Genomic DNA, 64,241 nt, shown 5'->3' with positions numbered 1-64,241 from the left:
TTAGATAATACTTCAGAGGATGATATGTATGAGTGTAAATGAAGTGTAGTCTTGTACAGTCTCAGTTTGACCATTCCTGAGATGTGTGGTTAATTGAAACCCAATCACCAAAGAACACTGGTATCCACGATCTAGTATTCAAATCCGTGTAAAAATAACTGACTTTACTAGGACTTGAACGCTGGAACGTTTGACTTCCAAATCAGCTGATTTGGGAAGACGTGTTTGTCACTAGACCAACCCGGTGGGTAAAGAATAAAGGCCAGGTGGATATATATTTACTTCGATCTTCAGAAGATGTTTGACACCTTCAGTTCTTCATGATAACTGATCTCTTAGTTTTAAAAGTATAGAGTGATTGGCTCATTAGTTAATTAGACAGCATCTTACCTATCAGAGAGAACATTTTATATCTATGTTAAAAGAAGTGAAGTAACTGAAAGAAAGTTTCAGTTAAAAGAATTTTCTGGAATATGTGAAATTCCAATCTCAACCATTGCTGTTTATCAATGAAATCTGTGGGCAGAGCAGTTCTATATTATTTTGATATACAGATAATTTTTATAATTATTAGCACTTCAGAAAGATATAGCAAAGATTATTCAGTGATTTAACACAACTTATGCCTGTGGTATTAGTTGTGATAAACTACTTCATAAAACCCAGATTTTGTTAAGAGGTAAGTTACATCAATTATGTTCGAGGTAATCCATTACAAATTGAGGTTATTGTGGTTTCCACAATAACCTCAATTTGTAATACCCAATAAATAAAATATTGGGTATATGATTGTCCCCTGTTATACCCAAAAGTATATCAAAGGCTATAGCTTGGTGGTCACCTCCCAGCTTATCACCAAGCACCCTCCAATTCACGATTCTGGAGGCAGCATTGTCCATTACAGCCGCAATGTCTATAACAGACCCACTACCTCTCCCCACAAATGTAGGGACCCCTGGTTTGTTCATTGTCACTAAGCCCAAAGATGCAAACATGTTCGCTTGCACATATCCCCTGGCAGTGGATCTGAGTCCCCCTAACTCAACACACTCAGAGTTCAGATCCCCTGCCACAACAAACCGTTTTCTGATCGTCAAGATGCGGCGCTCCAAGCTCCGAAGAACCTCCAGGAAGTGATCCTGGGTGCAATTCGGGGATATGTACGACGCGACAATAACAAAGCTCGTGAACTCCACGGTACGAAGCCGTCCCCCTGCTCCGACCTCAAGATGGCTTGAAGTCCTGCAACGTCCTTGATCGCCGCATCTCTTCTCTCGTCGTCTTACCAACCGCCAGCAGCCAATACCCTAGGATTTGGCTTACTGACAATGATAAGGTCTACATTATTAGTGTGTACCGCCGCCCATAGAAGGTCATGGGCGGTTACACTCCTGTTGGTATTCAGGAGGAGGCATTTCATTTCCAAGTGGTACATTCTCGTCCTACGGTCCGATGTCTAGGTTTGTTGCAGTTGAGGCATTTCGATTCAGCCTTACAGGTCGCCCTCCATTGTCCCGATTCGCCACAGTTATAGCAGAACTTTTTACGGTCCGGACCAGTGCACGCCGACGCAAGGTGACCGGTACCCCAGCATCTGTAGCAGGTGGTGTCCGGCTGCCTTATCGCAACCCGACAGGACTGCCAACCGACCAGCAGCCTTCCCCCAGAGGTCAGTTTTGTCGCCTCCCTCTGCGGCAAGACCACTGTCGCATTCTGTGTGGTCGCGTATGCCGGGCGTAGGGTGGTCACCCGTACCTGGGTTTGCTACCCAATTACCCCCACGATAGCCTGCAGAATCTCCTCCTTGGTAGCTTCGCTGTCCAGGTGGCGGAAATGCACTATCGTCATTCTATTTTTCCAGTCTCGTTCAGCCACAACAACAGTCGGTGACGCCGCTGTCACCCTCTGCCTAATGCTTTGGACAGCCTCTGACCTTCACCTCGATATTATCTCCACGGCCTTGTCTTACGGACAAAATGTCTGCAGCCATTTCGACACCTACCGAGTTTTTGACAGTCTTCAAGAGGCTCGCGTAAGAGACCCCTGGCTGGCTGAGCACCACCGTCTTGTTCTTGGTCAAGAGTTGTTGCACTTGTCTTGGTGCCGGACTGCCTCCATACAAGTATAGCGAGACGGTTTGCGTGTTCTGTCTAGCCCAGTACTCGGCTATCTTTCTCATCATGTCTCCTAGAGTACCCTTAGGGATCACTAGTATAAACGGGTCGTCGGCATGTTTGAGGACCCGATCCAGTCCTAGGAGTAGGTAGTCCACCGCCTCCGTTCCTTCATTTTTGACCAGGAGCACATAATTGTCCCCTATTTGTTGGAGGTCCTCCGAATCTCCTAGAAGAGTGACTGCCCTCATTTCTCTGGCTACGTTTCCCGGAGTCCGCGGTTCTTTCATCAGACGTGTGAAAGCCGCAGGCGCCGCCGTCTTCACCTTTTCATCGTACCAACGATCTGGTGTGCCATGAATGTCGTAGACAAACACCTTGCTCTTATCTTCCTCGTCCTTTGGGAAGTCCGTCAGAACAGTAGTTTTTTCAAAAGTCTGAGCAGCCCACCGCCTCGCTACCATGGATTTCAGCTCCTCCACCGTTCCTGACTGCAGCATCCCCTTAATTTCCGCCTGTCCCGGAGGGATTGTCTGAGCACCACGCTCAACCGACGGTCCTCTTTCTCTCATTTCCTTCAGTAGAGGGGCCATCCCCTAATTCCAGCTGGGTACTCGCGACATCTTGTATTACAAGTCCTGTCGTCCCCCTTTAATGGAATTAATAAAGTCGTCCAGCCTCTCAACGTCTTCTAGAATCTTCATGATGTCTACCTCTTCACTACCGTTCGAACTACTGCTGGAAGGTCTCCTCCGCTATCGCAGTTTATCCAGCGTTGTCCCGGCAACGTCTTCGCTCTGAATGGCCTCTTCATGTTCTACTGTCGGAGGGGGATCAGCCTCCGTCTTGGAAATGGTCCCAGCCTTCGGTTTACGTCCTTTTCTCATATTTGTCGGGAAATAAGTCTCTCGGACCCGCACTAAGCGCTATTAGGGACTTAAAGTCCACAAGATACGAGTCGCTGAACTCACTGCCAAGAAAAGCAAAGATGTATAACCTCTTTGAACAAGAGGTTGATAGACCTGCATCAATAGCGGGTTCCGCTCTCCGACCACGTTGCAGACAAATATTAACAAAACTTAAAATTACACTTAAAATACTGAGTTTTACCCAGTTTTCGATCTTGAAATCAATATAAAACCACCGTCTATAATTAATAATATATAAATATAGTTTAAAGTACCGTTAGATATAAATATACTAGCCTAAATGCACTCACAGTTTTGTTGCCACCACCTGGTCTTATTAGCATAAGACCACCACTGTAACTAAACTTATACTTAAAATCTCGTCACCCCAACTCGTACGATTGTCAAACACACAAATAAGAACAAATCCACAACTGTTAACATTCAAAATTACAAAAAATACCACTAAAATAGCTAAACACACAAGAGCATCTTACAACCCGACTAACCGGTCTTAGCCTGCCAATACAGATATTTATGTTTTACCTGCAATGGAATTCGGAATCGGGTTTGATTATGATTTTTAAATACCTCATTTAAAAAAAAAATTGATGTGTACAACACATGACTTCCTTGTATGCCTATTAAATTACATTTACACATTTTTTTTAAATGAAAAGTACATAAAATTTTATTTCATTAAAAACTTCTGATATTTTTTCATTTCTTTTTTTTGTTATTGATTTATCATTCATCGTAAAAACGTTTTTACAACAATAAGAGGTTAATAATTATTAATAATTCAATATATTTAAATTAAAAAAAAAAAGAAGCGAAATGAAGTCTGATTCGAGCCAATGAGCCTTCCCCAATGATCCAAATATTTAATTAATTCAAATTTTATTTGGCTATACTCTGGAACCAATAAAAATAAGTACTACTTTTGATGATATATCGTAAATAAGCTCTCAAAGAGAGCTTCTTACTGCAGTTAAGAAAAAGTTCAAAATCCAAATTTCTTTTGATTTTGGGCTTTTTTGGACACTTCGTTCAGTCGATTGCAATCAAAAGGGAAGGTGCACAACTAGATGTTACAACAGTCCTACATCCAAAACATCCTCCAGCAAATCGTTTTTGAGTTATGCGAGATACATACATAAGTACAGACGTCACGCTGAAACTACTCAAAATGGATTCAGGGTTAGTCAAAATGGATATTTCCGTTGAAATCCATTTCTACATCCTACGGCTAAACGTTTTGTAGTTATGCGAGATAAATACGTACATACTTACACACATATACTTACAGACGTCACGCTGAAACTAGTCAAAATGGATATTTCCGTTGAAATCTGGAAACCGAAATTGTTCGCGATCATAATATTATTTCCTTTACTTCATACAAGGAAGTAAAAAAATGAAGTTAGATGTAAATTTAATTGATTCTTATTTCTATTCGTAAGTATAAATTTGAAAAACCAAATTGAAGAGACGACTGGAGAAACGCCTAGGCACCTTAATTCGAATGGCAGGGGACCGTGAGATGGCGGGACAATAATCCATATCATCATGATGAAGATTTATATAATGATGATTTATTTATATAATGGTCAATTAATTCTTCACCGAAAATTTTATTATTACGAAGCTTCATATTATCTATCTATATATAAAAATAAATAAATGTTAATCAATAAAATATTAATTCAAATTGATAAGCTTACGTCAACGTCTGATTGGGCATGTAAAAGGATACGTGAGAAAACTGCTAATCAAATCTAAAGAAAGTATTTTTTTTTTATAAATGAATTATAATTTACACGACAATAAGCTTCACTCAACAACTCAGTACGTTCTTCATCCTCATCTATTAAATTTACACATACAATTATAACAGCTCCATTTCGCCAAAATGCAGATCCGAAGGTCTTAATTATATTTTCAATACTGCATGCACTTTCAAAACCGATATCATCTCATGGGGGAAATGAGTAATTACACCTTAATTCTGGAAGATATTTTGATGTTTTACCAACAATTTTATTATTACGCATCTTCTTCATACTATCTAAATGTATAAAAATCAAAACCAACTTTTCAGTAAACTACTGATATTTACGACATATACGAGGGTTATTTTTTTGCAAGGTCCGGTCGGTCATGAAATTAAAACCACAGTGAAAAACAAAAAAAGTTTTATTTGTAACAAGTACTTACATAGTTACGCTATTTCTTTACATAGTCGCCACTCCGATTTAGACATTTGTCGTAGCGTGGTACCAACTTTCCAATACCCTCGTCATAGAACGGAGCCGCCTGTGTTTTCACCCAAGTTTCTACGCTGGTCTGCAGCTCGATGTCTGTGCCAAAATGTTGTCCTCCTAGCCAGCGATTCATGTGAGCAAAGAGGTGAAAATCGGATGGAGCCAAGTCCGGGCTGTATGGTGGGTGATCAAACACTTCCCAACGAAAACGCTGCAGGAGCTCTTTGTTACAGCTGCAGTGTGCGGCCGAGCATTGTGAAAAAGACAATGCCTGATGACAACATTCCTCTCCGCTTATTCTGAATTGCCCTTCGTAGACGTTGAAGTCACGCAGTATGAGGCTGCGAAATGGAACCATGTTCCGTCCCCTGTGACAATTTTGTTCAAATACTCTTCTCCTTCACTGTGGTAGCGCAGGAGAAACGTTAGGGAGGCGTCCGTTCTCATTGGTTTGTGATGGTCGGACACCATCTTGGGAACCCATCTCACACACAGTTTGCGGTACTGATGTCTCTCACTCACAATGGTATAGAAAGCTGACCTTGAAATTTCAGGAAACGAATGACTCAATACAGAAATTGTGAACCGACGATTTTCTCAAATTGCCTCATCCACTCGCTCAACGAGATCATCGATTGACACTTCCTTCCCTGACCGCCTGCATCATGAACATCTGTACGTCCTGCTTTAAAGTTCCTGCACCATTGTTGCACTTTGCTGTCACTCATTGAAGTTTCACCGTACACATTACTTATTCGTCGGTGAATTTCAGCTACATTACACCCTCAGCCTGAAGAAATCGAATTACCGCACGCACTTCACACTTGGCGGGAGATGCTACTGTTGTAGACATGTTTACGTGCTAGCTGCGAGTTCAGAACCAAACGAAGTGACGCGGCGTGATTGAAGGCCATACTAGAGACGCTGCGCAACACATATGCGTAAAGGTTCATACGATTTTTGGGCAGGGTTTTATTTCGCGACCGATCGGACCTTGAAAAAAATAACCCTCGTATAATATATGTAATTTTTTTATTAATTTCTTCCACTCTTTTACCCAAATAATAAATTTTCAAGTAAAAATAACACCAATCAATTGCAACACTGTGGGGGAATCTATATAAATAAAATAGAAAAAATCAACAAAATATTCATTCAACGAGATCACTTAAATTTATCCACGAATGTAACTTTTATCGAAACCCAGACATTTAACTATGCTTTGTCTCCTTTTCTTTTGATTATTTTCTCAATTCGATATACATCCATCCGTTTTGTTTTTTGTAATTCGTATTGGTAAAAATAACCTTTTATCGTTTCATTTCTACCATCAATCAATTAATATGTAACCAATCGAGATTTGGCGTGTACCGTATATATTTTGTATATTTCATCCGTCCAATTCAGCAAATGACCCTTTTCAAATGGCTGTTTATATTTGCTTATGCAAACCGCATCGCCGACTTTGAATTTAATTTTAATCCGTTTCCTATTGTATTTTTTGTTTAGATTTGCAAGCACTTGCGATTCGTTGCTGCTATTTACATCTTTCGGTTTAAATTGTGTGGCACGGTATTGTTGTACTCGTCTACAAACGCTTGCATTATATCATCTACTTATAATTACCCCGTTCTGTAAACTTTGTATACACCTTTGTTTTCAATGTTCTGTTGAAACGTTCAACTATATCCACTTTTTTATCTTAAAATGTCGAATATTGGATTATGTTGTATTGTTCCAGCAACGATTTAATGTGCGGATTGCAAAATTCGCTCCCCTGATCCGTTTGGAAAAGTTTCATTTTGGGTTTTTCAAATATCGATCGCAAGGCGGATGCCACTTCTGTACCCGTTTTTTCCTTTAACGGTATAGCGTACGTGAATTTAGTAAAACAATCGATAATAGTCAACAAGTATTTTTAACCCCTCTTGAGTCTGGAATAAGAAATCACTTCGACTAAATCCGCCTGGTATCGATCACACAACCTTTGATCTCGGTTTTTCTAGTTGGATAATTACGTCGGGTCGGCTTACGTAATTCTTTCGCGAATTGGCTTTAGTTGACATCATCCTAGTAGAAGAAAAAAATTAAAACTTATTATAACTTCATTTCATATAAACTATCCAATTTCTGTTTTAAACAAGCAGCATATAATTGCCGCTTCTGCAATATAAGATTATTTTTTCAACCCGTAATTTTTCCACATCATTTTCAAGCTCTTGTATTTTCAATTGCAATTGTGTTTCATTATTTTGATATTCCTTAAAATCTTTGATGAAATAATCTTTTGTTTTTTTTTTTGTCTTCAGTCATTTGACTGGTTTGATGCAGCTCTCCAAGATTCCCTATCTAGTGCTAGTCGTTTCATTTCAGTATACCCTCTACATCCTACATCCCCAACAATTTGTTTTACATACTCCAAACGTGGCCTGCCTACACAATTTTTCCCTTCTACCTGTCCTTCCAATATTAAAGCGACTATTCCAGGATGCCTTAGTATGTGGCCTATAAGTCTGTTTCTTCTTTTAACTATATTTTTCCAAATGCTACTTTCTTCATCTATTTGCCGCAATACCTCTTCATTTGTCACTTTATCCACCCATCTGATTTTTAACATTCTCCTGTAGCACCACATTTCAAAAGCTTCTAATCTTTTCTTCTCAGATACTCCGATTGTCCAAGTTTCACTTCCATATAAAGCGACACTCCAAACATACACTTTCAAAAATCTTTTCCTGACATTTAAATTCATTTTTGATGTAAACAAATTATATTTCTTACTGAAGGCTCGTTTAGCTTGTGCTATTCGGCATTTTATATCGCTCCTGCTTCGTCCATCTTTAGTAATTTTACTTCCCAAATAACAAAATTCTTCTACCTCCATAATCTTTTCTCCTCCTATTTTCACATTCAGTGGTCCATCTTTGTTATTTCTACTACATTTCATTACTTTTGTTTTGTTCTTGTTTATTTTCATGCGATAGTTTTTGCGTAGGACTTCATCTATGCCGTTCATTGTTTCTTCTAAATCCTTTTTACTCTCGGTTAGAATTACTATATCATCAGCAAATCGTAGCATCTTTATCTTTTCACCTTGTACTGTTACTCCGAATCTAAATTGTTCTTTAACATCATTAACTGCTAGTTCCATGTAAAGATTAAAAAGTAACGGCGATAGGGAACATCCTTGTCGGACTCCCTTTCTTATTAGGGCTTCTTTCTTATGTTCTTCAATTGTTATTGTTGCTGTTTGGTTCCTGTACATGTTAGCAATTGTTCTTCTATCTCTGTATTTGAACCCTAATTTTTTTAAAATGCTGAACATTTTATTCCAGTCTACGTTATCGAAAGCCTTTTCTAGGTCTATAAACGCCAAGTATGTTGGTTTGTTTTTCTTTAATCTTCCTTCTACTATTAATCTGAGGCCTAAAATTGCTTCCCTTGTCCCTATACTTTTCCTGAAACCAAATTGGTCTTCTCCTAACACTTCTTCCACTCTCCTCTCAATTCTTCTGTATAAAATTCTAGTTAAGATTTTTGATGCATGACTAGTTAAACTAATTGTTCTGTATTCTTCACATTTATCTGCCCCTGCTTTCTTTGGTATCATAACTATAACACTTTTTTTGAAGTCTGATGGAAATTCCCCATTTTCATAAATATTACACACCAGTTTGTATAATCTATCAATCGCTTCCTCACCTGCACTGCGCAGTAATTCTACAGGTATTCCGTCTATTCCAGGAGCCTTTCTGCCATTTAAATCTTTTAATGCTCTCTTAAATTCAGATCTCAGTATTGTTTCTCCCATTTCATCCTCCTCAACTTCCTCTTCTTCCTCTATAACACCATTTTCTAATTCATTTCCTCCGTATAACTCTTCAATATATTCCACCCATCTATCGACTTTACCTTTCGTATTATATATTGCTGTACCATCTTTGTTTAACACATTATTACATTTTAATTTATGTACCCCAAAATTTTCCTTAACTTTCCTGTATGCTCCGTCTATTTTACCAATGTTCATTTCTCTTTCCACTTCTGAACACTTTTCTTTAATCCACTCTTCTTTCACCAGTTTGCACTTCCTGTTTATAGCATTTCTTAATTGCCGATAGTTCCTTTTACTTTCTTCATCACTAGCATTCTTATATTTTCTACGTTCATCCATCAGCTGCAATATATCGTCTGAAACCCAAGGTTTTCTACCAGTTCTCTTTATTCCGCCTAAGTTTGCTTCTGCTGATTTAAGAATTTCCTTTTTAACATTCTCCCATTCTTCTTCTACATTTTCTACCTTATCTTTTTTACTCAGACCTCTTGCGATGTCCTCCTCAAAAATCTTCTTTACCTCCTCTTCCTCAAGCTTCTCTAAATTCCACCGATTCATCTGACACCTTTTCTTCAGGTTTTTAAACCCCAATCTACATTTCATTATCACCAAATTATGGTCGCTATCAATGTCTGCTCCAGGGTAAGTTTTGCAGTCAACGAGTTGATTTCTAAATCTTTGCTTAACCATGATATAATCTATCTGATACCTTGCAGTATCGCCTGGCTTTTTCCAAGTGTATATTCTTCTATTATGATTTTTAAATTGGGTGTTGGCAATTACTAAATTATACTTCGTGCAAAACTCTATAAGTCGGTCCCCTCTTTCATTCCTTTTGCCCAGCCCGTATTCACCCACTATATTTCCTTCCTTGCCTTTTCCAATGCTTGCATTCCAATCTCCAACTATTATTAAATTTTCATCTCCTTTTACGTGTTTAATTGCTTCATCAATCTCTTCGTATACACACTCTACCTCATCATCATCATGGGCGCTTGTAGGCATATAAACGTTAACAGTCGTTGTCGGTTTAGGTTTTGATTTTATCCTTATTACAATGATTCTATCGCTATGCGTTTTGAAATACTCCACTCTCCTCCCTATCTTCTTGTTCGTCACGAAACCTACTCCTGCCTGCCCATTATTTGACGCTGAGTTAATTACTCTAAAATCACCTGACCAAAAGTCGCCTTCCTCTTCCCACCGAACCTCACTAATTCCTACTATATCCACATTCACCCTATCCATTTCCCTTTTTAAATTTTCTAGCCTACCAACCTTTTTTAAGCTTCTAACATTCCACGCTCCGACTCGTAGAATGTTATTTTTTAATTTTCTGGTGACCCCTTCCTTAGTAGTCCCCACCCGGAGATCCGAACGGGGGACTATTTTACCTCCGGAATATTTTACCAAGGAAGGCGCCTCCATTATTGTTATGTGAAAATGCAGAGCCACATTTTCTTGGAAAAAAAAAGCAGCTGTAGTTTTCCATTGCTTTCAGCTGCGCAGTACTCAGAGGACTGAGTGATGTTGATACGGCCGTTTAAGTCGTCCTGACTCACGCTCCTAACAACTACTGAAAGAGCTGCTGCCCTCTTTCAGGAATCATTCCTTAGTCTGGCTCTCAACAGATACCTCTCCGATATGGTTGCACCTTCGGTCCAGCTACTCTGTATCCCTGAGCACTCAAGCCCCCTCACCAACGGCAAGGTCTCATGATTCATAGAGGAGGAAATAATACAAAATCTTTTGTAATTTTGTAATAAATTACAAAATCTTTTGTAATTTTATAAAAACTTGGAATTATTCAAGAAGCTATTACTAATATTAAATCGTCACAAACATAGATCCACCTTATGATTTCGCAATTAAAATCGATAATTTTAAATATTATTCGAACGGCTGGTCCAGCTGATGAAAGATATTGTAATAATTACTGAGATTCTTTACTACGAAACCAATTTTCAAACCTTTTCTCACCATCTGGACGTAATTTTGTAGCGTTAAAAAACCCCGTATTCGTATCGATAATTAGCTTAAAATCATTGAAAATACCATACGAATCATAACTTCAATTTGTTCATAACATACATCGATTAGACTCATTGTTACGAATCTACATATGAACAAAACTTTTTTAAAAACAATGAAATGTTAATTTTACATGTAGATACTTTTCTGTATAGACGTATCGAAACATGTCGAAAATTGATCGTCAACTTTGTAATCGCGCAAACGGTATAAATAAAGGTAAAAAGACTAGCGAATTACAGCTTAATACTACGTATAAAATTAAAAAGTTAAAGTTTATAGACATTAAATTCGGTCCTGCGATTATTGCAATAATTGAAGACTTTGGTAGCGTATTCTTACCGAAGAGATTTAGCAAAATATTTACACAATCTAATTTGGATGAAATCAATCAGAATGACGTTTATATTGTATATAACAGAAGAAAAGATACAACAGAAGGTATTAAGTTTGATACGTATTAAGTTTTAGTTTGATAAGGTATTAAGTTTGATATCAAGTTGTTGAACGTAAAGATGTATCACTTGAAAAAAAATTGTAAGTCTTCACAACGCTACTGAGATCGCCGCAATATCCCCCATTTTAGAATCATACGCAAATCTCGACTATTAAGCCTTTTCTAACCATATTATTCACTGGATTTTTCATGACCGTATGGGAGTGTCTATATTGTTTTCCAATGTAAATATTTTATCATCATAATGGTGATAGAGCCTTTTTACATTGTTCAAACGAGTAAATTTGATGATTAAAACTACGTAATGATTTTGATTCGCAATGTGTAGCACTTTTATTAAAACAAACAATTTTTATAGATTTTGTGATTTTAAGCTTTCAAACTATTGAAAAACCTAAGAAAACCTTAATAAGAAAACCTTTTTTAACTCCTTTCGCAGTTGATTTTTTTTTTTTTTTGATAATCTACATCATCTCCACAAAGTATAGAATACATTTTCACTCTTAACCTAACAAATTTGTAAATAGGAACTAGTTCCCCTATTTCACCTTTTTAACGACCTATTTCGTATATTTACCCGACGCCTAAAAACTTCCATCTGTTTTATTCAAATATTTTAAATCTCCGAAATCTTTGAGATGTTCATCTTCTGGTAAAATCGAGTTCGATAACGAATCGGAATCTGTTATTAGTAGTTTTGTGTTTACATAGCCATATCTAAGTAAAAAGTGGTTATAGTGAACATCGTACATGATTAATTTAGCCAAATCCGTTACGGTTAAACCTACATATTTAGGTTTGTTTAAATACATATTTTTTTCAACATTGATACCCCAACCACATCGTTTCCATAAGTGTAATAATGCTTTACTCTTGGACTTGCGTTTAGTTTTTTAAATGTATATTTGTTATTAACTAAATGCATATCGATTCGTTTTGTTAAATTTTCATTAGGTTTTTCCATATACACTGTTGATTAGTAGTTTATATACTCTTTTCAGTTGGATCTTTTGTACCAGACCACGTGTTGAAATTTTTCACAAGATAATCTTTCAACTATAGAGACTGATTAAACAAACGGCTCTATGTATTTTCAACAGCACCAAACCATGTTGAAGGTATAATGTTAAAGTTCTATAATGTAGAACTTATTTGCTTTTATCTTCCAAATGTACAATAATTTTTTACACGCCAGACGTTTTTCATCGTTAACAAATGGAGAAATCATACTGTTGGGAATGGATATTTTTCTCTCGTACGAGTGGATAATCTTTATCCGATTTATAGAGGTGTTTAGGATACGATAAATCAACTTCTAAAATATAACCCATCTCTGCATCATCTTACACATCGTTTAGTATGTTTAGCAAATATTCAATTTCGTTTTTGTTACACCATCTGAATCCGTCTACGGGCAATGGTTCTCCATCATACATTTTCCGCAAAAACTTCTCGCATCGTAATATTTAATTATTTGATTGGTCTGTTTTCACCGGAATTACTTATTCGTTAGCCAGGCGTAACGATTGGGAATCATTGGCACACCTCTACGAATAACTTTTTCAAAAAGCAGATATATATATCAGGATTTACAACCAATTCTAATTGCACTTTGGTAGTTTTTAAAGCGGCATGCCATGATAAATTCAATCCAGAAAGATAATGACACGGATCTAAATCGTTTATTTTCATCATTTTGTTACGAAAATTTTCAAACACATCAGCCAACAGCATTACCTTCAATTTCATTTAGAAATCATGATATTCACCGAGCGTACCAGTTTTAAATATTCAAAACGTTTTGCGCATGTTTATATTCTGATTCAGAGATGTTTTCTCTCTTTAAATCGTCATAAAACGCTTCGATCAGCGGCAGTTGTGTTTCATTGAAAACAGACGCCGATTTAATATACGTGTAGGGATAAACGCCTGGTCGTTGAATTAACAAGTTCAACATATCTTTATTTTTTCATCACGATTTTTTAATATATCAATTCGAAACTCTGAGTATGTTGTTTTAAACACTGGCGTCTCTATTTGTTTAAATGCCACTAAATAACTAGCAGAAAATAAACTTAGCACCAATTCGTTCAGACTGTAAGACAAAAATTGATATGAATTTATAAATCGATACGATATTTTATTCTTGGGTGTTATCGACATAAGTTTTTCACTATTGTTTGCTATACACGAAATTTCAAATTTATTTTCTTTTTTTGTTCAACTCGTCCATCGCCAATACAATGTGATGTGAATCGTATTCCCGCAGGTTTTGAAATACTACTGGTTTATACGTTATGTGTTTACAGTTCAAGTAGCATTTTTATACGCCGCTCCGATAAATTTACCACTAGTATGAGAATGATGTCTTATACGATTCTCGCTGCCGAATTCGCCGCTACATATAACGCATTCAGTGTCTTGTTGAAATCTTTTATCATCTTCTGCGGTAGTATTTAAGCCTTTTTCGGTTAACAATTCCTTTCCTAAATAGTTGTATTTTTTACATAAATCATCAAGGAAGCCTCAACTACATTATCGTCGTCCGTATGAGTTCTGTACAGTTTTGTTTCTAAAACCAAACTGTTTTCATCGATTATAACATAACAATAACCGGATGATTTATGAATGTCTGTTTTAGTTGTATAACTAGTGGCAGGTTTAGGATTTACGATATGATTTGGAATAATAAATACTCGAAATCAGCGTATATAATAAAAGGCACACGTAGCGTTGAATAATGATTTGTATACGATAATATATTTTCGCGTTTTTGTTCCTCTTCCTTGCCAATCCATTCTTATGACATTCTAATTCTCTGAACCATTCCCTGTTTACAACCTTCAATATGTATTTGAATCTTTTTTCGCTTCCGTTTCACGATTCCGAGATTTAAAACAATACAAGCAATAGGAACAATATTCAGATTTTCTACTACTTTTATTCATGTTGCCAACAGTGTTGATAAGCCGTTATAACCATATTTCAAATTTATTAGAGTACAATGAGATCGATTTAGTACAAGATCGGTTAATAATAATAACCACACCACTGTTTTTCGATTATTATTCACATGTTTTATATAAACATTTTTAGAATTAAATGATTTATCATCATCTTCGATATCATAGCTCAACACATTTACACCGATATCGGGGTTTTGAGCTTCAAATTTATCGATATCTTTAACGCAAACAGAATACTCGATTTCTTCCACGTTTAAACGATTTTCAAATTTTTTATAGATTGGAACTCGATAATTATCTCCACTTTAATGGAACAGGTGAGCTAAAATACACCATAACAAACATTTTTGATCTTCGTTTTTTAAATTGATTACAGCTTTTTCTCATATAAAGCTTTCGGCAACGGTAAATATGAACTGTTTCCACCATAAAGCGGATCGAATTCGGATACCGAAAGATCCAATCTCAATATTTTATTCATCGCCCAACCGTTATCCATTTTAATAAACCTTTCGTTTCTTTTATATGTTTTTGCTTGAAATCTTATAGCATTGAATACCTTATTTTTCATATCCATTAAAAATTCGTAAATATCTATAAGATTTTTATCAGCGACATTCCATATTTGTTTAAATACAGATCCATCTATGCTTGTTTATTTTCATTTGTAGATACGAAACAACAAACCAGAGACAGACATATATTTTTAATTTGTTTTTCACTTCAAAATACTGTTCGATTTATTTTGAACAAAAAGTTTTATTTTTTCCGCTTTGACACGTATAAGAAGTTTTTTACCGGTAGAAACAATACGTTAATCATATTCACAGTTTAATTCAATAGTAAATTCAGTAGGAGTGTATTCTTTATGTAAATTTTCAATATCATCTTGTATATTATCTAAGAATGTAATTAAATCATATTTGTTGAGATAAATTTTTATAATACAATACTACACTATGTAGGTCAGATAGGTTAAAATCGTTTGATAATTTTACTCGATCAAAATTCATCATTTATTTTTACTTTCTGATTAAGAATGATTTTCTTTCAAATAAAACACTATATTTATATTATCACTAATAAGTTCTGCGCATGCGAAAAAGATTTCTTCGATTGACAGCTGGGGGAATGTCCTACAAATGATGTTGACGTCATCAACAGGCTATAGTACGTTAAAATAAAATACATTGAATAACAAACTAAAGATTATTAATGCAGAACCTAAACGTATATTTCGGATGATGAATATATGTTTATTGTTAAATTTATGTAGTAAAAGAGTGAATTTTGCTAAAAAATACAAGATGAAACGTCGGTTGAGGTGAATGCAAAAAAACATACATTAAATTACAAACTACGGCAACTGTTGTAGAACCTAAACGTATATTTTCCACGATGAATATGCGTTTGTTGTTACATTTGCATAGTAAAGGAGTGGATTTTGCTGAAAAAAATATGGTGAAAGAGGGGGATTAAAAATATGGTATCTCTTGGACGTTCCAGCTTTTTCTGTAGTAAAAGAGCGCGCTTAACTGAAAATCAGCTGAGCGATGCACAGAATCAGCGCCTGGATGGACGGCCATGGGTTGTCTCTAGCCCTCAATAAGACGGAGATCTTGGTTCTAACGAAGAAGCGTAATGATACCCTCGTCCCCTAAGATGGGAGAGGAGGGTGTTATTATTATTTTTATTTAAAAATAATAATAATAACAGTAATAGTATTTCAAATTAAATTAAATATTACAAAGTCTAATTATTTTATCTTATAATCAAAATTAATTAATTTTGATTTCTTAATTATGCAGTTTGAACAACCCTCCAAATTATTGGAAATTGGGAGTCTTTAGAGGCAAGCCTGTTACAGAGATTACCAGCAGTATAATTAATTATTATAAAGAGAGAAAAAATAAAATATCAATTTAATACTAACTTTAAAAAGGCGCGGTATTCATCATTAACTGACCGTATAACGTGTTTCCCATTAAAGAATTCCGCTCAATTGATATTTTTTACCTTTATTATTGTAATTAAATTAAAACAATTATTCAAATATAGAAGACAAGTAAAAATTTACTTGACTTTATCATATGACGATTTGTCATATCACGATCGATATCATTACATCAGTATACATTGATATGATATCATTACACATATTGAACAACATAAAAATCTAATGCTATTAACAAATATTCTTCAAACAACTCTAGTTATCCTGTAATAATGTCTCAAATCATTAAACCTCATAAGTATAGCAGTTGGTCAATCGACAGAAAGAAACGCTGAGGATCATCCATAAAATATTTGATTTAAAAGGGATCTTTTTTCGCAGAATAAGTTCCACTTCCCTGATATCATCAGATATTAAGTTAAAAATATTCCCATTCTTTCAATGTTTCTTTTAATAAATTTTACTGCTTTTAATTGTTTCCACCAACCTTTTTTTTAACCTCCGGGAACACCGTTAGGTATTGCTTCCGAGGATGAGATGAATGACAAGAAGCGTGTGAAAATTCCATGCCTGACCGGGATTCGAACCCGGGACCTCCGCATGAAAGGCCGAGTTGCTACCACTCGCGGCATGGAGGTCGGCGTTTCCACCAACCTACTTTATCTTCGCGCAGTATAAATTTTTTTTATCATTTTAAAATTAAATTTTTTGTTCAAGCAGTGCAGAGTAGTCATTTGAGGTGTTTTTTGTCACACTTCAAGTTCCAGCTTGTATTTTTTTTATAGTATTAAAAATCATAATAGCCTAGAACATATTTTTGTTTCACTTCAATTGATAAAAAATAAAATTATGGTAATAGTAATAACAACTTTCAACTTGATCAATGGAGAAATAGTTCAATCTTATGCTGCATTCAAAAGCCGAAGAAGTTCAATAACATTTTTGCGAAACATTTTACGAATGAAGATAATTATTAAATTGTTTAAAAATTATTTTAAATAAACAATTACAGTTTCTACATGGAGAGAAATTTTCCAAAATTGAGTAGTTTCTTAAAAAAATGCGTATAACAAAAAACCAAAGCTAACCAGTTACAAACAATTTTACCTTCATTTATTTTATATACACTTACGTTCAGTAAGGTTAAGGCTGTTTACGTGCCGAAACAACTGTTTTTACATGCCTGTACATATATTTTCTGTAGTTTTGTCCTTGATTTTTCATAATTTATTATTATTATTTTAACAAAGTATTATAGTGAAATGATAACTGCTCTGTCTTTCATCTGAAAAGTTTTGGGTTCGAACTTTGTCAAAATTAGGATATTTTTACGCGCTCCAAAATTAATTTCTTATGAAAAAAAAGTAATGTGATTGAGCGAAGACCCATTGTCATAGGAGACAGAGAATAACAAATAAAATACATAAATATAAATAAAGACTGTTTCTTAACTGGCAATAATTGTGTTTAATGAAAAAATTGTCTTTAATGTGTCGCGGAAAGTTAACCTTAATAAGAGATAACTTAAACCTCGTTGTGCATTTTAATGCTGTCATTCCTCTATATTAAACAAAAGGATACCCTAATTGTATTTCTGTTCGGTTATTACGAAAAAATACAGACAAGAACCTTTCTAATTAATGAAAAATGTTTTCTGGTTACGTGAAAAGACATCTAAATGCGGTAGTTCAGCGCACCGAATCATGCGCTTATGAATTCGTTACACTGAGGAGGCGTTTAGACTGTATATTGATTTTCAACAATTCGCCATGGATCGTCTAGTTCAGCAGACGACATGCATTCTTACCATCGCAACAAGTAAGTTTGTTTAATTCTTATCTAATTTATACTACTTAGTTAAATATTTTGCAAACTAAGTTATTTGTTATTTTTATTAACATGAACAATTCAATACCTTTTGTTTTACGTCGACCCGCCTACACGATTGTAAAGTTATCATAAAAAGGATACCGATTTTAAAGTATTTTGGTAAATTGAGATCATGACAATCATCGTAAATTCAAAAATATATTATAACATTGGAAATAGATTAACATTTTAGATAAAAATATAAATATATGTATTCTTATTATTTCTGTAATAATGTTTGTTTATTTTAACTAATTATTAATTTTAAGTTAGTTTGCCCATCTGTTAACATCCGCAAATGATTGCAGGCAATCTGACTTGGTATAAGAATCACTCCTGAAAGTTTATGGACCTCTTAATAAAAACAAAATATTCTGCCAGATTTACTGAAAACTTGATAAATTAAATAGTTTTTTGCTGTCTTTTTCTCTGAGCCAAAAATACAATTTACAGCAATATTCGAAGCCTATCTTAATGTAGATGTAATCTTCTCCACAAGTAACACCTTAGTTCTGTTCCTAGAAACTGTTCTGAACTGATCACCATTATTCTCAAACAAAGTAATTTTGTTTGCTGTAGGTGAATTGTATGTATTATAGTCATTTAAAAGATCAAGAAAAAATAGTCTAATATAATAAGTTAATGCATCACTTTTTGTTATAAAATAGTGAATTATGTTCAGTAATCTGAGGTAGTTACAGAAACACTCCATTTCTCTGAAGGTGAATTTAGTTAATTAAAATTTCAAAATGAATTAAGTACTTTTCTTTACACACACACACACACACACACACACACACACACACACACACACACACACACACACACACACACACACATATATATATATATATATATATATATATATATAGGGAAGATATTTTTTGTTCAGAATGATAATTTGTTAAAAATACTGAACTTCATGAATTGTAATTGAGAAATATTATTCAGTTTTATATATATATATATATATATATATATATATATATATATATATATATTGTGGCAACATATCTAAGTCAGAATGGATCAACATTCATTAACAATCACTAATATAACATTTCACCAATATCACTGGTAACATTGGTATTCAAATCCAAATCAAAATTACTATTTCTTCATGAATTTAGGATATGTCTTTTCATTGAATAGCCAAACTTATTGAATAAATTGCTTGAGTTGTCAAAATAACTATTATGAGATAAACTCATAGATGAAACCTTTATTGTAGTCCTGTATGTTTAGTTTTCTAAACTTTTCCTGTGTTAAATATACTTATGGTTATGCTGTTTATTCAGTAGAAAAACTTATTGATTAAAATACAAATTTCTACCAACTATTAAAATCTAATGAGTAACAGTTTATTCATGTATTTTAAAAGTGTGGAAGGTATTCACCAACATTAACACATTTTTTCATATCATTAAGTATGTTTTAATATATTATATTGACTAAATGGACCTAATTATTAAGATATTATAAAAAAATTAAACTCATTAATACCCTGGGCTTCTCAACTTACTGATTCTGAGAGATTAATTTCAAATTAAAAAAAATCTTTACTATAGGCTGGTTGATTAAGAAAAAATGTTGGTAAGCATTAAGACCTATACTTTAATAAAATAGCTTAAACAATGCTGATTAGTTAAAAATGAGAGTGGAGGTCATAAATATATTTTGTCACGTACATTTTGTATATGACAAAATTTAGCTAACGTACCAATAATTAGTTGGTAATGTATGTTTTTGAGTACAGAAATAAACTGGCTAGCAACAGTAAATGACATTCTAACTCTTTCTAATTATATTTGCCTAAAGCTCTGTAGGCTTTAAATTATAGCTATGGCAGCACAGAATAGATCAAGTTAACCTGCAGGTCAGTGAAAATAGTAAACAAAGATTAAGAGCATTTAACAATTTTGAAAAAAGAACTTTGATTTCAGAAGAACAGAATAAATATATTAACTTATGCATCAACTGCCACTAAGTTACTTAAAAATATGTTGTGAATTGCCAGTTGGAAACACTTATTTAATTCAGTAAAACAATTGAACCTTTTTTTTGTATGTTTAAATTTTAGGATTAGTATAAGTAACCTGCTTTACCCAACAAAACCTCAGCTGTTAATTTGGCTTTTACTCACTCCCTTCCTCTATGTAGGAAACTAAATTTACAGAAAATCACTTAAATTGTAATCATTTCATGTAATTTAATTTAAAATTGCTTTGCTTCTTCTAGAAAGTAGTGTGCAAATGGAATTAGAACACCAGTTTGGACTTCCTCTTACTCTTATCCAAAGATATAAATGAAAAGCAAGGAAGGGATGAAGTTTATTCATTAATTCATTGATTTCAACAAAAAAAAAATGTTAAGAAAGAAGAATTGAAAAGGAGACAGTCAAAAGAGAGTCTGTAATTAGGGTAATTAATTGTCTTGCCCGAGACCAGTGTATGTTAATAATTTAAAAACAAAAATAGCTTAGTAAGATTTTTATTTTTTATTAGTTTTATTAACTGCAGTGGAATTTATTTACAGAATGCGGTCTTCCATAAGTAGGGCAATTACAACCAATCTCCAAATTTTTGATTGTGGTTTCATTAAATATACATATTTTCATAATACGTGTGTATGTTAGTTTCCTTAACTTCATAGTTGTAGTTGATCTGACGTGAGAGACATGATACTCAAGATAGCTAACTTGACATGCACCTCAAAATGGCAGACATTCTTTAAAAAAAAGTGCATGCCATATCAGGTTTAACAGGAAATATGAAGTGGTTTTTTGTTGTCTTCTGATATGTTGTGTTTTGTTGTGTTTCTGATATATGTTATTTGATGTTTGACATTGACATGACAAGCCACAAAAATGGAGGGGCTGTTCAGCTCTAGATGTGACGTTATCATTCTGAACACAACACCATATGGCTGTTCAGTGAACATCATTACTATCAAAGAAAGTACCTACTATCTCAACCATTTTACATATATTAAGTCATAAGAAATACTGGATAATATGAAACAACAAATTCATTATAGGTTAATAACCATGATAGCTTATGCAAGTTCATCAAAAGTCATATCTATATGTATACTAATTGTAATTTATTAAAATTGCTAATAAGAATTTTTTTTGTTGGATACAGTTTGTTGGTGTGCACGCACACATGCGTGAAGTTTTGCCTCTGAATAATTACACCAATAGGAATATAATTATAAGATATTATCTTCCGTCTCTTTTTTCATGAAATATTAGTTTACTTATGATAAATTCAATTTTTCATTTCTTAAAGGTCAGAAATAATTGTATTTATTTTCTATCTGTTTCAGTTCTACTTGGCCTGCTAGACACAAGATTAGGTGTCAGTGGTCAGAACGATAGTGCAGCGGAAAATGGAGCAGCATTAGAAAATTCTCGTACACAAGATAATTCAGTCACTGAAATAGCACCTGCAGTAAGTAAAACAGTAAAATTGAAAATAATGCAGACTATTGTTATATAATATACTGTATACAGAAATATAAGCGTGTTTTTACAATTATACAGTGTGATTCCAATAACACAAAATTATTCACAGTAGATATTTTTCAATCATTGACTTGAATGAGAAATTCAAATTTCTATGACTGAAAGTTAAAAACTAAACCAAAATTCTATTGGCTTGACATAAACAAATATATTATTTGTATGCAGTCTGACCCTTAAACAGTGAGAGAGAATATATGTTGTTGAAGACACAGATGTCATCTAACAAACAGTATATACAGTTGAAGGCTATTCCTTTTGTTTTTTTTTTTTAAAGATCAGAAAAGGGCTTCTGAGATTGTGCAGTTCATAAGACAAGTGTGTAAGGGTACTAGTTTGTCTTGTATCCACTCATTTAGTGGTTCATATGATTCAAAACTGGTAATGAAACCCTTAACGATGAGGATATATCTGATACATCCACATTCTGTTACTAATAAGGAATGCATTGCCGAAGTAAAATAAAAGTTTCAAGAAGACCATTATAATTTTGTGAGAATGACAGCCAGTAATTCTTTTTGACAGAGAGACTATTGACTAAATCTTAATAGAAGGTTTAGGCAAGAAGATCACTTCCTGATTTGAATTATATTCCTAGTCAGATGATCAGAGACATGACTGTTTGTAGACCTCCTAATGCACCCTTAACAAGCTTATAGAAACAATTCTTTTGGCAGAGGATGAATTTGATTTGTGTTTTCAGTATAATTCTAAACTAAACATTAAAGTACCAAGTAGAAGTCAACAGGAACACTGAAAGGCAAGAAAATTTGTCTTTAAAAGCCAAAGATAAAACAATACTAGAGTAATTGATCTGGCTACGAAGTAAAGTTCATGAATTTTTCCCTGAAGAAAATTTTCTACCATGGGACATTTTTATTTGAATCTTTTGGAGTATTTACAAAGAAAGATTCAATCTGTCAATCCAATTAGTCAAACACTGATAGTTGGTTCTTTCTTTGAGATATTATACCGGCTCCAGTGATCTTGACCTAAAAACAAGTGTGTCTTCTCAATATCTACCTTATTCTCCAGATTTGTTTCCCTGCAATTATTTTTTATTTTTCAAATTAGTTAAAAGGCATCATTTTGGGACACTAAAGATAGCTAACAGTATTTGACATCGTCTTAGGGCCATACCGAAAGAAGACTAGCAATGGTTATTCTAGCACTGATAAATCATGCCACTCCTGTATGAATGTAGAAGAAATGGATGCATATTGAAAAAATGAAAATCATACTCATTTTTTTTACTTCTCATTAATTCTCCACATTGTTGGTCTCATATTTAGTTGTCAAACTGCCTGTAGATTTTGCTCTAATCCATTAGATTGAGTAGATTCACCAAATTAACATTATAGTAACATACATTAAACGAGTATGAGAGTTAGAAATGTATATTTCTTAAAAATGTATTTATCACATTAAATTTAAATACTACAAAGAAGACAAATAGTACATTAAATAGAATTTTTGACTATTATAATTTATAGTACATTATAAACTATTATATTTATACTACAATAATGGAATAATTTAAAAAAATGTAAAGAATTTTTCCCAAAAATTAAAAGATCAACTTTTAAATCAGAATGAATTCAAAAATTTCAAAACAATCAATCATTTTTTACAAAAAAAAAATAATATAAAATGTAAAACTAGATGGCCATTTCAATTACTATCAGTCATTAGTGATTACTTTATTTTAAACTGATGTAAAAAACTAAAAATCTTACAGTGAGAATTGTTTATTTTCAGCAGTAATAAATGTATAATGCCATTCACTTCAAAAAATTTTATCAATATGTTTCTAATTACCATGTTTTCGCAAAGTCAATATGTTGATAAATAATTAATACTAAGTATTAAGTAATTACAATACAATTAATTACAATAAGTAATTAAAATACAAGAAGTATTTTATGAAATTGTTATTTTAATTCAAAACAATATGCCTGTAATCATATCTGCATTCTAGTTTACTTACAGTGTAGATTAGATTCTGAAAAATACAGTAAATGTATTGATTCTCTTGAAGAAGTTCATCTTTTCTTTAATAAGAATCAATGAGGTCTTACCTTTATTATTTTTCTTTTCTATATATCAAAAGCACTTTCGAGGAAATTCCTCATCATCAATTGATTAACATTAAACATTAATTACATATTAAAACATTAATAAAACACTAAACATTAGTATTATACATATATGACATAATATATTTATTTTTTTTATTTTTTTTTTTTTTGTCTTCAGTCATTTGACTGGTTTGATGCAGCTCTCCAAGATTCCCTATCTAGTGCTAGTCGTTTCATTTCAGTATACCCTCTACATCCTACATCCCTAACAATTTCTTTTACATATTCCAAACGTGGCCTGCCTACACAATTTTTCCCTTCTACCTGTCCTTCCAATATTAAAGCGACTATTCCAGGATGCCTTAGTATGTGGCCTATAAGTCTGTCTCTTCTTTTAACTATATTTTTCCAAATGCTTCTTTCTTCATCTATTTGCCGCAATACCTCTTCATTTGTCACTTTATCCACCCATCTGATTTTTAACATTCTCCTATAGCACCACATAATATATGCAGTCAAATAATTAATTAAAAATCTTTAAACTTTAAAAACATTAAAATTCTTTTATTAACATGTTTGTGGCCAGCCACTAAATACAGCACTGTACTAATGCATTACAAACTTTACCTAATATTGATAAAAGTGCTGCTATCTGCTGCAGCTTTGATTAGAGTATCATTATCAACTCTGTGTGCAGATTGATAAAGCTGTTTATCTGTCTATATTTTTTTTTTCTAAAATGTCCAATTTTTTATTATTATCATTTTCTTTTGTGACCTCAATTATTTCCAGATTAGTTTCTAAGTCAGTAATGGAATGTTTATTCGCTATTAGATGGTTGCCAACATTAGAAAAACCAAATTTATTGCTTCTATAATATCTAAAATGTTCTGCAAATCTTACTTTAAATGATCTTAGTTTTCTCAATATAAATTTTATCACAATCATTACATATTATTTTATAAATGCCACATAATCATTATTATCATTATGGTTTTTTAAATGTCTTATTATATGGTTGTTGGGCATCTATGCTGGTTTATATTTTTGATCATTATAAAGATTAATTAAATTTTCAATAATGTTATTAGTGTAAGAGTATTTTAAAAGTTTACGAGTATTTTAAATAGATATTATCAATGCTGTGGGTATTATTTATAGGTTTCAATGTTGTTACGTTTTTAGATTTTAAATTTTGTTTTTTTATAAGTTGTCAATTAATGAGGCTTTATATCCATTTTTTACTGCAATACTCTTTATGATATTTATTTCTGCATCTAATTTTTCCCTATTGTTCTCGGTTTAATGTTTACTCTGTCAACATGTTTGTAAGTATATTAATTTTGTTTCAACATGGATAATCCAATTTTCTATTAATAATTTTTTTACTTGTTGTAACTTTTCTATATACCGATATTATAATAAGATTCTTTTTGTCGATTTCAACATTAACATTCAAAAAACTTATTTTCTGCACTTATCTACTTCAAATGTAAATTTTAAATTGTCATGATAGGAGTTGAGTTTTTTCAATATTATAAGATGTTCATCATTTATAACAGGTTCAAAAATCACCAAAATGTTATCTACATATCGAACCTATAATAGAATTTAGTGTATATGAGTAATACCATAAACTACTTATTTTATTTTATTTATTTCTGCAAATAAATTTCAGACATTACAGCCAATAAAGGAAATCCCATTGGTAAAGTATTATCTTGTGTTTAGTAATATAAGTTATTAAACTCAAAATAATTCTGCTGACATATGTTTCTAATAATGGTGAGAAAATTATCAGTAAAATTTGGGTTTAATTTTTTAGTTTGTTTTTTATTATACAAACTGTATGATCTATAGGAATATTAGGGTATATATTGGTTATCATAACTTATCATTGTAGTATTTTTATTTATTGTCAAATTATATAATTTTTTAACTAAGTTATACTCATTTTTTATATTATATTTATATGGTAAATCAATCTTAGATCTAAGTTTCTTATAGATTACTTTGGTAATAAAATAATAAAGTGCAGTTTTAAAGTTAAATAACAAATGCATTGGGTTACCTTGCTTGTATATTTTAGGAAAACCAGTAAGTTTCGGGGCAAATGGTTTAAATGAATTAAATCTAGTGTGATACAATTTATCATAATTAAAAATTGCCTTACAGTTTGCTATTAAACTTTTTATAATCTTTAAAAATGTATTAGTTGGGTCTTACAAATAAGTTAAGTTTTTTATTACTTTATAATTTTAAGCAACTAAAAGACCCGACTAATAAATTTTGAATCTAAATAAACTACTAAGCTGTTGGAGAAAGTTCCCCACTGAAACAAGAATTGAAAAGAGTGGTAAAAGAATCTAGAAAGAAAACGTGTAATTTGGAGGAGAGAACAAGAAGTAAAATTTAAAAAACTGTTTGCATAAGAATGTTGAAGGGGTTGGGAGAGGAGTGTTAACAATATTACATCATAGCATTGGTTATAATAGCAGTAGTGAAATGAAAAGTAGGCTCAAGGGTTTAGGGGTATGGTTATAATCATAGACAAAGGAATATTGATATGGAGAACTTAAATAAAATACAGCTGAGAAATGGAATGATGAATTCATTAAATTAAAATATTGTGATTCTATTTTTAATTGCTAAAACTTTACTTATTAGATTATTTCAATTCGAACCATCTAAGCTCCTCTAGCGGTGTTTATTGTAAATAATAAACATTAAGGAGACATTATTTTAAATTTAAAGAAGTTAATACAAGGATAGATACACTAAAAATCAAACTAGGAGTAGAACTTATTGAGGTACAATTTCCTTATATCCTTACTGCGGCTTCTTAAAAATAATTACCTGAAAAGTTGGCTTTTTTCAACTGACTGGAAAGAACATATACAGTTATCAGAATAAAAGAAAATATAAATTTCTTGTGATGGAGGATTGGAACTCAAGTTTGGTCAAAAGATAAGGGGTGAATAACTGATAACAAGGAGGGGTCAAACTATGATATTAGGAATGAAAGAGGCAAAATGTTAATAAACCTTTGTTAAGGTTAAGATTTAAAAATTGAAAATTTATTTTCTACAGCAAAATGAAAAAATAAATAATCTTTTATGGGCTCTAGATAAAAAATAATATGAAATAGATTATATTTTAAATTTAATATATTTATATTATATTTTACCTTAAATTTGGTAAAAACATAAAGTTATTGACTAGATTTAAATGTTTTATGGATCATAAAATGATTTGAAATTCTTTATATGTAGAAGATATGAAAGAGGAAAGATTTGTGAAGTCAGGGAAAGGCAGAAAGAGTCTTTCAAGTAAGCTTAAATTGACATTTAGAGGTGAAGGTTTGAATGACTGTAGAAGGACTATTCAGGAATATTATGAAAAGATCTTATCAATCATAAAGTGTTATGATTCCTACCCTTTACTCTTCCTTCTGGAAGAATTGTAAGAAGGTGGTCAGAGAGTAATCTGTTACTGTTAAACAAAAAAATAGAGATAAAGGAAAGAAATTATAATAAGCTAAAAGTAACAGTTCTTAGTAATTCCATCAAGAAAGTGATTAAACTGCCTTTAATCCCCACATGGGGAAAATAAAGTCAGGGCAATCCTGGATATTAACAGCTCAGTGACAGAATTAAGGAAAAATCTAAGTACAGGAAGAATTTGAATTATATCCTTTGAAAATGAATAGAAATGTAATGTTGCGAGAAATATCATTAATGGCTAGGAATTTCTTTAAAAAGTTTATGATTATAAGCAGGAGGAAGTAGATAAAGAGATTGAGTTTTCCCAAACCAGAAGAAGTACCACCATTTCTGAATTGAGAGGTGGAAATTGCAATTAAGAGTTTGAAAAATAAAAATATCCCAGGCAAGGACAGAATTGTAAATTATCTATTAAAAGCAGTAGATAATGATTTCATAGTAGCTCTGAGATGTAAAAAAGAAATACTATCAGTGTAGCATAGTCTAAAATTATGTCTTTAAAAAAAGGAGATATAAATAGATTATAAAATGATTGACTCATAGCTTAGCTTTGCTTTATGTAATTTTTTTATTAGGTTACTGTATAACAGAATAATGAAGAAGGTAGAGAAAAATTTAACTAAGGAACAGATGGGTTTTAGAAAAAAGCTTTCGACAGAAAATCACTTGCATACAATAAAAATCTTAATCGTAAGGGTTTGAGCTGCATTTAGCATTGTAGTAAAGAATTTGATAGATTAATATTTTCTGGCTCTAGCCTCGATAGCAAAAATAAAAATTTATAAATTTAATATGAGAATTTTAAAAAGGAAATACAGCTTTTACTGAAACTGATTTTGTAAGTAATAACCCTCCAATAAAGCAAGGAGTAAGGCAAGAAGACCTATTTGCACCATCCCTCTTTGTTCTATTGCTGGAAGTGGTTTTTAAGTAGGTAGTACAGGAAAATATTTAAATCCAAAGTTTTTCAGTTTCTAATAGCCACATCAAATCATCTGGTTATAAGTATTAAATGATTTTGGACTAAAATGTAGAGAGGTTGATCGTAAGTTAAACTATGTCAAGACCAAAATTATTATTAATCTTAGATAAGTCTGATTAAGTATCACCATCCTAACATCAAAATTGTTGAAGAACTAATCTATTTAGGACACAAGGTATCTTTTCTAAAGACTACCAAAAAAATTGGATAGATGCATCATCACTACCTCATAAAATAAATATTGCTCTTTAAAAAAGGTTATTGAAGGAAAGTGGACTTCGTTTTTAATAATTGTTTATTGCCAACCTTAACTTATGAATATCAACATATCAAAATTCATTAAAAAAGATGATACAAACTTGCGAAAGAAGCTTGCTAAACATAAGGAGAAGGGACTAGGTTAGAAGATGGACTAACAGAGAGATTAATACAGTTTGATAAGCTACTTGATTTTGTAGTGAATTGAAGTGGTTAGGAGAAATGAACATCGATGGATTATCTTTTTTATGAAATGAACATCATTGGAAGCAAAGGAAGGGCAGACAATCTAGAAGATAATCAGATGAAATTAGGAAAGAAAAAGGAATAAATTGGTGGAGTAAGATGGAAAATAGATTATGGAGAAGGTAAAGAAATGTGAACAAATGAAGAAATAGTCAGTAAGCTCTTAATTCAATATATGGTGGGTAAAACTCCCATGAAGTAAGACCTTCACATTTTTCTGCATAATTTTAAGTTCTTGTTACTATTATAGAAAGAAAAAATTTTGAAAATTAATTTATTTGAAGGTAAATAAAAGCTTATTATTATCATAATTACTAAAACAGAATTTCAAAACTGGAAATTAGTGAACTACTCTAATCTTAGATCAACTAATTTTTTTTATAGGCTTTACCAAATAAATTCTTATTTAAAAGAAAATAACACAAAATTAAAACAGAAAAAACAATTAAGTCTTTCTATTTGTTAATAAATACTGATCAATTTTTTTTTTTTTTTTAAATAGTATAACAAACTCTAGTAAAGATCACAGACTGAAAAGAAGGGATTTGATCAGTTATAGAGATTGGAAAGGATAGAAACTACACAGAAATAAAGGAAGATGTTCAGGAATGAAAAAATTGAATAATGTTAGTTGAAATCTGTTGAAGGGTAGATTCAGCAAAGAAGAAGAAGAACTGAATTAATGTTTGTATATGAAATTCTTTTGTTCAGAATATAGTCATCTACTATTGTTTCCATATTTAATAATAAATATTATATTTAGTTATTTGAACCATAAAACATTATTTCCTATTATTTATGTATTAATAATGGCTTACATAGCAGCAACATGTAGATTAACTATAAAGGAAATATAGTAGGACTGTTAATTCCTTCTAAAAATAACAGTAAACCATTTTATCAGGCTGTGCTTTTTTATCTAGTCTAGAGGAACCCTATAATAATTCTCATTAGCATACAGGAGTAGTTAAATAAGTCAGACATTACAATATGGGATGAAATTTGACACCTAAAATACTAAGTCCTTGGTTCTTGCACTGAATGGTGGCTGCTGAAACTTAGAAATATTCCAAGATGTTGTTAAACCTAAGCTGATTGAGAGTATTTGCTTTAAATATGTATCTTTTATTTAGCAATGAGAAGAGCGTCACTATACTTTGATTTCTTTAATCTTAATTTTCCAGAAGGATTATAATATGACCTAGTAGGATGTATGACATAACACATGCAAGTTTTGCTTATTCAGGGTTCTAAAACAACTAGAATATTGATAATAATATTTAATAACAACAACTTCTTTTGAAATACGAAATTTTGATTAAATGACTATTCTTCTTCTGCTGTTAAAGAAGTCCCATCCTCCTGTTAATATAATTATTAGTTACAAAATATTACATAGTTTGTGTAATTTAGTAAGTTAAAATTACTTAATTTTACTTAAAAGATATCACTAAAATGACTGTTTTATTGTGAATTTTTTATTTAGGTTAGTGTGTCATTGAATGCAGAAGATCTAAAAGTAACAACAAGGAAAGCAGAAAAAAAGGAACCAAATACAAAAACAAGTATGCTTTATTGTTTTTTTTAAAAAATATCCGTATTTTTTGATATTCAATTATATTCATGTCCTTTTGAAGCTGAGAGAGTGTGGCCTTCTAATGTATTTTAAATATAGATCAAGTCAAATTAGTTAATGCTTGAATAAGCCAAACTAAAAGTGATTTTTTTTATTTACATTGGACAGCAGCAGGTTATTGCCTAAATAAAAATTAGGAATATTTCAAATGGAATTTTTTTTAGTAGTGACAAAACCCTTACATAGTATAAATTCAGTTCGTGACATCGAAGCTTAGTTAAATTCTCTTTTACAGTCTACTAATTTCTTTTTTCAACTTGCCTTAAAATGTGTTGTAAATGGGGCATTTTACTATGCCCTTTTATTTCCAATGATATCAGATAGTTGAATACCATGTTGCTAATGTTGTTAAACAATACTTCCCACTACTACCTACTCACACTTTTCTATTGCCCTCAGTATTAAATGGTAGAAATGAGTGGATGGTTCCTGCACTAAAAACACAATTAAATACACATATACTTGCTGCAGCTAATATTTTGTTCTCAGTGGTATCCCTTACCAAATCAACATTATCAGACATTCCTGGATCCAAGTCCCATATCAAAGACTGAATTTAGGAGGCACTTGGCTGACCAACTAATTGATACTTGTGCAAAAACTGTTTTAATGTTTTTGTTGCCATTAGCAAAGATACCCCCAGAGATGTGGAGATAAAGTCAAAATACTGACTGTGAGTCAGCCAACTGAGATTTGATTTCATCTAGGAGATGGATTTCTTATCTGATTTTTCAACCTTTTTTTATTAACTGCAATTCAGCCTTTTTGCCTCCATAGGCCAAACCTAGGCATACTAACCCAGCTCTGCCCTGGGTTATACAGATAATCTACTTAAACAAGAAAACTGTTTACTTAAAAACTAGGTCATTTTTTTAGAGAAAAAATTCATTGTTTAACCAATCATGTTTGGTTGTTTAACCAATCAAGCAATGTATAAATGTTATCATAGGGAGGGAATATGTGTTTTGTTCTCAGTCACTATTTAGTGATTGTATTCAACTATGAATGAAATTTACTCTTTTTAAAATAAAAATTTAAAGATTCATGAAAAGTCACGCTTCAATATTTTTTCTTCTAGTGTTGGTAATCAATGATGATGGGGTTTGAAAATGTAGGTGCCAGATTTTAATTGCTGTCCAGAATTGACAATTTTTAATTTATAATTTTGCTCGTAATCAATTAACTTGATTTGGTAGTTAAATTTTTTTCTCAAGTTCTATGTAGTGTTTAAGAACTTTCTTCAAAGAAAAATTAATGACGGTATAAATGATTTTAGATATTTTTTCAATTTTTCTGAGCTATATTTTAATCATAAATGTGTTTATTAATGTTAGTTCTATGTGTTTTTTTTTTTTTTTTTTAGCTACAACAGAATCTTCTCCTGATAGTGCTCCTCTTTATAAATTAAAAAATGAAGAAGATGGTATGATTTGTATATTGATACGAATGGATGCTATATTAAATTACACATACACTTCAAAGTTAGGTGAACGACAGGTAAATGTTAATTAATATTTTTACATTTATTAAAAATGTACAATAATATCATATTATTTTGTACATTATTATTCTTTTACTACTAAAATAATAAACAGTTATATGTATTGTTTATATAAATGAATCTTTTTTTAGATGTATGTTTTATTAATAATAATACATTAGATTTGATCAAAAACATATAATTTCTTTGAAAAGGGAAATTTTGGTGGTTTATGCTGGCTAAGCTGCCCCTCATGGTAACTCATTATTGTCTTGGAAATTTAGTCCATCTCAAAAAATGGTATTATTTATTGAAACAAATTGATTGTTTGTTCCGTATATCTTAATATATTTTCTCGACAATAATTTAATTGGTAGCTCATTAGATAAGTTCCTTCATCTTGCAAAATTTTTCTTATACAATATCAAAGTTTTAAAACATTCACATCTAGGCTTAAACACAACCAGGTACATGTAAATTTGTTCAAAAGGAAAAATTAGATTTTAATTAAATAGATTTATTCTATGTACCTATTCTCGATGAGTTAATTCCAGTTTCTTCAAAATTAATCATATTTCTTTAGGATATTGAAATTTTCAGACAAATATACATAAATAATCAAAATTTGAAAACTGTATAGCCCTGTTTAAAAGAGATTTTGAAGTTTTAAACAACTTTTTTTTCTAACAATCATCTTGATGATACAATGTGAACTTGCAAAATTGTCATTACCTAACAGTTGAAAATTTCTATGACCTTCATTAGTTGGCTTAGTGTAGTCCATAATAAACCCTTTAGTGTGTTTTGTAATTCTCTATGTAATAGGTACAAATTTCTTTCAGGATCATTATGGGAATATAGTAATTCTGAATTACTAAAATATGTTAAATAACGTCTTTGCTTAAAAAGTCAAAGGTACATTTGATCAAGAAAATTTTTGAGCTCACTAAAATGAGGCTACAGCAGAGTTGATCCATATAAGCATGGCTGTAATACATTTTTCTGAAGGATACATATTTAACCTTTAGGTGATATTATTCATTCAAGTAGTACATATAACCACCTTTGTACACAGTTTTCAGTATTGATGTTTCATGTGCAACTGAATCTCTGCACCCTAACTCTATCAGGCTGGTGATACGGTGATGTGCATAGATTCCCTCAGTGCTGCCAATATCCCTCAGTGCTGACAACTTTATCCGCCACACCCCATCATCAAAGATATAAAGGATTTAATTTTAACTAAATACTGAAGGATCTGGAATTATTCCTGCAGCTATCATATGTTGAATTCTGGACCATTGTATCATGTACGGTGACATCTGGAGGAACTCTGGATAATTAAACTGGATATTACTATGTGGAACTCATCATACCAACCATCATGGAGAGATGAGGTGATATGAGAAGGTTACAAATTTGTCATTCTTTCTATTCACATGACCACAATGCACCATCATTATGTTCCTATTGTGAAGATCTAAATAAAATTAAATATATTATGTTATGGTGTTGAACTACTAATATATTTATAAAGCAATATAAATGAACCACTTAAATAAACAGCTTGGTGGACGGTGACGATTAGGTCATTGCATTGAATTTGTAAATGCTAAATGAATTTCAAAAATTTTGATTTGATGCAAACACAACCAGCACATTGTTACTCATTTGTTGTTAAGATGTTTAAGTTGTTGTAAACTAATTTAATTTTGTTTCTTTTCTTAATGTGTCAGCTTTATTTTTATTATTATTATTATTATAGCTGTTATTTTTACATTATGACTGCTCTTTCTTGTTACTAATAAAAACATACTTTATATATAATAATATTATCCTGTTTACAATGGTAAAGGCTCTGTATACCTCTATTACTGATTTTTTTTTTTTGAGGTAGTGCTAATGTTCATTGCTTTCTGTGTTTGAAACACCCCTACATAAAAAATTAAAATACAACTGGTTAACATCTTGAGGCTTTTTTCTGTGAGATTTCTAAAAGATGTTATGTATACTACAAAACCAATTTCACTGAATGATCAAATGAACTTACATAATGCTTGATGTGATCAATTAGCATATCCCAAAGGAAGTTCTACAGCATATATAATAATGGACATAACTCCAAGAAAGCGTTCAAAAATTGTTTCACTTCTTGAGCATACCAGTGTGACTCAATGACTCAAATGGACTAGTGACAGTGAATGTTATTTTAAAACAAGTTAAAGATTTGGTTCCTTTTCACCTCAAAGGAAAGGCTAACATGGCCATAAAAGAAAAACTACTCCAATACTGGATCATTTAATAGTGAGATAAAGTAAACTTGATCCAAAATTATCTATCGTGGACTTGAATCAAGAATTAGCAGCCAGTGGAACAGATTTACATGCAACAACTGTTAGATTCTGACTTCTTGAAGCTGGATGGAGAGCTTGCTGACCAGCTAAAGAGCTTTTAACACCAGCAATATGAAAAAAATAGGTCTAGTAAGTCAAAGCACATGTTAACTGGACAAAAGAAGGTTGAAACATTTTTTCTGTGAGTCACATTTTTATGCTCAGGACAAACAGTTTCATTTGTTTGAAAAGCATCAGGTGAAAGTACATCACCGGTTCATATCCAACAATTACTTAAACATCCTCAGAAAAATCATTCTCCAGAGAACCAGTTTGTAACCGCATACCAAGAATTTGGGGTTGTTTCACATCTGAAGGCCCTTGTTCATTACTTCCAATAGGTGGTATATTGAAAAGTGGTGGACATATCGAGATTCTGAAGGGAAGGGTTGTGATACAACTTCAAAACATTCCCGTAAGGAAATGGAGTGTTCCAAGATTTGGCACATGCCACTCTGCCAAAAAAGTGGAAAAATTTTTCAAAGAACAAAACAAAGTACTCCTGTGGCCAGACAACTCCCCAGACTTAAACCCAATTGAAAATATTTGGGTAGTAGTAAAAAATGAGTCTTAAAAATGATTATACCACAAAAAATGACCTCATTAAAGTAATAATTTCAGTATGGTTTCATGACAAAGAAATCAAAAAAATTAGTAGTACAGTTTTTGAATTGATGCCGAATTTTCTACATAATTGATTAAGAATAAAAGAGGACATATTAATTACTAGACATTAATAAATTGTACAGGTATGATTTTTTTTCTAAATAAAGTTATTTTTTATTAAATAACATCTGTGTTCAGATCAATTTGCATGCGGGAATTATTAAATAATTAATTAATTTTTATGTATAATATAGTAGTAAATTTTATCAGTAAAATATGATTCCTCTGTATTTCATTTTTAAAGCTAACAGATGTATCTGTTCAACTAACCTTTTGATAAGATGTAATGAAATGCTAATCCATGTAGCATTCTTTTAAATAAAATATACATAGTGTGTGTTTAGAACATTCGTTCTCAAACTGGACAATAATACCCCCTTGCAGGCACTGGAGGCCTTCAAAGGGAATGGTAGAAGGCCCACAGAAAATTGGCGGCGTTCAGGCAGTCTAGGAAGGCGATGGATGATTAAAAAAAAGGCAAAAATTATGTTTTCCTGATATTTCAAATTAAAATTAAATACCTACTAACTAGTAAAAAAATTAACTTACTAACTAGTACAAAAAATTAAAGAAATACCTATATTTTATGATAAAAAATGATTGTATTCATACTATTTTAATTTGCAACCAAATGGCTTAGCAGATAAATTTTAAAAAATTAAGCTTGAATACTCTACTTTTTGACAGTATATTTCAGATTTCAAAAATCATCAAATTAAAAAAAAGAAAATCAGTGAGAAGAAAAGTTTTAAAAATTTGAAAGTTTTTCTTCGTGTTTGATTGAGCCCATGGGGAAACAAATTTTTTTCACTTAACTGCATTAAAATCGTTTTAAAACTTCAGACTTTAGCTTTAATTGCTTTTTTGTATGTCTCTCTACAATTTTTTTGAAAAAAATTTTAATAAAAATACTTCAAAATATGATTAAATATGCATTTTAATTGCTCTCATTTAAAATGTAAGTTAACTCAGAAATATAATATGCCACGTTTAAAAACAATAATTTCAATTGCTGTTTTTAAGAGCATATCTTAAAAAACAGCACTTGCAATTATTATTTGTAACAGATGGTAAGTTTAAAAATTTTGGGGGGTGCTAGAAAATTGTTATTCCTAATGTGGGCAGTGGGCGAAAAAGTTTGAAAATCAATGGTTTAGAATAATGAATTGACTCTTGTTGTCCATTGTCAGGTTATGTCTACTGATCACTGTTCTGATATGCAGTATGATGAGGTAATTTGATATCACTACAGTACAACCTAAATGTTTGTTTCAGATATAAATAATGTTACACAAATCAGTAAAGTATTTTACCAGTACTTAAGAAGCACTTCTTTATATATAAATAATACAAAGAATGTTGCTTTGTACCTTCAAAACCTTTGTTATACAAAATAGCGAATATTCTCCCCTTAACCAGTTTAGAATATCAAAACCTTTGTTATACAAAATAGTGGATATTTTCCCCTTAGTCAGCCTATAATAAGGGAAGAATACCTTTTTTAGTATTTGAGTTAATCAAAAGTAATGTTTAACACTTTCACCATCCTTCTATTTAAATTTTTTTATTTAATTAAATTTAAGAAATTTAATTTGACATAAAATGACAAAATCATTAAAGTAATCATGAATTTTTCTGTTTTTAAGAATTTTTTTAGATTTCCACTGAATGACCTCCATTTTTCTAAGTCCTGAGCATCTTCTTTAAATTCCTTATAGCTTTCCCTCCAATGACTTCTAGCATCCCAGTATTCCTTTTTTCCTCTCTCTCCATTTTTCCTTGTATGACCATTCACTTGTAAGACAATTTCTACATATGGATATGTGCCAACAAAGATTTTTTCTCCTTATCTTTATAAAATTTTGCTCCTCTCCTACTCTTCTCAATACTCTCTCATTTATCACTTTATCTGTCTGTTTTATTTTCTCCTCCACAACCATATTTATAAACTAACCAAGTACCTCCTTCTTTTCCTTCTTTCTGACTATACACAATTCAAACCTATATGATAATACAGTCAAATAATATACAGAATTCAGACTCATATAATACACGTTGTAAACTGTTTTCTTAGTTCAAACATAATCCTTCTAATCATGAATCACTAAGAGTTGATAAATTAATTTTTAATAATTATTCCTTTTTTTTTTAAGGAAAAAGATCAGTATGTGCCAGATTCACCAGCAATATCTGGTGAATGTAATGATGATGACAGTAAGATAACTCTGACCTGGCAAAAAGATTTCCGTCTTACATTTAACTTTCGTAAGGTAAGAAAATTATCATTCTTTGATTGTAAGTCATTATTATAAGAAATTAACTGTAACTGAAAATTTTACACTGGAAAATGGAATACCACAGGGAAGTGTCCTAAGTGTTACCTTATTTGCCATTCCCATAAATAGTATAACAAACTGCATGCGAAAACCCTTTATGTCTTTATTTGTAGATGATTTTTCAATTCACTTAACATCTAGAACTTTGGCTACTAGTGAGAGGCTCTCTAAAATACAATAACCTGTTTAGAATTTTTGTGTAAAACAACTGGATTCACGTTTTCTCTGGACAAAACAAATGCATTTCCTTTTCACACTTGAGGGAAGATACTCACCCTCAACTGTTTTTACCTGGTGAACCATGCACACGGGTTAGATTTTTAGGAATGTGGTTTGATCAACGACTAACATGGACAACATATTTTAAGGGCTGAAGGTAAAATGTTTAATAAAAATGCTAGACATGCTGAGAGTTTTACGAATACTCGATGGGGAGCTGATCGAGTATGCATGTTGAGTTTCTATTGAGTTCTAGTCCGTTCCTCCTTGGACTAAGGCTCATATTAAAGCGCACCGAAATTATCCAATCTTTGCTGCAGTGTTCTCTAACCAATATCTGAATCGATACCAGGAACAGCTGAGATCTATTGCTCAGCTAGGCATCAGAGCTCAGTATCTTTTCTTAGCACTAAATATACAATTACCTCCAGTTCTTACTGCTGCTCCATGTTATTACCCCCCTTGGCGGCCTTCTCTTGTTAATTATTGCTTTGGTCTTTGTTGAGAAAAATTCTGTAATATTATAAATAGCATGAATCCTGATGCTATAGTTTATACAGACAGCTCTAAAAATGTTAATTCTGTTGGTTGTTTTTTTGTGGTTAGCGACAGAACAGACATGTTTGGCCTTCCCAGCATCATCAGTATTTTCATTGCAAAGCTGTAAATAAGGCCTTAAATATAATTATCCCAACATTTTAACATGTATGTGTCTGCTCAGATTCCATGAGTGCCTTACAGGCGATTATTGACATGTTCTACGACACCCTATTGTCTGTGAGATTCAGTGTGTTATTTTGCAAATGACTCAATGTAATACAACTGTGAGCTTCTGCTGGATCCCCAGCCATATTGAAATTTCAGGCTATGAGCACGTCAATAGTGTGGCAAAAGAGACTTGCTTCCAGCCTCCTTTCACCAATCGGGTTGTTTTGAACAATCTTGTATGTTTTCTGAGGAGGGTGGTTCATGATGAGTGGCAAAGTAAATGGAATGCTACCATCAACAATAAACTTGGTCCAGTTAAGAACACTGTGTCACAATGGAGCCCCATCAAGAACCGTTAAAGTAAGAACCGTCAAGGGGAGGTTATTATTTGCTGTTTGTAAATAGAGGACACTAGGCTCGGCTCACATGGATATCTGATTACTCAAACAGATGCATTTGTTTGTACTCACTGCGACTGCCTACTAACGTTGCATCACATCTTTCTGGATTGTATCTGTTATGCAGTATTGCATCACAAGTTTAAACTAGTGGCTAACATGCGAATTACGCTAGGGGTTAATGAAATGATGTCATCTTATGTTTTACATTTTCTTAGGGCCTTCCATTTATATTCAAATAATTTAGCTTTTTGTGGTGTATTTCGGTTATTTATGCCATTTGCTGAATAGCAGATGGTAATTTTGTTATTTTAATTGAGATTACAATATTTTTTTTTAGTTTTATCTTGCTTTTAGCATATGTTACAGGTTTTTGTACTTATAGGATGTATTTCTACATCGCTGGGTTTTAGTTTTTAATTGTAATTTTTTAACATTTATTTATTTAAAACATAAATATCATATCTGGAAGCTGACAACGACACTTCATTGTGCATCCAGGAGAAAAAAAAAATGTTATGTGTGGGATGCAATTTAACGAGTATATTTAATTAATTTAAATAAAAAATAATATATTTATTTTAACCACAATTTGATCACTTCCATCTAAATTTTCAACAACTTTCCAATCTGATTTATGTGCTATGGTGGTACTGGCAAAAGCTAAATCGATGCAGGATGAAGAACCATCCCTGGCATTAAAGAAGATTCCTGTGTAGTATTTAATAATACAGGATCTGAATTTGTAGGAAAAAGTGATCTACCTGCAGGGTCCAAATGATTGGATCCCCAAAGGGAGTTATGAGCATTGAAAGCCCCTATAAAGACGACAGGAAGGGGCAATTGTTCTATTAGATTCTCTCCAATTAAACTTAGGAAGATATACATTACATATGTTGACTGGGTGGTGAATGTGTATAACTTACATAATGCATAATTCAGTGCAAAAATGAATTTCTTTGAAAACACAGCGAGTTGCTGAAAAGATGGCAACTCCTGTTGATCTCTAATTAGCTGCTTGATCAAGCCTAAATATGTTGTACTCTTTCAATCTCAAAGTATTACTATTCCATAAATGTGTAAGCATAAAGGATTTAATTCACTAACTAATAGCTGTAACTCATTCTCATTTGACAGTATCCATTGTTGTTTCATTGCAGGACTGACTCATTTACATAGACCATTTTGCAACATAAGTGGCAAATACTTTCTTGGTTTTCCTTTCAGCCAGCCTTTCTTTTACCTTGATTTGCTCACATTCATGATATCACTAAGGTCAGAGTGGTCACTGACAGTAATGATCCTAGCTCTGTTTAGCTCTGTTAGCTTTGTTTTATGAAATCCTCCTGCTGAAGTTGGGGGATGTCGCAGCCACTGGCAGTTACATGATGCTGCATCACTCTTACTGGATGTGACTGCAGTGGCAGTCTCAGGTGGTGACTCCACCTATGTTGGCAGAGGTTATGTGGATCGTCTAATGTGATAACAATTTTTTGACATACCTGTAACTTGCCCTGTGCTGTTCTCTTTGCAAATCTCCGCTAAATATTTTTCTATGAAATTTGTTACCACTGGCATCAGTACTTTTACTCTATGAGCAGTTGAGATGTAGTTTTAGCTGTCTGAGCATAATTTAGCTTTCCTGCATTATTTGAGCAGACAACTCTTCTGGCCTCGAAATAGCTGACTTTCTGCAAGGACTTCACTATTTGTATTGGTACTACTTTGTACTACTGTTTAGAACAGTGTGTCCATAGTGGAAACATTGAAAGCACTGTATTGGTGGAGGTAACAAAGTTCAAAGACTTAACCTGTGTATATCAACTTTTATTTTCTCTGCTAAGACTACGATTAAAAGTCAGCATATGAGATGCAGAAGGAATTAGTTGTCCATCTCATCTCACTGTGAGCCTCTTACAGATAGTGATCCCTTGAGAAGCTAGTTCTTGAATGATTTCCTCCTCACTGCAATTCAACAAATCTTGATAGACAACAACACTCTTGGTGATGTTCGGGGTGTCATGGGGATTTACTACAACATCAATGTTACCAGTTTTTTTTTATTTCTATTAGCTTCTTATTTTGAAGATCTGTCAACGTTTCTATAAGCAAACTAGCTGATGTTTCCGAATATTTTTAATGGCAGATCCACCACAAAAGTTTATTGACTTCTCAATCAAAAAAGGAGTGACTCAAAATTTTCCTCTGTTTTTTTGACAGTAAAGTATTTTGGTTCAACAATTACATTATTTGTTTGGAAGAGCTGATCAGGATCCACAACTGTTGTCTTTCTTCTCTTCACCCTGCTGGGAAGGCTTTTTACTGAACGAGAGTTTCTAAGAGGTTCCCCAACTCTGTTTCTATTCAAATCCCACAAGTACCAGGGAAAAGTCAAACCAATGCAGCAGAACTCACACATTCTGCAGCTGGGGCATATATTTACAACAGGGTGCCCTGGTGTTCTTAGGCTATCGTTCACAACTCACTAATTTAGTCATTAAGGTGGCTCCAAATTATGGTGTGTTTTTAGGCTAAAACATACAAACGAGCACTGCCTTGTTTGGTCCATGGGTGAATTTTATTTTACACCTACCCAGCATATCTACTGAGCAATCCCCAATCTGCCATCTGGAGATGTGACCAATGGGGGACAGGCAACCCCACACAGGATAATTATTATTGTTATTGCCATTGTCATCATTGTCTTCACTGCCCCTGTTCTCATCTGGTTTTCTAAATCAGAGTAAGATTGACTGGAAGAACCACATTTCAGCAATTACACTGCAAGATATAAGACAGTGTTATCAGTATTATTATTGACCACTGATCACCTTCCTCACTATATTTGTTGCCTCTAGTATTACAGTCTTTTTCAACAGTTGTATTATCCCATGGTGTCCTAATCACTCAAATTGTTTTGTGATACTCTGGAATTTCCTGCACTCCTCAAATTATTATCAGAACTATAACTCCAATTTTTAATGGGGTTGCAATAGATCTTATTTGACAGAAAATGTACTTATCAAAAAATGCACATATATAATAATCATTTTCCTTCTATGCCCTTCAGAACGCTAAGCCACGTTATAACAGCTAATACACTTACTTTTGAATATTCACTAAAGCCAAGTCATAGCTTATGTAGCTGTCAATACTTCTAAAAACTTTGAAAATGTGGCTGCTCATCTAGTGAACTCATGAACACATATTCTTTCTTCTTGTACTCTTGTGAAAGATAAAAAAATATCTAAAGTGAATTGTATGTAATAGCATGTACTCTGTCAAACCAGACAGTATAACTACTTTTGTGATTCATATCATAACACTTAAAACCTAATAGAAAGGAGAACCTTATTATGCTTTTGTTGCCATTCTTAGTAAAATTACCTAACCATTTATAATATGAACTCTACATTACATGATACCGTTGTATGATATGTAATACAGAATAAACATTTTCTTCTAGTGGTAACTTATTGTTATTTCACATTTCTCAGTTATTTCTGTTGTTCATGTGGATCTTCTCAGCTCAATACTCAACAATTATGGTAATTCATGACTCCATGAATATGTTGCTTCATATTATTTAAGTCATGTTATGTTACCATTTAAGTCAAGTGTTAATTACAATTGAATTTGAAGATATATCTACAATTCTGTGAATTCATAGAAATAGTATTATTGTATGACATAAAGATCAGTTAAGTTACAGTAGAAAATACTTTCTTTATTTGTTTTTATCTTAATAAGACAATATTCCTTGTAATTATTGTTTTCAATTAAGGTACTAGATGAGAGTTTCTATATAGTTTGTTTGCCACAGGTAAAAAAATCTAGTAACAGCCTGTATAACATGCAGGAATTTCAAAATAATCTGTTCACAAATGCCCAGTTAACAGCTGAACAGTTATACAAATAACTATGTTTAGTTCCAGTTTATGGAATAAAGTATTCTAATTTATTTAAAGTAATAAGAATTGAAAAATATATAATTTCTGATTTAATTATGAATTTGAAATTAACAGCATGTTTATAGATGGCTTTAAAGCCATTGTAGTTATTTGTAAAATAGTTGATGTCTTTGAATGCATCTTGCTGACATGTAGGTAATGAATTTTTAATTACAAAGAAAGTATTACAAAAGCTAGGGATCAACTCTGGTATTTCCACTACATCAATCTGTTAATAAGAAAGTGAAAGTGTAACTAAAAGATTTAGTTAATTTAAATTAATATGTAAAGAGTACTAATAAGTTACTGATAAATTATTTTTGTTTCCAGACACCAGGAGGTGAGAGATGGTTTGTGGAATCTGTAGAATTAAAAGTGGATTCTTCTAATCGTTTCTTTGAGCACTTTAAAGATAAAGGTAATGTATTTATACTTTGCCTTCAGTATCTTACTGGTAAGACGCTTCTACATTCTTTATTTTAATAACATTAATTTCATCTCTTACTACTTTGTTACAATATATTAATATAATTTCATAAAATTTAGGTACACCTGGCTAGATAGAAAATTTGCTTGATAGAAATTGTTATATTATTGATGAGGGTCCTTGTCTCCAATTTCCATTTCTATAAATTTTATGTTTTTATTTCTGTAAAAGTCAGCACTAAAGATATCATTAAACAGTATGGTCTTTCTCATAAGTAACTACAAGAAAGTGTTAGACATGGAATAATGGTCTTCATTTTCAAAATGTTATTTTGTAGTTTGTTTAGTAAGAAAAAATTGCTAAATAAATACATCATAGTTTTCCTAATCTAATCTTTAGTTGAATAAATACTTAATTTAAAACAGAAACTGTTAACTAGAATCTTTAATTATTATTTATTGTGACCTTTCAGCCTATCACTATTGAGTAATTCATAAACTTGCTAGGCTTGTAGCCGTGTTTTATGCATTGTATTTTCCAAAGAATAAAAATAAAGATAATGGTTATAATAAATGACTAATGGTTTATTGTAATGGTTACCTTTAAAAAATCCTGATTTTGGGCAAGGTAATTTCAAATTATGCCAGAAAATTCATAATATTTGAAGGAAAATGTTAAAGAGAAGTTTGTATTGTTGGATAGTTTTCAGTACATATTCAATATCATACTACGTTTTAGTTGTATTATTATACTATTCCTTACATCACCTTCCTTTAAAGTGCAGAAACATATCCTGTAAAACAGAAAAATGTCTGATTTTAAGAACATAATTTTTGAGAAAAATATTTTTATAGTTTAATTTTAAAAACTTTTAATATTTAAAGTTATTTAATAATAGTTTAATTTTTAATAGTGAAACAGTGATTCTAAAAAGATGGGACTATTCTTACTTTTTGATGATTTCCATCAGACACTATATACCTTAGGTACACGTACCTTAGGTTGCATGTACTTTTGTATTCATAACTGTGTAATGTAATTACATAAGCATGACCAATTACAAAGCTATGGAGGTGAATTTCACTTTCTACGTGTTTCATTTAACATTTGAAGTAAACCACAAATTTCTCATTTTTGAAATGAGTTTCTAATAAAAATCATATAATTTTAAAATAGCATTAATACATATGCTAATTTTTCAGTGTTGATACACTGAACTTTTCAGATATCATGTTGTATTTTCTACATTCTGTATATAATTTAATCTATACATGTAAACAGCATCAATTTTTAATATGATTTTTTAGGTAAAGAGTTTGTCTTATCATCAAAGTACAAGCAAAGGACTTTATTATTTCCAACACCAGTTGGACAGGCATATACATGCCACAAAGAATTAAAACTGATTCTATCTAATCCATCAACTGATTTAACAGCAAGGTTATACTTCCTAGAATTTAAAATTGAGCCTTTTATCTTTAAAAATGATGATTTTGGACAAGGTAAGTTCAATTTATTTAAAATTATCAATAGAATTTAGCATAAACTTTAGAATCTTTATATCATAAATTTGTTAATATATATTTAAACCTTTTACCAAGGCAGGTGACACCACCTTATCCTCTCCAAGCAACTCACTTCATTAAGGGAGGGCATTCCCCCTCCATCATATTAGGGTCCCATCAGGGACGTTCTTGCCAGACTGAAAAGTATAGCACTGAAAGGCCTCCTGATAAAGTCCTGGAACGGGCTTTGTGCCCGTTTCAGAAATGGAATTGTGCTGGGGAAAAATGTAATATTTTGCAATTTTCTCAAAGGCAACCCAGTATTATATTAAAGATTCATTATCTAAAAAAATGGAACGCAAAAAAAATCCATCCATTCTTAAACAAAAAAGTCTAATATATTAGACTTTATATACCAATTAATAAAAATATTAAAAGCAAGGGGCTAATGTCCAGGCTCTACAAAATAGTAGTGGGATTTATCTTCCCTGATATGCTTGTGTTCTTTTCTGACAGGTCACATCATCTGTCAATACCATGAACAGGTATAACAGATGAGAATGTCTTATTTTGTCATTGGGACTGCTTTTACAAATAAATTCTGGCAGTGAATCCAAACTGTTTGAAAGAAGTGGTTAATACAAGGATATAAAAAGGTGCACATATTTTGATTTAATTACTGTATTTTCATGTACTTTTACATGTTTAACTCACTAGAATAAAAAATTACTACTTTATAGTAGCTATTTTGTCTGACATTAATTGCTTTTTATTCCATGGTAGTAATATTTATATTACACATCATAAATATAAAATGGTATTTACTATAATTTGTAAATTACACTGGATTTTATATTAATATAAACACCACAATACCATGATTGAGAAATATTTTCATTACCATGTAAGTTTTTTTATGTAAGTGATTGTAATAGACAGTTTTGTTTAGGAACAGCTTGATAAATTGGTTCTCCATAACAAAGCATTTCACACTTAAGAAACTACACGCAATATACTTGTAGTTCGTAATGTTTTTACTTCTTCAATCTCAGATATGAATTTATTCACATTGGAAGATTTAAAAAAATGACATAGCTGTATAAAAAACTGAATATTGAAATAAGGTATTGGTATTTGCATCAATTGGTGTTAATTAGATACATACCTCACTGAAACTACCAAATTAGTTATTATTAAATTAATAATTTCTGTTTGAACTCCTTGCAGGAGTTGTAAGACCCTTTTGTCATTTATTGCACTTTGAAGCCCAGGAATGTAATGTCCTGTAAATTATTTTTTAAAGATATGTTGGTTTTACAACTATAAATATTATTACATTCATTGCACTTAATTTTGTATATTTCTCTTAAGTTCTCTCTATTACTTTTATTATTATCGTCATTTTTTAAACATTTTATAATGTGATTGTTTGGTTTATATGCTTTTTTATATTTATCTTTATCATAGATGTTTCATAATCTTTTCTGTTATTTTATTTGTGTAACTGTATTTCTGGTATAAACTGTTATTAATTTTATGTTATTTTTTTATTGTATTTTAGTATAATTATCTTAGTATTTGTTATTCTTCTTTTTATAGATTTTTCTATAATTTCATCATCAAAACCATTAATTATTGCTATTTGTTTTATTTCATTTTTTAATTTTTTTTCAGTTTATTTTTATTGTTTTTTGTATAATGAAAATATCATGTTTTCAATGTATTAATCTTTTATGATCACAGGTGGTTAGAATTTAAATGTATTGTAATGTTATTTGTTGTGGGTTTTCTGTAAAATGATGTTTCTATTATATTGTTTTGTTTAATTTGATTTCAATATCTAAAAAAAATATTTTTCTGTTATTCATTATTCTTTATGTAAATTTTTAATTCTTATTGTAATTGTTAAGTTTATTTATAAATGCTCATAATTTATAGTTGAGTTGTATATAACTAAAATATCATCTACATATCTTATCCATAATAATATTTGATGTGTATTTAAGACACCACAACTATCTTCTTTTCAAAATCTTGTGCAAAGATTTCAGACATAATAACATATAAAGATGATCCCATTGACAAGTCTTCTGTTTGTAATTATCAATTATTCTCAAACTAAAAGTACTTTTGAAGACTTATATTTCTTATAATAGTTTCATTTAATCTATTTTTTATTATTTCTATTGTCTTATCTGTTTGTATATTAGGGTATATGTTAGTGAAATCATAACTTAACATTTTTTATATAAGATAAGATCATCTTTATTCTAATTATTAAAGCTATGAAATGTGCAGTTGCTGTTTTAAAATTTATTGAAGGTCTTACATGATTATTTATTTAATGTAATTTTTGGTAGTCCAGTGAGTTTTGAGGGTGATGGTATTAGGGATATAATCTTGTATGGTAATTTAATTTATCCTAATTAGTTATCGGTTCATATTTAATCTTTTACAATTCTTAAATATTTGTTTGTTAGGTGTTTTATTTTTTTTCAAATTATTTCCTTCAATGTAATTATACTTTGTATTTGTCTTTGTGCTTATAATTGGTCTATTAGTCTTGTCTGATTTTAATAATATTGAATCGTATCATGAAATTTATTTTTTAGTCTGATAACCTCATATTTTGAAATAATTTATTTATTATATATAAATATATATATATTACTGATTTTTTTTTAATTTTTATTATGACTAATTTTATTTTTTATTTGATTCTTATCTAATTTATCCATTTCATTAATATTACAGTCAAAATCAATTGTATTGTTCTTCATTATATTACACTTATTACCATCATTTAAATTAAACTTGAAAGCATTTGTAAATATTAATTTACCCTTATTATCAAAAAATATATCAGTAAAATTTTAAAAATTGTTACTTGATTCTGTTTTTTTTTTTTGTTTTTGATAATTATAATTACTGTTATGAGAATTAGATTTGTTAAAATTCTTATGTGATAAGTTTTGATGGTTTATATTTCATATGATATTAAATAAATATATATATTTAAATTCTATTAATATAAAGCACCAAATACATAATATTGAGATAAGACATATCTTATCCATATATTTTTAATATCTTCATTTAATGTACAATTAAAAAAATGAATTCAATCATGACTGAGGATGCAGATTCCTGTGAAAGTACTATCATGATAAAATTAAGGTAAGATATGTCTTATCTCAATATTCTGTACTAGATGGTTTTTATTAACAGAAGTTAAAATATAATTTAACAGTACAGAGGAATAATATGAATATTAAGAAGATAATTTCAATAAAATAATGTATATTTATGTACAAAAGGTTTGTCCCAAAAGTAAGTGTACTGATTTTCCTACAGATAAACAGGTAATTTAAAATATCCTTGATGTATAACAGCGCATAGGTAGACTTGGCTGCATGTGCATACTTGTTTCAACTGGATCAGTTCAGTCAGTCATATGCTACTGCTTTTCATGTATTATCATGTTTTATAACCTCATTATGTTTGCTATGTTGGAAAATATTGAACAATGTTACGCTATCAAATTTCGTGTGAAACTCAACAAGTCTGCCACAGAAACATTTGATTCTTTAACCAAAACTTATGGAGATCTCACTCTATCGAGAACTATGGATTTTAAGTGGCACAAAGCTTTCAAAGAGGGCTGATAAAATGTTGAATACAACCCTCATTCTAGAAGACCAACCTCGTCAACAAATGATGAAAATGTTGAAGTGGTGCAAACTGTGCATTGGGCACAAAGAATTTTTACCACCAGGACAGACAATTAATATATATATATCAAGACATATATATTAGACAATTAATATCCTCTTTTACAAAGATGTTTTGGAAAGGTTTCAAAAATGGGTCCAGCGAGTCCGAATGGACATTGCACATGACTGGGTGCTGCACCATGATAACATACCAGCTCACACTTCACTTACAATTTAGAATTTCTGGCAAAGAGAAACACTACCCTACTTCCACAGCCTCCCTACAGCCCAGTTCTAGCTACGTCTGATTTCTACCTCTTCACTAAGTTGAAATTGAAGTTGAAGGGTCATCATTTTGGGATGATGGAAAACATAAAAAAAAACTATAACCGATGAGCTACACACACTTAAGGAGAATGACTTCTAGTACTGCTGAGAACAATGGAAGAAACATTGGAACCGCTCTGTAACTTCCCAAGGGTCATACTTCAAAGGAGATAACTTGTAATTTCAGTAAAGTCAATATATAATTAAATAAACAATCAGTACACTTAATTTTAGGACAAACCTTGCAAAAATATGTATATATATATTCTGTATTGTTTGTTTGTGTGTGTGTGTGTGTGTGTGTGTGTGTGTGTGTGTGTGTGTGTGTGTGTGTGTGTGTGTGTGTGTGTGTGTGTATGTGTGGAGTGAAATTTTCAGTTTGTTTCCCTTTTATTTTGACATCTATTTATGCCATTTTTTAAGTATTTTTAAATTAAAACAAAAACAAAACTCTTTAATCTTAACAGATGTAATAGTTACATATGATAGGCTCCCATGAGTATGGTTATAATAGTTCCTCTAGAGTGGACTGTGAGTAAAATATGACATTTTGCTCACATGCTATTCATTAATTGCCAACTGCAACCTTGATGACCCTCAGTGTAGAGCCTTAGACAGAAGATTAAAGTATTAATCTTTACTTATCTTAACTTTAGTGAAAAAACACTTTTCCAAGGGAACTGCTGGTATATATTTCCTATATAATATTTAGTTCCTTCATCCTTTTCTAATTTGTTTGTATTTCAGAACATAGTAAAAATTTTTAAAACTATTATATCATCCAAAGAAATAGAAATTGAAATGGTTTCTTCATTTGATGTAATTTTATAAGTCCCATAATTAATTTTTATTAGTATAGTATATCACATGAAATTTTGAAGTACATACTGCTTGTGAAAATGGTTATATTTTATTTTAAATACATTTTTATTATCTTACATTATTTCATAATTCATGTTTTATTTTTTATAGAGTATAAGTGTTCTAATCTGGGGGCTGGTCCATACCGTAGTGAGACGGCACCACTTATTGTCGGAAGCACTCTTGCCTTCATGTGTTTAGCAACAGTTACAGGTTATGGTATTTTCCGGTATTTTAAGATTAAAAAAGTTCAGTATGATACAATGGAGTAAAAAGGTTAATTGTTTTACTTTCAAATTAAAACTTGATATTTTGAGAAAAAGATTATTTATTCTGCTAGGTTCCTGCAATCATATTATGTGCGTGTATATATATATATATATATATATATATATATATATATAAAATGATAATTGTCTGCAATAACATATTTTATTTGTTGTTACTCTTCTAAGAAGAAATTTGATGAAAATGTAATGTTAAAATTTGTTGTAGGAAATGTTGTCAAAATATTATTAAAAGAAACATATTAATAGTATTTTAAAAATTAGAACCAACAAAATTGTAAGATTCTGCTGTACTTATTTAATTTTTTAAGCATAAATTTACAAGTATTCATATTAAATATAAGTACAATTACTTTACATTTTCTTTCCTTATAATATACCAAGAAATTTTTGTGTCAATAAAAAAATATCTCCGATTATAGGTATAAGGATTGGAAGATGATTTTAATTTTTAGCCTTCAGTTGGTGAGGACACGTTTCTCCAACACATATAGTGAGGTGATATCATTTTGACACCTATTAATTTTTTGTTACTTTTTACGTCATTTTTAAGTAAATTTTTAATTTTAGTTATTGTTAAATACCTTTAATACTTTAAACCACTTTTTATATAATAATGACACAAAAGAACATAAGAGATTGAGGGGTAAATCAGTTCTAATTTACAACCAACGAACCTAAATAAACAAATTAAACGAAGTAGCCTAAGTAAACAAATTTACAATGCAACTAAGATAAAGCCTGGAATACAATTTTTCCAGCATTTATTAAAGTGCAATATAATTAATCTGAAAGAATACTGCATTGTTCAAAATAATTAACACGTTAGATGAGGTCCTACCCGAATAGGTTTCTATTCTCAGGATTAGTACCTTTATATATAATCTGAGAAGAATATAAAGGTGGTTTCTCCTAGAAAATGTGATAACTAGATAATTGGCAGCTGAAATCATTCTGATTTACAGCCTTTTCCAATGTTACATGACTGTCTGTAATTTGAAAGGAATTGTCAACAAAACAATCCATGGCTGAGAATCCAAGGAATTTGGTTTTGGAATCCCAAAGAAGGAAAAACAGTATTAAAAAAATAAAAAGAAATAAATAATTTGGAAGTCATAATTTTGGGTTGTTGGTTTTTCTTTTGCTTTTTTTCATTTTATTAAGATTTGAAATCATACACTTTTATTTTATTAATATTATGTAAAAATATGGGTGAATATAATATGATAATAATAATAAGTAATAAAATAAAAAACATAACTGAAATTAAAAAGAAAAGTTATAGTTTAGTAGCATTTTGCGCAAATCTTTTTCAGACAGTCTAAACATGCAGGGTTTATACATTCATAGCACAAATACGATGTCCGTTTCTTTTTTGCAGGGCAGATAGTGCACTTCTTTTGGTCTTGCAGCCTTCCAAAAGTACCTCAGGTTCTTATTGCAATTTAAAAATTGTTTTTAATGAAATTCATATATCTCAAGAAATTCTTTTATTATAAAATCTTTGCATCGCATGGGCAGAAACTATCTTTACTGCTACTACTTTCAGATAATCAAAGCATCTTTCATAAGACTGTATATCTTGCGATTGGTAAGCGATATAGCAATTCACTATACAAATTTCAATTAATCTGTAGAACAGAACCATCGGCCACCTCTTTACACACCAGATGCAAGAGCAATTACTACACATTTTGTCTAAATCATAAACCCCGTTTTTTGTGGCATTATAGTAGTATGTAATATCAGGCTTATTATTTTTATGATCATCACCTTTATTATGATGCATAAAACTAATAAGTGTTAACTAATCTGTTTCGTTTAGGTACATAAGAAATCAAGGAAATTTGTTTCATAAAGCTGTATAAACTTTCCCTAATTTTTCGTTTTTTGTCAGGGAAAAATTCAGCTGGAATTTCTGGGTTTTTTTTTTTAGGGTGCCAGCAGCATACATTAGCTCTTACCTCACAGTGTTTCAACCAAATCAATTGATGAAAACCAATTGTCTCCATTTATGCTTTTATTTGAGTCATAAAGGGGTTTTGCCAGTTATATTGTGGACAGTGTTAGTTTAGAAAATTTATTTTCTTCTTCTGACAATCCAATTCCATCAGAACTCTTTTCACTGTAAATATATGTGTTGTATAAATAACTAGTTCACGAGTCTGTAAGACACATTAATTTTAGTTCAGTTTGGTTTTTTGGCATAAACAATTTGAATGCTCATCTGCTGCAGAATGGGACTAGCATTTCATCTACGCAAGTATTTGAACCGATGGAGTAAATGTGCTGACAGTTAGCAATAAAAACTTCAGATACTTTTGTAAAGAAAGTTGCTTTGTCGATGGTTTCCTCTGAACTCTTGTTTCAAAATTGTCTTAGAGCAGTAACACTAAAAATTGCTTTTTTGACATTACCATTCGAAAGATTCCTCAACCTGTTCCATCAGTAGAAAAAATTGAGTCGATCCTTTCGTGGTTACATTAGAATATTTTTGCTGTAAAAAGCAGTATTCCTATAAGTGCTTTCAATTCAACAATATCAATGTCATTCAGTTCAATAATAATTGGATTTTTGTATCTTGTTGTCAAAGAAAGCAATATTTTGTTTATCCACTCCAAAATGATATTTAAAATATCGTCAGAAAAAAGTTTATTTCATACTCCAATTTTACTTTCATTTCAAATATTATGCCTGTTACAAATTCATAATATATTATATGCCGCAACTCAGACATTTCTTCTCGGTTCTAATTTAGACAATCTAAAATTGGATTTACTCAGATAAACATTTTTATCTACTTACCCGTGTTTATCAATCCCTTCATTTTCACCACCATCTGAAACTTCGACCTCAGAATCTGTATCGTGTTTTCTGTATCATGTTTGAGTCATTCCGATCAACAGCCTGTTCCTCATTTCTAACAGCAACCATATTTCGATTTCCATCTGTAGCCCATTCTTGTTTAATATTTGCAACTTGTTCCCTATTTTGACCTGTAATTGGTTCATCAATATCCAAATCCTTGCTTTCACACCCATCCAGTTCACAAAAAATTGCTTCTTCGAAATTCTGATCATTCACGTTCATTTTTACACTGAAAAAAGTTGATACCATATGCTAATAAATTGAAACATCTGGATGCAAAGAAATTTATATTTAAGCAGAAATCCCCATTATTTGATCATTTTATGAAAGGAAATTGTACTTTCATAAATGGTAAGCACACGTCAGTTTGACGTTGGACACTCGATTGATTAAAAACAGACACAATAAAAAACTCTCACTGCAAGGCAATCTTAATATAACTAAAAAAGAACAACCTACTGCAAAGCACGTTTCATTATGTGATCAAGGGTGGGCATAATCGTGTAGTGACAAGATGCACACAGTCATTTTCATGTCACCTCACCAGTTGAAGGTTAAAAGTAAAAGCACAGTGGCTTTCTTTATTGTATAATAAATTTATTTTTATTTCTGAATTTAATGCCTTATAATTTATTTATGGTTATTTTAATTAAAAGAATTTATCAGAACCAGTTAATTATTATAAGTACCTTTAATACACAATATTTTTTTTATTTTTTGCAACCTTTGCTATGATGGCTACAAATTAAAATGCTGAAAAAATCTATCCAGTAACATCTCCCTATTTTATGGGAATATTTCTACAATTATTTACAAAGAGTGAGACATCAATTTATGGTAAAAAAGGTAATTATGTTCATTAATAATGTAGTAAGACAAAATTAGTATATTTTAGACAAGATAATTAAATGTAAATGTTATTAGTGATGATTTGATTTAGCTGTTAACTAGCATCCTCTTGTTCTTTTTTCTACCTATTAATGAACATTTTGCAAACTACCTCAACTAAAAGAGTAAGATTTTTTGAGTTTTTTTCCTGAGACACTATTTTTACCTTAATCGTTTACTTTTAATTATTAAAGATAAAGTTCCTTTTCTTATTACATAGAGGGAAAATTATTTAGTCCTGGATTAAATATAGAAAAAGATAATTATCCACTTTATTGTTCTTTACTTGAAGAAAAAATTTATAATTTTTTTGTTTTTTTTAGTTTTTGCATTAATTAAATTTCTTTACTTAGGTCTTTGAACAATATGATTCTCCACTTTTTTAATAGAACGTATGAACTTTTCATCATAATAATCTTTCGCTACAAATAGCATTGAACTGTGATGTTCTCTAACGAGCAACATTTACCATCGCTTTAACTTCATCTATTAGAACCTTAATATTTGATATATAATCAACAACATTGCTGTTTTTCCAGCACTAATAATTAAATTAAATGTAAAATACATATAAATAATGAAATTACTAATGGTACTGTCGCTTTTAATAAATTAATAAAAGTATTTTAATCTTCCAAAATAAAAAATAATTTTTAATATAATTTCAATTATTTACATACCAACTTCTAGTGAGTTTTGTGAGTATGGATAACCAAAGCCGTGTACAACGAATAAAAAAAAGAGGGATTGTTGTATTTCATTATTTTTCCATTATGTTAAGATCTGTTATTTCAAGTCTGTGGCCTTATCCATGTAAGTATACCACTCCATAAATGGTCAACAAAATATAATATCAGACATGATTAAAGTAGAGTTATATGGTGATTAATTTATGTAATGCAGTTGGTTTTTTCTAATAGTTTAGAATTAGGAAGGACAGCTATAAAAGGTTGTCATATTCAATTTTTATAAGCCCAGAAAACTAGTGAGAATAAAGATTTTTGAGTAAAGATCAGCTTGTTTATTTTTTAGACATCAATAATCATTAGTTACTTAAATGTTGTTTTATATTAGAATTAAACAGAGTATAAAGTGTAATCTGGTGCTTGCGATGTATACTATGCTTATTTTCATCCTTATTCTTTATTCAGAAAATTGTTTCACTGGGTATACAGGAAAAAGTATAAAGTATAAAAGTCATATATGCCTCATACCATATTGTTAGTATGGTTTAGGAAATTTATTATATTCTTTTTGATCTGTTTTTAAACCTGACTTCTATGTTGTTTGTCAGAAGTTAAAGAAAAATTATATCTTGCAACAACTGCTGCAACAGCTTATTTGGTACAATATTATGTGGTACAATAATACAAAATATATAAAGTTTCAGCAGTATTATATGTGTATATATATATATATATATATATATATATATATATCTGTTTATACCTAAATTCTGCAAATTGTGTTAAGTAACACTGGGTAGGAAGTAAGTGGGTGATCATTTATTTACACTATGTATTGCTTTACCTTTATTACATCATTGTAAGCAGACGAATGATTTTATTGAAAAATTGGAATAAACAGTATTTTTGTCAATAACCTTAATTATTTTTAGGTTTGGCTGGTATCTGGGCTTGGTTTGTTGTTAAACTCTTTCACATTTATCACTTGCAAATATAATGGAAATAGTAGAGCTTATTTTGGCATCATTCGTTAATAAAGGCTTTCTTCAATGACTAGATTTATCTTTTCAAATTAAAAAAATGTTCATCATAATCAAGAATTCATTTGATTTAAGGATTTTCATCATACCAGTCAGTTAAAACCAATCTTTTCCCTAGAAAAAAAAAATAATAACAAAAATCAAATTCTTTATATATTTTAACATTTTTAAATAATTTTTGTTAATTTCTTAATGAAAAGTTTCATTTAATAAAGTTATTAAGAAAGATAAAATATAAAAAGCCCACCTGTACCTTATCCTGGGCACAATTTCAGTTAAAGCCAGTTCTTTATATGTTAAAATAGTAATAATAATAATGTTTTAATAATACAAAAAGATGTAGCATATTTATAACAAATTAATTGGTTCTAAAATTCAAAACATTATTAATTTAAAATATTAACTTTTAATTAAGTATATATAGGGTATATAGATTATTATATATACATGTTATTGCTAAATGTTATCATATATAGATGCTTTAAATCTTTAAGTTGATTTTTGTAGTATAATTTATGTAAAAAATTTAAAAAAAATTATTTTAAATCCTTTTTTACTGTGAGAAATTTATTCGTATACATTTATTCTGTTAGTGTCCTTTTTGATAAACTGAAGTATATGTATACAAAACATTTATCCAACTTGTGCATTCATTTTATTCTAATTTTAATTTTTTTTAATTTTACACAATTGTTTTGCGTTCTTATTTTAATTGGAAGAAAAATCTGATGGGTTTTAGATTAAGATATACTATACTTCTACTGCTAGTAATTGAGTGTAGGAATTGTAATGTTCAATCTGTGTTTTACACCGGAGTAACAAAATTTACTTTCTGGCTCATTCAATTTGTAATATGATACGTAATCTAAAATTATTACATTTTTCCTCACAGATTTTTATAATAGAATTATATTCCTAATACTTTCAAAAGTAATTTATTATCATTGATGCTCATTTATGCTTTAATATAGTAATGGGTTGTGAAATATGTGGTTTTAATGTAGATGTATTATAACTTTTAAAATGTGTTTTTTTTTTAGAAAAAAGATAACTGATTGTGTAAAATTTTTAGAATCATTTTCATATCTCACCTAATCTAAGTTAATATTTATTAAAAACATACATCTACTTACTTCATTTTGTAATGTTCACATCCATTCTTAAATTGTAATCTTCAATTTTTAACTAAAAAACAAATTTTATTTTGTAGAACTTAATGAATTTTAATAAGTAAACTTATTGCTTTGTGATTTGAGCAATTAAATTTGTGTATATTAACACAATTTGACTTTAAGTAGATCACTCTATACATGTTTCAAACAATATATGTGACCACTTAAACTATGTAACTCATTTCATAGCAGTAAAATCCTATGTATACATATACAGGTAAGCATAAAATTTTTAAATAAAGGACAAAAAGACTATACATATTGTAATACCATAGGAAAGAGAGTACAGTCATAATTACCTTAAATATTAGGAATGAACCAGTTTTAGATAATCCGGGTTTACGTTGTTTTCAGTCTTGAAAGACAAATTTAGCGAGAAATTGAAAATTAGGCAGCTATTTTACGTAAATATAAAAATTAAAAAGTTATTAGATGACAAGTCTATGAAAAAATAATGTTCATGATGCAGACCAAGTATGTAATGTAATTGCCAGAAATTCACTGACTGATATCACCTTTTGAAGTAGATATGTCAACAGTAACTTTTAATCAACCATAACTTGGAGTTTAGGCATGCAAAACTATTTAAATGCGAGCACTCTCACCTAGAGTTAACACTGTCCTAAATGACCAACTTTCATGAAACCAATCCTCTTGGATTCTGTGATGAAATTTAAAATTGCATTATTCTCCAGGTCGAAAGAAATTTTTATTTAATAAAAAAAAAAATTAAAATGCAAAATTAATATAGAAAAAAACATCTCAGTAAATCTGTTCATAAAAAATTAAGTTCTACAAAAGAATGTTTTTAATTCACAGTTAAACATTTTTCTTTTACAAAAAAATGTATATATACATTTTTAATTTTTTTTTGAAAATTTGTCATTCACAAACGAACTATAATATTTTCTTACAGTTGCGTCTTTAAAAAAAAAAATTCATTTAATTATAATAATTTGATTTATTTATCTTCATTACTATAACTTGACTGACAGAAGTGGTTTAAAGGACATCCACATTATTTATATAACAATCAAAATTTATTAAAATCTTTCAACAATAACTTTCAAGAATCAGAACAAATGCATTAAATCATAAGATAAAATTTCCAGTGAAATAAACATTTCCTGATGCAAAATCATAATTTGTGAGACTTTTATATGACAAATGAATTTTGTTGCATATGAAGAATGCCAAACCTGCCAAACATCAAACCTGGAACCTTCTGAATAAAAGGCAGAACCATTATCATTCTACCATAAAATTATAAAAGTTCACACAATGTCTGACATACTCATTCAAATCTATATATAATTTGTATTCTGATTTTATCTAGTTTAATTGTATGAGTCTAAGGATTAATTTTTTTTTTGTTTACTTGTCTCTGATCTGAGTGTTAATTGAAGCATTTTAAAAGGCTATTGAGAATACAAAAACCTATGTTATTCAATATTACAAGAAGTAAATTTAGCTGCAAAACTTAGATTATAGAATTTTATTAGGGAAAGCTTCACAGTAAAATTGTACAACTTTTGAAACAGGGGTCAGAATTTTCACGAAGTTTGAGAAAAGATATGATTTTTCATTAACTCCATTTTGAAAAGTCTCTTGATTTACTGAGCAGTAACTTCCCATGGTTATTAGAAGAAACCTGAAAATTCAGAATACAGAAAATCTATATTTTGGTTTGGAAGTGTCAAGGCTGCTAGACATTAGAAATGGAGAAATAAGCTGATGGATAGATTATGGAAAAACATTATTAGATGAAGTGAAAACAAAACATTTTAAATGTTACAAAAATGTAAAAAAAAAAAAACAAAGACCAGAATGAGATCATAGTATGGAACTGGTTCTCCAAAGTTGAAGAAAGGTCAGCATATTGTTGATTTAATGGAGTAATGGCAGCAACAATGATTCTAGTAATGAACAAAAATGATTGGCTAGATTGAGATAAATGGAGGTCTGACAGTCTAGTTTTTTATAAGAGTGCAAAAAGCAAAATTTGTTTTGCATTAGATTTGTATATTTTTATGTAGCTTGAAAGCTGACGTGAACAATTCATTTTATCATCAGCTGCAATATAAAGCTTGGAAAATACTAGCACTGTGTCTTTGCCCAGAAATTATAATATAACGGTCATTTCCTTTCCAGTTACAAAATATTTTTGTCAATTATGATAAACTAGCATTAGTCACTAAAGTTGCAGTAATCATGCCCAGAAAAGTTATCTACTTTATTATCATGCTGATGAGAGTGTTAATCTTAAATTTTTCTTTCACTGTATTTCTTGAGCAACCTGCTTAATTCAGTCTTAAATAATTTTATATTATTCATAGAACACTAAGATAATTGTTGAATATTTTAATGCAAAATGAACACATATGGAATATTAATATTATCTGGAGTTACTTTTTGATTTAGTTTTTTAGTTTTATAATATTTAATTCTATAATAACTAAAGATATTGCAATCTATACACCACTGAAAACTTGTTATGTACTGATGGGTCACTAAAAAGAAAAGTAAATAAGTTGGATTTGAGTTGAAGAATTTATCAAATCATGAACATCTTTACAATTTAATTCCTAGCTGTATTAGAATTGTTGAGCTTGTCAAAGTATGATACAGTACAGGTAATCAGCTGTAATTTAATTACATTGACTTATTACAAAAGAGTAAGCTTATATATTTGTTTATATAATTTAGTTTAAAATATATTCAGAATGGTTTTATTTTATAGGGTAAAAAAACAGTAAACTTTTTATGAAAAGTTTGTTGTTTATATCATTCTAGGCATGCCTTTTTATATCATTCTAGATTCTAAGCATGTCCATAAAATATTGTACAAAGGGGTCCAAAAAAATGAACTCACTGTTTACTAGTTCATATCTCATGACAAATTTGACTTGATGTGACAATTTTTGGCACTGAGAGAGGGTTATGGTATGTGTTCAAAATGATCACCAGCAGCTTCTATACAATGCCCATGGTGCCAAACTGTGCACCAAACTATGTATGTTAGTGTGTCTGGTGTAAAGCAGTACATGACTATAACATTTTCATGTAGCTTGTCGATTGTTGCTGGTTTTTGTCGATACTCATCATTCTTAACAGTCCCCCAGAGGCAGAGGTGTCAAATCAGGAGACCGAAGTGAATACTCAACAGTACCTGTCTGACCCACCCACTGTCCGAGTAGAGTTTTTTCGCTAGTACTACCTGACATCTTGATGGAAGTGAGGCGAGGTTCCGTCTTATTCACTGTAAAAAAGTTCATTACCATGCAGGTTTTTGATGGTAGGCAAAATCCTTGTCTGAAACATATCAAGATACACCTCACCAGTTTTGATACCTTTGAAGAAGAAGAGACAATCAAACAACGCACTGACTGAACACATCACACAGCTACCCCCACTAGATTTTACCCACTAGATGCCCTCTTTACATGAGCGTGAGGATTTTCAGGAGCCCAGTAAACAATTGTGGTGGTTCACAGTACCGTTAAGTTTGAATTGCATCTCATCAGTCAACACAAACTTCACTACAAATTCCTCATCCACCAGCTCACCCCACTTTCGGGCACTTGTAGCTGTTCATGGTCGGCCAGATCTTTCCTTGTGCACATCTTTAACAGTTTTGTAGGATTCAAATTTATTGCTAATGCACACAAAAATTTCAATGTGTTGGTGGCGGTGTTCCAAACTCTCTCTGCCACTGCCATTGTATCTCATGAATGTTCTCGTACTTCCGGTACAACCTTACATTCAACAAATGATAAGCGAACCTCAGCCATTGTTGCTGTTCAACTGTCTTCTGCCACACTGACTGATATGACTGGCTCGTTCCACCACCAACCACTTACACTTGCATGGCATAAATTGCTAGCTTCGCCTATCATGATAAATTTAATACCTTACACTACACTACACATTAGATTAGTGAGTGTACGTTTTTTTTTTTAAAATGTTATTTAATTACAAACAGTGAGTATATTTTTTTTGACCCCTCTATATTTATTCATGTATACCTATTCATCAAATCTACAAAGCTGTAATACCAATATTGGTTGTAATACTTGTCTTTATCTGGGAATGAGAAAGATTTTAGCAACACGATCCCAAACCTGTCATAATCGAAATATGATCAGGAGTAACAAGTTATGGGTTAATCACTAATTAACTGTTGCTGGCTGGCAGACCTCAGTCTTTATTAGGTTAATATTTAGCATTAGATAAAGGGGTATGAATCCATCATCCCATCATTACTAACCAGAGACCAAACATAATTCCAAGTAGTTTAAACATAATTCTTCTCCACTATCCAGAAGTTAAATTAGTGATAGTGTAAAAGAATGTGTTGCTGGTGACAGCAAAGAAACATCTTAAGAGGAAGACTGTTAGAAAGCCATGTTATGCAAACTACTGGTGTAACTATGTGAGCTGATTCATCATCATTACTTTTGCAATGCAGACACAAAGTCATCTTTCAGATCTTATAAAATAAATTTCATTTGTGACAAATAATGAAAATAGTGCAGGGGCTGACTGTTTGAGAGCTTAAACAAAATCATCTGTTTTAGTAGCATAAAGACATTTAAACATCAGTGAGTAAAATACCTCTTTGAATTATCATTGGACTCCCATGAAAAATTAATTAAAAGTAAATTTCATAACCTTTCATAATTAAGATTATTATCTTTTGAAACACTTCTCATATTTAAGTTAAAAGTAATGAAGTTAAAAATTATTATAACTTTAAAATAATTTTGCAAAATGTTAAAATGTGAGATTAAAAAATAATGTTTTTTTTTTACATGATTATTATTTACAAAGCCTAAGGAGAATGCCTTAAATTCTTTTCAATGTTTTAATGTGATTAGAAAGGTGTTATTACATTCTTTATAATTATATTTGTAATAATATGCTTGTGTATTAATTTACCTGGATTAAAAAACAATTACTATTAAAATTATAACAAAAAAACTATTGTTATAAATGGTGCATAATAATCGTATACTTAAGTCCATAAATACTATATTAATTGTTGTGATATATTAGTGTATATATACATATAAATAAGCATATTATTTATTAAATGTTAATGATACTTATATTAGTAAATAGTTGATAAAAATAATTCTCAAACATTATAACAGCATACAAGATTATTTTTTTCAAATATTGTATTGAATACTTTTTAGTGGTAATAATTACTAATTTCATTTAAAACTGGGAAAGAAACATTATTTTCTAATATAATTTTTATTTATTTTATTGAGGTTTTTTGTTTTTAAATTTGATTTTAATAAACATAGAAATTATAAATAATAAAAGAAATTTTAACTTTTCAGATCTGGGTATTTGGAACCTAAATAGAGTTTTTTGTTGACATTCAAAACTGTATAATAAAACTTTTAATCATTTTAGCCATACTGAAAATCATTTACTCAATATTGATTTTAGAAAACAATTGAAATTTGTTATTAACCTAGGTGCTAGTTTAAATGTAGGTAAGTTGATTAATTTGTTTGTTTTTTTTATCTATAAGTATGTTACATGTTACACAATTTTTTGTTATTCCCTCAAATTTTACAAAAAGTATTTTATCAGGTTATGTGAGGGTTAAAACTACATAAAAGTAAAGTACTTTTAATAATTACTTGTATGGACTTTGGTATGTTTGTATGAATTAGGTCAACAATTTTTTGATAAATATTTTCCATACCTCCTGATGTCCTATGGTCTATGAATAAGAAATTCAGACCGTGACATGGTTTTTGTTCTTCAATATTCACTGAAATTCATGGATAATAATTGTTTCCCAATATTACATACAGCCTTCTATGAAACACTGCAGATATCTCATAATTAGTAAGTAATGAAAATTTCTACATTTCATTAATTTCTAGATTTAGTTTCATTCAGAAGTAACCCGGCTGTAAATTGGCTTAACGCAGTGTTATTTAACACTCTTTCCTTTATATTTAATAAAATATTTCAACTACAGAACTTGCTCAGAGCTGTCCAAAATCAGCTATAGCAGCATCTGAAAAAGATAACTTTTTATTTGATTATTGCATAAAATCATCTACATTCTGCAGCTGTAAAATGTTTACTGTGAAAATTTTGATGGGTCACTTTCAATCATTCATCATATAGTCCATATTTATCAACAAGTGACTTTAATCTATTCAAAAATTGAAGGAATTTAATGAAAGTAAAGGAAATGATAATAAACTGAACTGAAAGTAAATATCAAGTAGTAGTTAAATGGGTTGGCAGAAAAGAATACTTCAAATTTTGTAACATGTTAAATCATTTGAGACAATTTTGGCAGTGATTTTGTAGTGAAGTATGCTAAGATATGAAATTTTAGAAAAAAATATTTGCTTTAATATTTTTGTACAAAAAATGTTTATAATCAGATATCATTATTTTCAAGATAATCCTCACATTAATGCTTCAATAATTGAATAAAAATTTTAAAAAATTAGTAAGAAAAAACAGGTCAACTTATGTAAAAAGAAAAATATTAAACTACACTAATGACTGATGCAGTGAAAATAATAAAATTCTGTACTTCAGTATACTTGATACATTTAGTTTCAGTTTGAAGTAACCAATTGCAGAATGACTTAATACTCGTACAATGTTATTTAATGATTTCCTTTACGTTTAATGAAAGTTTTCAAATTACCAAAAATTTTGCTTAAGCAACAAAAACAAAAAAGAAAAACTATATTTAACTTTCAAACTAAATTTTTAATAATTGTTGTAAAAAATACATGTAATTTAGTGGATTTTTTGAATACTTTCTTAAAAAGTCTTAATGTGGAGAAAGCAAATAAAATAGAAGAGGTTTTCCCATGAAACTAGTGTGCTTTATTAAAGAATTAGTAAAAAATTCATTTTCAAGCTATCTTATGAAATAATAATAATAAAAAAATACATTTTGGATGTTCAGTAACTTTAATAAAATTATACCAGTTCACATTTGTGACTACTATATTTTGTGTTTCCTTAAGATGTATTAAATTCTATGGTTATTCAAGTATTAAGGACTTTCAGCTGCTTAAAGTGAAACTGTACCCAGTATTTTTTATAACTTAACCAGTTTATCATACTGGTAATAATATTTAATTTTTTTTTTCAGTTTAACCAGTTTATTATACTGGTTCTAATGTTAAATAATATTTAATTAACTAATGTTAAAACTTAACCAATGTTAAATAATATCAATAAATGAATGGTGACTTTTCAGTCACAAAGCATGTTGCTGGCATGCTTAAGAAGGTTGGTTCCAGTAAGAACAAATGATTATAAAAATTTATTGAAATTCATTCTGCCAATCACACCCAAAAAAGAAACATAAACACCTTCAGTGAAACATAAATAAAAGAAAAAACTATTTTGCAAATGTTTGCTCTCAAAAATATTTAAATATTTTTAGATCAATTTTACAGAATAAATAATATTTCTGCTCATTAACCTAATAACTGTAAATTATAAAATGTGATGTAAACATTTCTAAATATTATTATAATATTAACAAATAGTTTTAATAAAAATATTATTGAAATTTAAAGGTTATATAAAAAATACAAATTTTTTATTGTTTCTCTCAATGCGTATCTTGGATGCTGATTTTTTACTTCTTCAAATCTAATACATGTGAATTTTAAAATGTGATATAAAC

The 64,241-nt window shown here is 30.6% G+C and overlaps 1 protein-coding gene across 1 annotated transcript; it reads left to right on the top strand.

The window, feature by feature from the left end:
• Positions 1 to 18,284: 18,284 nt before the first annotated feature.
• On the top strand, positions 18,285 to 50,020 carry LOC142320287 (lysosome-associated membrane glycoprotein 5). Its single transcript, XM_075357987.1, has 8 exons — positions 18,285 to 18,347; positions 21,726 to 21,850; positions 30,475 to 30,553; positions 31,988 to 32,121; positions 37,317 to 37,433; positions 43,105 to 43,192; positions 44,509 to 44,703; positions 49,719 to 50,020. The coding sequence occupies exons 1-8, from the start codon at positions 18,299 to 18,301 to the stop codon at positions 49,877 to 49,879; spliced, it is 948 nt and encodes a 315-aa protein (XP_075214102.1). The 5' UTR covers positions 18,285 to 18,298; the 3' UTR covers positions 49,880 to 50,020.
• Positions 50,021 to 64,241: the final 14,221 nt, after the last annotated feature.

This window comes from Lycorma delicatula, chromosome 2 (assembly GCF_047948215.1).
Source record: "Lycorma delicatula isolate Av1 chromosome 2, ASM4794821v1, whole genome shotgun sequence".
NCBI lineage: Eukaryota > Metazoa > Arthropoda > Insecta > Hemiptera > Fulgoridae > Lycorma > Lycorma delicatula.
The sequence above is the reverse complement of the archived record's forward strand: the minus strand, read 5'-3'. Positions and strand labels throughout refer to the sequence as shown.

What these genes read in the sequence shown, in the direction of transcription:
- LOC142320287 (XM_075357987.1), top strand. Translation starts at nt 18,299, where the DNA reads ATGGATCGTCTAGTTCAGCAGACGACATGCATTCTTACCATCGCAACA. An exon ending in GGAACCAAATACAAAAACAA is followed by an intron (nt 30,554 to 31,987) that starts GTATGCTTTATT and finishes TTTTTTTTTTAG; the next exon opens with CTACAACAGAATCTTCTCCT. An exon ending in AAATGATGATTTTGGACAAG is followed by an intron (nt 44,704 to 49,718) that starts GTAAGTTCAATT and finishes TATTTTTTATAG; the next exon opens with AGTATAAGTGTTCTAATCTG.